This window comes from Henckelia pumila, chromosome 3, assembly GCF_033568475.1.
Source record: "Henckelia pumila isolate YLH828 chromosome 3, ASM3356847v2, whole genome shotgun sequence".
NCBI classification, from domain to species: Eukaryota; Viridiplantae; Streptophyta; class Magnoliopsida; order Lamiales; family Gesneriaceae; genus Henckelia; species Henckelia pumila.
Genome location: NC_133122.1, coordinates 71429063 through 71501151, shown reverse-complemented (window position 1 = coordinate 71501151; position 72089 = coordinate 71429063). Strand labels below are relative to the sequence as shown.

The 72089-nt window shown below is 37.9% G+C and overlaps 1 protein-coding gene and 2 long non-coding RNA genes across 6 annotated transcripts; 1 reads left to right on the top strand and 2 right to left on the bottom strand.

The window, feature by feature from the left end:
- Window positions 1-30926: 30926 nt before the first annotated feature.
- On the bottom strand, window positions 30927-49293 carry LOC140887837 (isoamylase 1, chloroplastic). Of its 2 annotated transcripts, none has more exons than XM_073295346.1 (18): window positions 48706-49293; window positions 48259-48441; window positions 48027-48119; window positions 47224-47376; window positions 46270-46361; window positions 45318-45459; window positions 45128-45235; window positions 44074-44159; window positions 43317-43388; window positions 43104-43230; window positions 42647-42733; window positions 34811-34903; window positions 34477-34635; window positions 33042-33125; window positions 32405-32485; window positions 32203-32285; window positions 32002-32119; window positions 30927-31387 (listed from the first exon to the last, which is right to left on the bottom strand). In XM_073295346.1, exons 1-18 carry the CDS (start codon window positions 49060-49062, stop codon window positions 31124-31126), a joined length of 2382 nt encoding a protein of 793 aa, XP_073151447.1. In that variant the 5' UTR covers window positions 49063-49293; the 3' UTR covers window positions 30927-31123. The 2 variants fall into 2 exon arrangements, 1 of the variants encoding a protein (XP_073151447.1); XR_012152019.1 differs by having other exon boundaries at window positions 31249-31387; window positions 32225-32285.
- A 2023-nt stretch (window positions 49294-51316) lies between these two features.
- LOC140890816 (uncharacterized) lies at window positions 51317-53404 on the top strand. Of its 3 annotated transcripts, XR_012152328.1 has the most exons (3): window positions 51317-51416; window positions 51566-52729; window positions 52849-53404. It is a non-coding gene; the product is annotated as an uncharacterized lncRNA (long non-coding RNA). The 3 variants fall into 3 exon arrangements; XR_012152326.1 differs by having other exon boundaries at window positions 51566-53404; XR_012152327.1 differs by having other exon boundaries at window positions 51336-51465; window positions 51566-53404.
- A 1368-nt stretch (window positions 53405-54772) lies between these two features.
- Window positions 54773-56635, bottom strand: LOC140893073 (uncharacterized). Its single transcript, XR_012153001.1, has 3 exons — window positions 56514-56635; window positions 56226-56331; window positions 54773-55443 (listed from the first exon to the last, which is right to left on the bottom strand). It is a non-coding gene; the product is annotated as an uncharacterized lncRNA (long non-coding RNA).
- Between the last annotated feature and the right edge of the window lie 15454 nt (window positions 56636-72089).

Sequence of the window (72089 nt, the reverse complement as noted above, 5' to 3'; positions counted from 1 at the left end):
ATGAGTGAGTGTTTTGGGAAACACTCAGCAAGTGGGGGCCAATCGTACACACAAATATCGAATATATATACATGATACGAATTCAATAGGAGTCAAGACAGGAGACAAACAGAATACGAAACAAAGAATCAAGACATATCATAACCGAATCATAACTTATACATGGCACTGTTATTCATCTCGTTAATCCTGGCTACTGATCAGTCCCTAATTGTTACTCCTCTAAGGGGACGAGGCCTTAAACGGTTATTATAACCCACCGCATCAGGGCCTTATCATATCATGTTTTCGGAATTTCCTTACCATTTCTTAATTTGAATCCTAACAGTGCATTTCAAGATCTCATTGCATAACAGAGGAATCGTACAGAAAGAAACATGAAACGAAATCAAAGGACATGAAACGAGGAATGTACGATCGAGTTTTCAAAACAGGAACATCATTTTTTTAAAAATATATTTATTCATATCTTATCATAATGACCATGGGCTTTTACTGGTTTTGGGCTCCCTCTGGGGCCTTTTCCCACGCATGGGCTCCCTCTGGGGCATTTTTCCTCACAGGCTTTTCCCAATGCGCCATTATTCAAATCAGAATCATCACAAACGAACATATCACATGGGTATCAATTGGAACGAAAAGGACATAATGAATCTGAACAAAGGCTTAGCAAAGGAATGCATAACGAATCATAAGGTACTTCAAAATGAAGCATAACAAAGGATTCATGTGGAACGAAATATATACGGAATCAAAGGACATAAAACAAACAGTGTACGATCAAGACTTGAAACGGATACTTGGTGATTTCAAATAAGAATAAGCCCAAACAAAGATTTTGATGGTTTCTTAGAATAATGCTTAGAGAATCAAAATTAACAAAAAGAGTCCAATAGAAACAAGACTCAATGATTTCCATCGAATTGAAACAAAGATGGCTTAAAGAAACAAAAACCCACTTACCTGATTCCCACAAAAATTGAAGTATATTGAATCTTTGGTCAGAACTCTAACTCGAAATTGGATGACACCTCGATCAGGACTTTCAACAGCACTCTTGCTCGACTACTTGCTTTGAACACAAGCTACTCCAGATTCGAAAATTAGGCAGAGTCTCGACCACTATAGATACTAAATTTTGTGAGATATGGAGAGAGCAAAGCTTGGGTTTGGTGTATCTAATTCCTTCAACCTTGAGCTCTATTTATAGGTGAGGTTTAGTAGAAGGTGAAAGGACACTCTTAATGGTCATAAAAGTCCTTAATCATGTCCATAATGATAATTGATGATGGGAGTTTCATGGTTTGTCCTTTGGCTTTCCAACTTCTTGAGTTAATGCCAACATTAATTGAGATAATTAATCTTACATAACTCTTGGTGTAATTGCTTTTGAAATTGCATGCATGTAAATTTCTTGATCTTTACATTCCACCCTCCTTATTTGAAGTTTCGTCCTCGAAACTTAAATCGTGGTCTCCAACTAATGTATTTCAAGAATTCCTCCATGATTTGCTAATTAGATATGTTTTATCTAAAAATAGGTTTCAATGATATATCAAAACAAAATTTATTAATTTTCATAGAATTCAAAAGGAAAGGTTGGAGTACAATCTAACAAAAAATAGAATATCGATGACCTCCTAATCTACGATTTCTCCATCTATAGGTTCTTCATTTGCTCCTTCCACTCGTGCATTCACTAACTGCTGCAAGTTCTCCATTTGGCCTTGTAAATTGACAACTTGAGTAGCCAAATTTTGGCTATCAACTCCAAATTGATTCACCTGGTTTTCCATTGATTGTCTGTATGCATCAAATTCCTGTTGGAGTTGATCTCTTAATTGTTTTGCGATCTTATAATGATCACACCATGCTTCAGCAGTTGTCAACATTTGGAGTCCATACTTTTGCGCCTCTTGCAACTCTTCCTTGTAATCCTTGAGTTGTTTTTCTGCAAATCTTTTATCAAAAGCGAGTTGGCTCGCTTCTCTTTGAAATTTGTCCCTAGCCTCCTTCAACTCATCCTTGTCACGGAGCAAACTCGCGATAGTACTCTTGAGTTGCTCAATTTCATTTTCGAGACCCCTAAATGCGTTGGCTTGGTTTGCCATGTTCTCGAAAGTGAGCTTGAGGAATAGGATGGGGCTTGCTCGAAATTTTGGGTAAAATTGTTGCTTGGTGTGCTTTCTTTCATCTATAAAAGTGGTTTATATAGGTGCCTAAGGGAGACTAATTTGGTAGGATAATAATATTGATTTGAATGGCCTTGATTCATGCCTAAATTGAGTTCAAATCTTCCTTTGGAGTATGATCATAATCATCTCCCAATTCTTGATTGAATTTGATCAAGGATTATGAGAATATAAAATTCCATTTTCAAATTAACTAACTATAATTCGAAAATATGGTATAAGGAGGTTCAAAATTGGAAATCATTGTCTTCCAAATTAAGAAAATAAAAATGGATTGGAATGATCATTTAATCGGGTTATTAAATATCTTTTATAATTGAAAATCTTGAAGATATTCATGTGAATTGGAAGCCTAAGAAATCAAGGAAATTAGCAGAATTAGAGTTTCTATCCCAAAAATTATTGTCGTGTTATTCCGATGATATATCCTTGAAATCAAAATATATCCTAATCATGTTAGTCTAACTTAAATTCCAAAAAAAATCATGGCTTAAAGAATTATATCAAATACGTATGCTAATTAATAATCCCAAAATCAATCTAACTTAAGGCCAAAATATCAGTCTTAAATTTTATATCAGACATAAACACTAGTTCCCAAGTGGTTCTTTCTCACTCTCAATCTTAATTACTTGTCTCCAAAATATTCGTTCTCATTCTAAATCTTACTTACTAGATCCCAAGTGATTCATTCTTGTTCTCAATCTTAATTTCTAGTCCCCAAGTAATTCATCTTCCCAAGTGAATCATTCTTAATTTCCCATCAAGATCATGAACCCAATTTACTTAATTACCTTAATTGGTTCCATCAAGTTCCCTAAAACCCATCTTATCGGCATGCTTCTTTTAGCCGAACTTTTCTTAATTCTGTCTATGAGGATTACCTAACCAAATTCCTATTGGATAAATCACTAATAATTGAATTCTTATCTTCATATATCCCAAAACCATATTTTCCAATAGTTAGATAGTTCAAACTTAAATTCATCTAACTGAGTTTCTCTTAACTAGAATCACACTAAAATGTTTTCTCCTTAGTTAAACACACAAGATATTGTGTGGCAGATCTATGACTTAAAAATTTCTCCTTTTGGTGATAATCTTAGTATGTCGCATTTCAGGCATGTATACTTCAATTGGATCTTCTTCATCCACGTTCTTTGCGCTAACTGGTGTCGGGTTGTAGCTAACTTGATTGAAGTACTTGCACATCCCATAAATCATTCAAGGACAAAATTAAAGTTCATTCTAGAATAAGATTACTCTTAACAAATCTATTATATTAGCCAGCTATTTTGTCTTATCGGATTCTTTCTCTCCCAACTGGTCTATTGTCCCAGCAGGTCTATATGAACTAGGGATGCTTCACAACTGAAATTTATTTTTTTTTTCAGCAAGAAGCTCTTCCCATCCGGATTATGGAACCTGGCGGGCTTTGATACCACTAAAATGTCACGCCCCGGAACCGGGCCTAGTTGACATCGGCGTTGTTTAACAATTTAACATTGAAACAACAAGCCTCGTAGTACAAATCTTGCCAAAAAACCAGTCTGTTTCATAAACTATAACTGTTTTTACATAGAAAAACACAAGTGCGACAATGCGGAAGCGAAATTGAAATTTAAAGTAAAAAAAATATTTCTTCAACTTGAACTGATCCGTCATCACCAACCCCATAACATAATATGTTCTTTGTCATCTAACTCATCTTCATTCTTATCTGGGGAGGGAGAGTAAATAGGTGAGTGTTTTGGAAAACACTCAGCAAGTGGGGGCCAATCGTACACACAAATATCGAATATATATACATGATACGAATTCAATAGGAGTCAAGACAGGAGACAAACAGAATACGAAACAAAGAATCAAGACATATCATAACCGAATCATAACTTATACATGGCACTGTTATTCATCTCGTTAATCCTGGCTACTGATCAGTCCCTAATTGTTACTCCTCTAAGGGGACGAGGCCTTAAACGGTTATTATAACCCACCGCATCAGGGCCTTATCATATCATATTTTCGGAATTTCCTTACCATTTCTTAATTTGAATCCTAACAGTGCATTTCAAGATCTCATTGCATAACAGAGGAATCGTACAGAAAGAAACATGAAACGAAATCAAAGGACATGAAACGAGGAATGTACGATCGAGTTTTCAAAACAGGAACATCATTTTTTTAAAAATATATTTATTCATATCTTATCATAATGACCATGGGCTTTTACTGATTTTGGGCTCCCTCTGGGGCCTTTTCCCACGCATGGGCTCCCTCTGGGGCCTTTTTCCTCACAGGCTTTTTCCAATGCGCCATTATTCAAATCAGAATCATCACAAACGAACATATCACATGGGTATCAATTGAAACGAAAAGGACATAATGAATCTGAACAAAGGCTTAGCAAAGGAATGCATAACGAATCATAAGGTACTTCAAAATGAAGCATAACAAAGGATTCATGTGGAACGAAATATATACGGAATCAAAGGACATAAAACAAACAGTGTACGATCAAGACTTGAAACGGATACTTGGTGATTTCAAATAAGAATAAGCCCAAACAAAGATTTTGATGGTTTCTTAGAATAATGCTTAGAGAATCAAAATTAACAAAAAGAGTCCAATAGAAACAAGACTCAATGATTTCCATCGAATTGAAACAAAGATGGCTTAAAGAAACAAAAACCCACTTACCTGATTCCCACAAAAATTGAAGTATATTGGATCTTTGGTCAGAACTCTAACTCGAAATTGGATGACACCTCGATCAGGACTTTCAACAGCACTCTTGCTCGACTACTTGCTTTGAACACAAGCTATTCCAGATTCGAAAATTAGGCAGAGTCTCGACCACTATAGATACTAAATTTTGTGAGATATGGAGAGAGCAAAGCTTGGGTTTGGTGTATCTAATTCCTTCAACCTTGAGCTCTATTTATAGGTGAGGTTTAGTAGAAGGTGAAAGGACACTTTTAATGGTCATAAAAGTCCTTAATCATGTCCATAATGATAATTGATGATGGGATTTTCATGGTTTGTCCTTTGGCTTTCCAACTTCTTGAGTTAATGCCAACATTAATTGAGATAATTAATCTTACATAACTCTTGGTGTAATTGCTTTTGAAATTGCATGCATGTAAATTTCTTGATCTTTACATGCGCCATCCAAAGAAGTTAACAAATCTGTCCAAACACTCAAATATCAAACCACCCTCTTGGTGCCTGTTAAACCAAGTAAACGATCCCCCCTCACATGTTAAGCTCTGGACGTTACAATCATCAAGGCAATTCCGAAAAGCCTCAGTTTGAGCTCTCGGACACCTATTGCCTCCCAATTTTTCTTTATCATATCATATTTCATTGAATTCTTTGCCCAAAAGCCAAGGTAATTTGCTGAGTTCATGTAGATTAGCTAGCCTTCGAATCAGAGTTCATGTTAAATGGGGAAGGCTAGTGTACGGATTTACATAGACTCCTGTAAACCTTAAATTATTTTCATCTTGCTGAACAAGGCAGTCAATGTGGCCTTGTGAGAATGATTTAATACAGACATCCAAAGGAGACACAATCCTCCACTATATCCCCTATTTTCCACCATGAAGCAGCCTTTGAAAACAAGAATACTCGACCATTGATTATTATTAATATCTCTCTTTCTAGTTTCACATAGAAATAAGAGGGAGGGTTTCTTGTCGGCAATGAGCCGTTCAATTCACGGAATGCCTGTTGGCTCCCAAGCCCCTGGGTATTCCAGATGATGCAACTCATTGTTCTCGGTGGGGTAGCAGAGCAATCACCGCTGGGTTGTAGAGAAACCACCGCCGTTAATGATAGTTCAAAAGGGTTGATGAAATCCTCCAACCGCTGTTTTTTTCCCATTCTAATACTATCCCTGGCTTCATTCGAAAGAGCTTCTCTCTTTTTCCCCACTCTCTGGTTTTTTCTCTGGAGAAGCAGTACTCGGCTTACCATTTTTTTCACGGGCCATGCGCTTCCATTTCATTAGGCTTTTCTTGCTGGTTTTTGCCACTATTGAGTCCATGTTTTTGGTTTGCATACCCTCTACCATGTGATTCGGCACTTCATTAACACTTGGATTTTGGTCATGCTCCTTCTTTGCCTCTACCTCACTCAACACTTTCAATACCTTTCTCGAATTGGCGGATTCTAATAGATGCACTCCATCTGTATCATTTCTTTGGTTAGGCGTCTCCGGGCTAGATTTTTTGGCAATGGTGGATTCGCCTTCCCTTTATTGCTTGCTGGTTGTGCTCGCATCCAAATTCCATAGTCTAACTTAGATTGATCATCCACCTCCTGTACAGTTACGAAATGGATGGCAAATAATGCAGCATCGATAACAGATGTTTGTTATTCGTTCATAGGTAAGGAGGATTATGACATCTTCATTATCATGTACTCCCGTGCAAATATATCTTTTCAGTGGCTTATAGATGTTAATTACGTACCATAATCCGAACAAATCGGCCCAAGTAAAATCCACTATCTCCCTCATCTATTTCCTCGACTACCACAACCTGAGAACCAAGTTTATCTGGAATTCTCCTTTGCAGAAAGGAGATTGGTACATTGTGACATTGTGCCCACATAGTTGCTTCATTAAAATATATAGAATGCAGGTCATCTAAACCTTTGGGGTTATTTTATTACGATCATATCCTGGAAAAAAATTCCAAGGTCCAGCATTTAAGACTCTTTTTCGATCCATTTGTGATGTGAAATCCACAATAAAAGTATTCTCCCCAACCAACTCAAAACTTACTTTCTTCTATAGTTTCATGTTACGAAGGATCTGTGATCGGAAGGTTTCACGGTTGATTGCCCTCGAAGATATTACCTTGTCCACCATGAAGTTATCCAAACGTGTTTGTAGCGACCCAACCCGTATCCACTATCTGATCAGAGTTAGAGCATAATTAAGCATGCATTTAAATAAATTGCTGCGAAAGACTTAAATAAAAGCTGACCGGCATAATACAACCGGTTAAATAAACCAAAATACAACTCAATCGAATTACAAATAATCTTAAGGGGTAAAAACCTACAGCTAATCCCACTGTCTCCAAGGTCACTGTCCACTCCAAGCTACTGGGTACACCACCCGTACTTGTATCTTTCTCGTCGAATGGGATGTCCAGACATACAAAAACACTGGACGTGAGCGACTACGCTAAATATGGAAGTACGGGTAAACATACAAACATGATGCATAAAAATGACAGTTATCTTGTCCACCATGAAGTTATCCAAACGTGCATGTAGCGACCCAACCCGTATCTACTACCTGATCAGAGTTAGAGCATAATTAAGCATGCATTTAGATAAATTGTTGCGGAAGACTTAAATAAAAGCTGACCGGCAGAATACAACCGGTTAAATAAACCAAAATACAACACAATCGAATTACAAATAATCTTAAGGGGTAAAAACCTACAGCTAATCCCACTGTCTCCAAGGTCACTGGCCACTCCAAGCTACTGGGTACACCACCTGTACATTTATCTGCCCCGTCGAATGGGATGTCCAGACATACAAAAACACTGGACGTGAGCGACTACGCTCAATACGGAAGTATGGGTAAACATACAAACTTATGCATGCAAATGATAGGGTATCCATATCTGGGATAACTCTATAAAACTGCTAAGAATGGCGCCTAGGATATGAGTAGTACAACCCGAGACAATCCACTGAGTACACTTCTCATTCCTACCGGACGTGGACCGTGCCCTACAGATGTCAGTGTCGGCTAACCCGACAGTCGCGGGGCGCTCGACACCGACCGTCCGAACAGGGCTGAGCGGCCCTACATGGCTCATCTGAAAAGATGTACAGGCTCAATATGATGAGAATATGACGCATAATAATCCAGCAAAACATTGCACATAAATGCAACACATAAGCATGCATACCCGTTGGTTATCTTAGTCAGTACTTACGTACCTTACTACAGGCGGTCCTAGCAGTCCCACTCTAGGTTTTCAAGTCTATCATTAGTTCTACAATGCAAATACACATGCATCATTATTGAAGCTCTAAAAGTCTTAACTAAGCTAAATAGATACTCCTAAATAATTTAAGGAGATCGTAGGTATACCTGTGTAAGGCTCGAAAATAATAAGTTATGAATTACAAACTTTGAGATTTAAATTCCGAATATGAGAAAATATTAATTTGAGAATTTACGGAAGTAGAGATTTAAATTTCGGGTCGAAAATATTTAATTTGAGGATTTATGGATTTTAAGATTTTAATATCCGAAATTCATAAATTAAAAGATTAGAATATTTGAATTGATTATTTATGGGATTTAAGATTTAAATTCCGAGTTTTGAAAATTAAAGAAGATTTAATTAGATGCTGAAACTCGCGCAGGAATCGAATTGCAATTATCGAAGTTTCAAGGGTAAGGCCCGAGATTATTTAATTTTAATCCGAGAATATTTAATTTGAGAATTTTTAGAGTTTAGAATTAAAGTCTAATATTCTTAAATTATTTAGGATTGAAATTGAATTAAAAAGATTGTGCGAGAACCGATTTGCAACTACTGGACAGTTCAGGGACTAAATTGCAAATAGGTTAATATATATCTAAATGCACCTCTTTTTCCTCCACATTCTCACGTGAATCAGCAGCAACAAGGGGGGAAAGAAATCAGAAGCTTCACACGCCATTTTTATCCTTTCCAAAGCTTCGATTTTTCGACATCCGTCCGGCAGAATTTAGTTTTGAATATATATTTGCGATCATCGTTCCGATTGCTACGTTTTGACGTAAGTTTTATGACGTTCTACCATATTTGAATTTATTGATGTTGTTAGAATTAAGATTTTATTGTTTAAACATGTTTTAGTATATACGACGATAGCATATCTAAGACGGATCGAGAAAAAATCGTCGTTTGAACATGTTTTTTATTTTTGAAAGATTTTTCTGAATTCTAAATTTTTGGGGGCTGTTTTGTATGTGTATTGCTGCTGAATTGGTGATGAGGATTGGTTTAGATGATTGACAAGATTATGTTTATGCTTTTGGAATTTGCGATTTCGATCCGTTATGCCGTCGGTTCGAGATGTTGAATTGATATACGTTCTAAATGTTTAGAGCTGATCTTTAAGTGTATTATTGATGAATTGAATTTGAGATTGAGTCTAGAATGTAGATATGATGGTGTTCGAGTTGTTAGATTTATTGAACTCGAATCATTGCGTCGTCGGTTTGAATTCTGATTGTCTTATCACTGTATAAGCATGAAAGAAACATCGATTTAGATTGGAAATTAATGTTTAGTTATGTTATAAAATATTTCAGATTTGAATTGAAGAATATCGAAGTTAAATTGACGAGTTCGAGTTCGAATGACTTGAAGTGTTTGAAATTGAATCAAGAACACCTTCAATTAGCAAAGATTGAAATGAGTAGAATTTGATGATAGATTTGGCTAGCTTGAAGTTAATCAGTAAATGCAAGATTTTGAAAAGATTCAAGATGTTTGAATTGAGATCGAAAGGTATGAATATACATTAGATTTGATGGGAAGAATAACTCGAGATTGATTTTGATTTTCGAGTTTTCTAAAATCACATACTTAAATATTTATGTGCTTTTATATGTTTTAATTGGCATTGTTTTCTTGAATTATGTGTTCAAGATGTTTTATAGTATTTGTATGCTTTGATGCATCGAGATTATGTTGCATTCATCTTGAACCCTACCTTGAAAATCATATAAGACTGATTGGCCTAGATTGTGAAATGACGTTTGGAGAACTATAATTAAGTGGCATGGATTTTAGATTCACTTCCAGAGTTAGATGACTCACTATAGTTGCACCAAAGTCAGGGAAATTGAGATATTTGATTCCACCTCGATTGGAAGATTCGGTGGTCTGTTAAAGATTTTATTTCCCCGAGAACCCAAGAACTAAGATTTATTGTTATCAGATTTGATAGCCTATTCCTTGAAACATGCATTGCATTTATGCATTAACCTAAAATTTCTATGGTTTAGAACAATGTTTTTATAATCGGACCGGTGATCGAACCGATCAACCATTAAAAAATGGTTCAACCGGTTCAACCGGGTGGTTTAACTGGATTAATAAAAATTAATGTTATATTAATTTTATATATTAAATGAAGTTTTAATATAATTATTATTAATTAAGAAAAAAACAAAGAAAGACCCTTGTGCCAAATAAATAAATAAATAAGAAAAAAAACTAAAAAAGACTCGTATCACCGTATCGGCATATCCTATATTCCATAATTCATACCTCCAAATCAGCAATATAAATCATAAATTTACTGTTTTCTTTCAAAATTCAACATATAAATTGAAGAAAAGATAGGTTAGGAAAGTTGGAGATTGGCGTCTGGCGGCGAAACTGGCGATGCATCTACAAGTGAATGTTAAGGATTGAGAGAAAATAGGGAAAAAATAAAGAAAGAAGAAGGCGGTTGCAATTGGGGATTGAGAGAAAATAGGAAAACAAAAAACAAAAAAGAAGAAAGAAGAAGATGGCTTCAAACATGGAAGTGGGTGTTGAAATCTGAAATTGAATTAAAGGAAACTTACGAAACCCTACACTTCTTTAGTTTTTTTTTTTTTTTTTGTAAAAAAAACATAAAATCGGCCGGTTGTTACGAACCGGCCGGTTTTCCGGTTTTGGCCGGTTTTATCGGTCCGATCCGGTTTTTTCCGGTTTAACCATTTTTTGGGTTTTACCATATGTCCGAATCGGTCAGGCCACCGGTTCTCGGTTGAACCGGACGGTCCGATCCGGTTCGATAAACACTGGTTTAGAATACGCGTTTATAAAGCTAGCATGTTATTGCATTCCATTCAAGATGTGAATGTGTTTATATGATTAGTATGTGAGATTGTTGTAGATGAACAGTTATACTTTAAGAATTAAGAATCGAATATGCTTTGATGATTTACATTACATGTTGTGAATTAAGATTATTATGGCTTATAGATTCAATATGCTTATATGATGTATATGCATGTCGTTCATACAGAGATCTATTCTCACCGGAATTATCCGGCTGTTTCTTTGTTTGTATGTGTGCATTGCATCAGGTTAGGGCATTAACGAGTCAGATATGGCTTGGATAGCACGAGATTGAAAGATTAGAAGTGGTGACTCGGGTTTTAAGCAGATAACATGTATTTTATGACTTTTTAAACATGTTAAAAAAATAAGAACCTTTGTATATATTGTTGTTGAAGAGTATTGATTCATACTTGAGATTTCATGTATTGTAGATCACTTGACAAGAGTGTGAATGCATGTAAATTATGTAGAATCATGTTGAGAAGCTTATATGATAGATTGTATCATTTTCCAGATTTGAAAAGCATAAGTGTTGAATTTTGAGTACAGGGCACGGACCCCGTACATGCCCTGTGCATGGGTCCATGTACCCGGTTGTTTTAGAATGTGTTCAAAATAAAGAAGGCACGGACCCCGTGCCAACAATCGTGCATGGGTCCGTGTGGTCTGAATCAAATATAGTAACTTCAAAAATTTTGAAACTTGGGCACGGACCCGGACACGGAGGGGGCACGGGGTCCGTGTACCTTGCATTTTTTTATTGTGCATACAGGTTAATTCCTACGCACCCGAGCACGGACCTGTGCATGGAGTTCGTGTACTTTTTTAAAAAAAAAAATCAGTCTTTTATTATATTGTTTCAAGTTTGATTCAATTATGATTAATTGTTAATTTTCCCTAATAAAAGATTAGCAACCTGATGTCCCCACAACAGATGGTATAGCCTTTTATGTAATGACCACACTCTCTGTATCTGCCATCATCTAAGCTCAGCTCTGGGTGGGTCTCAACTCATGGTCTTATCCCCACCTCGAAAGGGGAGTTTTTGCCCTCTCCAGGATTCGAACTTGGACCATCAGGCATATATCCAAATTCAAATCAATCCTGGTACCACTTGAGCTCTCAAATTCCGTAATTCATAACTTAATATTTTCGGGCCTTACAACCTGCGTCCGTTGTCAGCCCACTGATGGCGACTACCCAAACTCCTAGGCATGCACTACTGCTGCAGCTCCGCAACTACGAGCACAGCTCCGCATCTACGAGCACATCTCCGCTACTTGGATACTGTTCCGCTACTATGTCAGACACTGTTTGACTATACTAAAATATATTTCCTACTCCAACTCTAAAATAAGAGTACCCAAAGCCATAAAATAGAGTCGTACGGGCGAAGGATAGGAATTGGTGTGGTTTTAATATGATGCCCTTGCTGCCCTTTATATAGAGCATAATCGGAAACTCCGATCCCTCATCGGAAGCTCTGATCCCATGCCATATCGGAAGCTCCGTTGACCCATCGGAGGCTCCGATGGACACGTGTCAATCCAATTACATGCATCCGCACACCTGTCCCGACAAACATATCGGAAGTTCCGATCGCCGATCGGAAGCTCCGATTGTCTTGCTTTCGGTGTGCTTCCGAACGCACACAGATCGGAAGCTCCGATCTCGCCCGAGACCCGAAACCCCTAGGACCATTTTTTAGCGTTCTGGATCCATTTTAGGACTCCGTTAACTCATGTGAAATATCTTTTATCATGTTTTACTTAATCTAAACATGATCGTATGATTAATTACCCATTAATCGTTAATTCCGGAAACTCGATAATTCAACGTTCGAATCGGAATAGAAAAGCTTGAGGTTTGAAGTAGTTTGATTGATTGAATTGCAACGACTTCGAACAGATTTTGATATGCAGTTTTGATATTATGTTTTCAGAATTGAAGTATTTTCAGAATCGACGTTGAAAGGTATAAATGACAGCATATCTAGATGGGATAGAACACTCGAGATAGATATTATTCTCGAGTATTCCCTTGTCAATGACATACTTGTTTGACTATGTGTCTTATGTGATTAGATGATTTTGTTGCTTTGTTTTCTAATTTTATTAGATGTTCAAGATGTTTTAGAGTCTTTAATACATACAGATTATGTTGCATTCATCTTGACCTCTAGCCTGAAAAGCACAGAGGGTTGAAAGGCTTAAAGTGCATATGATGTTTGGAGGGCTATAGTTGAGTAGCACGGAATGTAGATTTACTTTCAGAGCTAGATGACTCACTATAGTTGCACCAAAGTCAGGGGAAATAAGATACTTGACATCTTCTCGATTGGTGAGTTGGTGATTGGTTAAGATTTTATTCCCCGGGATCCCAAGAACTGAAATTCTATTGTTATCAGATTTGATAGCCTACCTTTGAAACATGAATTGCATTCATGTTACTATCTCGCATGTTATGTTATTTATACTTGGAATTGTATTTCTCACCGGAGTTATCCGGCTATTGCTGTGTTTTTTATGTGTGCATGGCAATAGGTGGGGCAGGAGCTGGACAGAGAGGTCGTGAATAGCTCAAGATAGCAAGAGTAGCATGTGGTGATTTTGGGTTTATAAAGTAGAGTTGATGTCAACCTTTGTATCTTGAACTTGAGTTTGTCTTGTACTTAGAACATTTGAACATATAGATATGTATGTTTGTCAAGAACAAAAGTATGTAAGATCTTTTAAGTTATATGGCAAGTATCTTGTTTAGTTACTTGTTTAGCCATGTCTTGGCATGCTTCCTTCTAGATTTTGAAGTTTGTAGGTTGATATATGTGTTGGATGATATTTGAGATCCAAAACAGGGGCAAAAGAAATGTTTTCAGCTGTTTTGGGGAGAATTCTCGGAGGCGGGGCGATATTTATGCATGATGTTTTAATGTTGTAAATTATTTTAATGCTTTCGGGTTGAGATTAATTCTGGATTGAGGAACGAGACTAGCCTTCTAACGAGGTTAAGAAAAATATTTCATGTTTATTTTAAGTTTAAAGTAGGTGAAGTGTTATTTTAATTTTTGGGAGAGAGAATTTTAAAAGTTTGTGTTTGCAACTAATGGACCGACTTCCAAGATCATTAGTTACAAATTGTTGAGCGTGTAATCTGATCTCAAATTTTTCTCTCATTACACGCCGAATACCCCATTCCACACTCCCTCTTCACGTTCAAAATTTTCACCAAAAGCAAACAAAAACCTCCGTTCTCGTCCATTCGAGACTAGAATCGCTACCAAAGTAACGACTATCTCCAACCTACAATGATCAGGTAAGTTTTAAATGCTTTTGAAACTACCATTCAAGAATATAGGTATTTTTATAAGAAATATTTGCATATTGTTGTGTATTATTGTATATTGCATTAATTTCGAACAGTTTTGAAGAGCATGATGTATGATTGTATGTATTCTTGAAACGTATGTCGTTCTCGACAAGTATTATGCTTTGAGAGTTTGCATCTTGTTAAGGTTTCAAAGAGTCCAAATCTTATTTTGGTTGATGATCAAGGTTTTGATGTGTTTTTGGTTTCAATCTTGGGATGTGATCTTTTAAAAGAGTATTTTGATGTTTTTCAGGTTTTTTTCATGGTTGGATGTCGATTGGAATACATTTGAAAGAGTTTGGTGCGTGTGGATTCGAAATTGTTCATGCAAAAAATTTTCTGCACAACCCACGCCAGGAGGCACACGAGCGTTCTCCCGAGCGTGGGTAGTGTGTTTGAACCCACGCAACGAGGCACACGAGCATGCCACCCTACGTGGGTTGGACATCAATTTTTATATATATTTTTTCAAATTTAAGGTCCTAAATTCAAGTATATGATCTTTTAATGTATTTTAAACATTTTAAAGTTTTTTATGGAAAAAGTTTTGAGTTTTGACGTCGAGTGTAGTGACCCAACCCGGATCCACTAACTAATTAGAGTTACGATAAAAGCACATGCAATTAAAACTTAAAGCATAAGGAGCGGATAATTAAAATGCAACAAATCCAATCGGCAGAATACAACCGACGATAACAAATCGTGTATAAATATTATTATACAACCAAATCGAAGGTTCAGGGTAAACAAATCCCTACCCTCTACAACCTCGCACTCTCCCAAGCTTAATCCTGTTGAGAGCCACCTGGACCATCCAGCCTCAAACCTGCCCCGCCACAAGGTACACCACGATACCCAAACATAGGGGCGTGACCGAAAACGCTCAATACGAAAGCAATGATATAAATACAAATATGCGCACACAATGTGATTTAAAACTCAAGTGAAAACACTTGCTCATGGCGTCGGGAATATACAGTACCGGCTAGAGAGTGACTCCGCGGGGTACTCGTATATTCTATATCAGGGCTGAGCCAGACCCATCCTGACCCGAATCCAAAACAGGATACAAGCCTCATGTGGAAACTGTCATACCTGACTCGAGTCTAAAATAAGATCATTGTTCCCTATGGAGACTGTCAATAACTCACATCTCTCCGGATGCAGTCACACGTAAAATCATGTATGTGCTAAGACGGTAAAACATGCTAAAACATGATAAAGCATATAACACATACTCATGCAACATACATGCAAATATATCATGTCGGCTATCTCGGTCAGTACTTACGTACCTCTATCACTGCTGGTCAAAACCTAGCTCCACTGGCCTATACTCCAAGCCTATAGTCCAGTCTACTGCTACTACAATGCAAATATCCATGCATCAACAATAAAGCTCTAAAAGCCTTAACTAAGCTAATGCATACTCCTAAATATTTTTAGGATGTCAAAGCTATACCTGCGTCCGTCGTTAGCCCTTTGCTGTCGATAGCCTCAAAACTAGGCCACAGCTTCGTGACGACGTCTAGATCACTAAGCCACTTCCGGATTTCCCATAGGACGTCTAGATCTCCCTAGATCTGAGTTAGAAGGCTTAGAAATCAAGAGAGAAGAGAGGAATTGGTGCAAAGAAAATGAATTCTCGGCCCCCTGTTTATAGATGGCGTTCGGAGCCTTCGAACCCGGTTCGGACCCTCCGAACACGATCGAAACCTCCGATCCCATCTTCGAAGCTTCCGATCGCCCACTATGACGTCAGCCATGACATCACCTTGCTGACATAAGCGATGACGTATACTCTGAGTCCGATCGGAGCTTCTGATCCTGCCGACGGAGCTTCCGATCCACTTCGGATCCTCCGAACTGCTCTTCGGAGCGTCCGATCCTCCCGAACCAACTCCGCTATTTCGAGTGTTCTGGATCTATTTCTGGAGTCCGTTAGTCCAACAGGAACTTCCCTAATCATGTATTAACAATCAAGAACATGATCATGTGATTAATTACTCATTAATCACTAATTCGAGATGCGGGTTACTACATTCTCCCCCACTTAAGAAATTTCGTCCTCGAAATTAAAGTCAGAGGAAAAGTACGAAACTTAACATGAATGTTCTTTATTACAACTGAACAAGTACAAACTTAATATAAGAAAGTACAGAATCTCAAAACAACTCGGGGTGCTCGGCTAGCATCCGGGTCTCTAACTCCCAAGTAGCTTCCTCTGTACCTTTGCGCTGCCATTGTACCATCACCAACGGTATATGCTTGTTACGAAGTACCTTGTCCTTCCTGTCCAGAATCCTGAGAGGTTTCTCCATGTAGGATAGATTCCGATCCACTTGCACCTCAGTCGAATGCAAAATGTGTGACTCATCCGCCACGTACTGCCTCAACAAGGACATGTGGAACACATCGTGGATCTCCGAAAGATCGGGTGGCAAGGCCAGACGATAAGCCACATCCCCAACCTTCTCGAGAATCTCGAAAGGATCAATAAATCTTGGTGACAGTTTACCCTTGCGACCAAACCTCATCACCTTTCGGAAAGGTGACACACGTAAGAATACATGCTCTCCTACCTCGAAATGTAACGGCCTCCGATGAGTGTTCGCGTAACTAGCATGTCGATCCTGGGCTGCCTTAATCCTGCGTCGGATCAACTCCACTGCATTATTCATCTACTGAATCATCCGAGGACCCTCAACCTGACGCTCGCCGACGTTGTCCCAAAACAAAGGCGTACGACAACGACGTCCATAAAGAGCCTCAAATGGTGCCATGCCAATGCTGCGATGGAAACCATTGTAGTAAGCGAACTCTACCAACGATAAATGATCATGCCACGCCGGACCAAAATCCATCACTACTGCGCGAAGCATATCCTCCAAAGTGCGAATGGTATGCTCGGACTATCCGTCTGTCTCTGGATGATAAGCCGTACTCAAACTCAAAGTAGTGCCAAGGGCTCGCTGAGAACTACCCCAAAATCTCGAGGTAAATCTCGGATCTCTATCACTGACAATGCTCAACGGAATCCCATGCAATCGAACAACCTTCCGCACATACAATTGCGCCATCCTATCAAAGGTATAATCTCGGTTATAGGAAATAAAATGCGCTGACTTCGATAATCGATCCACGACAACCCAAATAGCGTCACAATTCCTAGAAGACATAGGCAAGTGAGTGACAAAATCCATCGTCACATGCTCCCACTTCCACTCAGGAATCTCTAAGCTGTGAAGTAACCCTTCGGGTCGTCTAAACTCTGCCTTGACCTGCTGACACACAAGGAATCGGGATACAAACTGATAGACACTGCGCTTCATCCCTTTCCACCAAAAACGAGTGCGAAGATCCTTATACATCTTCATACTGTCTGGATGTACAGAGAATCGACTGCGGTGAGCTTGCGATAAGATCTCATCCCTCAAAGTAGAATCCTCGGGTACAACTACTCGACCAGAAAGACACAACAGACCGTCTCCCTGCAGATGAAAACCAGAAGTATTATCACCCTCAGCCAGACGGGCCAACTTTTGCATCTTCAGATCAGAACTCTGAGCTTCACGGATTCGTCGATACAACGCTGGCTCTGCAAGCACAGAAGAAACACGAATCCTTTGCTGTTCTTTCTTATGACGGAATGTGAATCCCAAAGAACAACACTCCTCTACTGCCCTCGAAACCGAACTGGTACAAAGGGAACTCACATAGAACTTGCGACTAAGCGCATCAGCAACGGGGTTAGAAGAACCTCGATGGTACTTGATCTCACAGTCATAATCTTTCAACAGATCCATCCAACGACGCTGCTGCAAGTTCAACTCAGCTTGAGTGAACAGATACTTCAAACTCTTATGATCGGTGAAGATCTCAAATCGTTCTCCGTACAAATAGTGACGCCATATCTTCAAGGCAAAGACAATGGCTGCAAGCTCTAGATCATGAACGGGATAGTTCTCCTCGTGAGTCTTCAGCTGTCTAGAAGCATACACAATCACGTGGCCATTCTGAGTCAACACGCACCCCAAACCCTAGAGAGAAGCATCGGTGAAGACTACAAAACCACCTGATCCAGACGGTAAAGCAAGAACTGGAGCTGTCGTCAAACGACGTCTCAACTCACAAAAACTGTCTTCACAAGCATCAGACCACACAAAAGAAACATCTTTCTTCGTCAACTGAGTCAAAGGCTTAGCTATCTGAGAGAAGTTCTCCACAAAACGTCGGTAGTATCCTGCTAAACCAAGGAAACTACGAATCTCAGAAGCTGTATTTGGACGCGACCAATTCAAAATAGCCTCTGTCTTGTTAGGGTCAACAGATACGCCCTCCCGAGAAATGACATGACCAAGGAACACAACTCGGTCAATCCAGAAGTCACACTTACTCAACTTCGCGTACAACTGTCTCTCTCTCAAGACCTGCAGTACACTGTAGAGATGATAGGCATGCTCATCCATGCTGCGAGAATACACCAAAATATCATCGATGAACACTACCACGAACTTATCCAGAAAATCGCGGAAAACTCTGTTCATCAGATACATAAAAACAGCTGGAGCATTCGTCAGACCAAACGGCATCACTAGAAACTCATATTGTCCATACCGTGTACGAAATTCTGTCTTAGGAACATCCTCCTGCCGAACTCACAACTGATGATACCCAGACCGAAGATCAATCTTTGAATAGACAGAAGTACCATGTAACTGATCAAAAAGATCATCTATCCGTGGAAGAGGATACTTATTCTTCACTGTCGCTTGATTCAACTGACGGTAATCAATATACAACCGCATTGAACCATCCTTCTTCTTGTCAAACAGCACTGGGGCTCCCCACGGCAAAACACTAGGTCGAATATAACCCTTATCAAGAAGATCTTGTAATTGCTTCTGCAGTTCTTTCATCTCTGACGGTGCCAAACGGTAAGGAGCTCTGGAATCGGTGCAGTCCCTGGCAGTAACTCGATGCCAAACTCGATCTCCCTTACTGGTGGCAAACCTGGAATCTCCTCCAGAAATACATCTGGAAAGTCACGAACCACTGGTATCTCCTGGATATCTGGCTCTCCCAAGGATGCGTCAATGGCGTAGATAAGGTAGCCTTCCCCGCCAAACTCTAAAGCACGTCGGGCCTTCAGAGCAGAAACTACTGGCATCGGAGGTCGTGCTCCCTCACCATAGAAATACCATGACTCATCATCCTCTGGTCGAAACTGAACAAACCTCTGATAGAAATCCACTATCGCTCGGTAGGCAGTCAATAGATATATCCCAATGATGCAATCAAAATCCTCCATCGCTAGAATCATCAGGTTAGCACTAAGCTGATGCCCCTCAAAATCCAAAACACAACCCACAACTAGGCGCTTGGCTAAAATCTCGCTACCCATAGGAGTAGAAACCACTAATAACACGTCTAGAGGAATATATGACAACTTATACTTCTTAGCCAAATGTGCTGATACGAAAGAATGCGATGCACCGGTATCAATTAAAACATATGCAGGAAAACCACATAAACTACAGATACCTGCAATAATCCGGTCACTGTCAGCCTCTGCCTGCTCCTGGTTAAGCGCAAATACCTGACCCTGGGCCCGTGGCCTCAAAGAAGAATGACCCCGAGAAGGAGTCTGAGTAGGCTGTCGCTGAGACTTCTGCGGCTGCAGGCACTGCTGCGAAAACTGCTGCTGGAAAGGTGGCTGTTGGTACTGAGGTGGCTGAACAGATGCCTGAGAACCTCCGGAACCACTCGCTGCTCCAACCAGCATCGGACAATCCCTCTACCCTCCTAGCCACACTGGAAACACACACTGGTCGATCAACCACACTGCCCTGGCGGATGTCTGCGTCTGCACTGATGACAACGGTTCGGCCTCTGACCGCCAAAGTTATGCACTCCACCAGATCCAGAGGAAGAAGAAGAAGTACCTCCTGGATTCTTGAAAGACTGTCCCCTAGGGCCCAAAGCACTGGCACTCGCTGACCTGGAAGAAGAAGAGTAAAGTCCCCTGTTCCTCCGAATACTGTCCTCAGCCTGGCGACAATGGTCCACCAAATCCTCATAAGTCCCATCGCCGCCCACAGCAACCATCCGATGAATATCAGGGTTCAAACCCTGAAGAAAATGGTCAAACTTCGCCATAGAACTATTAGCAACATGAGGAAAAAAAGGTAGCAGATCAAAGAACTTCTGCTGGTACTCCTCGATCGTCATCGTCCCCTGTCGCAAACTCAGCAACTCACTGGCTTTCACCTGACTAAGAGCTGGAGGAAAATACAACATCTGATAATCAGTACGGAACTCAGCTCATGTGGCTACTCCTCTAGCTGCTATGAACGGTGTGGAAGTAGATCTCCACCACTTCATCGCTCGTCCCTCAAGCATAAAAGCAAGAATCTTCATCCTACCTTCGGCCGTGCAACGGAACTCCTGAAAACACTGCTCCATTCTCTCAAGCCAATCCTCCGCTTCTTCAGCTGACTCACCTCCCGACAAAGGCTTCGGGCTAACCTCCTTAAATCTGTGCAAGCTCACTCGCTTGCGCTCCTCAGGCTGTCCTTGACGACGTCTACGATCATTCAGATCGCCCCAATGACCGCCGCCTCCGCTATCGTGGCTCTCATCGTAATCTGCCATCTATTACACAATAACAGATAATAACTTAATCCGCTTTAAGAAATTCCCAGTGCAATGCGCTCTGATAACATAAATGTAGTGACCCAATCCGGATCCACTAACTAATCAGAGTTACGATAAAAGCGCATGCAATTAAAACTTAAAGCGTAAGGAGCGGATAATTAAAATACAACAAATTAATCCAATCGGCAGAATACAACCGACGATAACAAATCGTGTATAAATATTATTATACAACCAAATCAAAGGTTCAGGATAAACAAATCCCTACCCTCTACAACCTCGCACTCTCCCAAGCTCAATCCTGCTGAGAGCCGCCTGGACCGTCCAGCCTCAAACCTGCCCCGCCACAAGGTACACCACGATACCCAAACACAGGGGCATGAGCGAAAACGCTCAATACGAAAGCAATGATATAAATACAAATATGCGCACACAATATGATTTAAAACTCAAGTGAAAACACTTGCTCATGGCGCCGGGAATATACAGTACCGACTAGAGAGCGACTCTGCGGGGTACTCGTATATTCTATATCAGGGCTGAGCCAACCCCATCCTGACCCGAATCCAAAACAGGATACAAGCCTTATGTGGAAACTATCATACCTGACTCGAGTCCAAAATGAGATCATTGTTCCTTATGGAGACTGTCAATGACTCACATCTCTCCGGATGCAGTCACACGTAAAATCATGTATGTGCTAAGACGGTAAAACATGCTAAAACATGATAAAGCATATAGCACATACTCATGCAACATACATGCAAATATATCATGTCGGCTATCTCGGTCAGTACTTACGTACCTCTATCACTGCTGGTCAAAACCAACCTCCACTGGCCTATACTCCAAGCCTATAGTCCAGTTTACTGCTACTACAATGCAAATATCCATACATCAACAATAAAGCTCTAAAAGCCTTAACTAAGCTAATGCATACTCCTAAATATTTTTAGGACGCCAAAGCTATACCTGCGTCCGTCTTTAGCCCTTTGCTGTCGATAGCCTCAAAACTAGGCCACAGCTTCGTGACGACGTCTAGATCACTAAGCCACTTCCGGATTTCCCGTAGGACGTCTAGATCTCCCTAGATATGAGTTAGAAGGCTTAGGAATCAAGAGAGAAGAGAGTAATTGGTGAAAATAAAATTAATTCTCGGCCCCCTATTTATAGACGGCGTTCGGAGCCTCCGAACACGATCGGAACCTCCGATCCCATCTTCGGAGCTTCCGATCGCCCACTATGACGTCAGTCATGACGTCACCTTGCTGACGTAAGTGATGACGTGTACTCTGAGTCCGATCGGAGCTTTCGATCCTGCCGACGGAGCTTCCAATCTTGATCGGAGCTTCCGATCTTGGCATCGGAGCTTCCGATCCACTTCGGATCCTTCGAACTGCTCTTCGGAGCATCCGATCCTCCCGAACCAACTCCGCTATTTTGAGTGTTCTGGATCTATTTCTGGAGTCCGTTAGTCCAACAGGAACTTCCCTAATCATGTATTAACAATCAAGAACATGATCATGTGATTAATTACTCATTAATCACTAATTCGAGATGTGGATTACTACATCGAGAACGTATAGAACGACTCACGTGGATCGGTTTAGCTATGTAATGCACATACATGTGTTATACTTCTTTATGAAATTTATGTTCTTATGAAAGGCATCAAATTTTATGAAATGTTAGAGGCGTGATTACTTTTATTTCATCCTCGCATGCATGATTTTGAGGACTAAAGATTTAAAGAGCACGAATAAATGATGTATGACATGCTAGAAGCATAAGAAATTTTATGAATGATGAAGTGATGAGAAATTTTATGATGTTTTGATGATTTTAAGATGATGGATGATGTTATGTGTGCATGAAAACCTTTGATGTCTGGTGTGGACTTGTAGTGACAGTATGGGATTGTTGCCCCGGGATGAGCTCTGGGAAGGGCCTTTCCAAAAGAACGAAAGTTAATGTGCATATCGGCGAGGTTTGGTATGAGACGGTACGCATATTGGCACAAGGCTAGTATGGGTTGTATCAAAGTATATGCTTGTTGTACAATGAGCGTGATCACGGGACCCAAGAGCTCTAATGGTTGCCACATTTACTCATAATACATCACCCTGAATGAAGTATATGACATTTATTTATTATTCATGATATGTTATGTTTAGACACGACAATGCATTATGTTATGTTATGTTTAAGATATGTATATCCTTGTTGAGTCTTTAGAATCACTATTGTAATTTGGACACTAGAGAGTCTCTAATAGGATTTATCTTCACAATGTATGGGACTACTATTAAATGGAAGGCTACACTTCAATCAGTTGTGTAACTGTATACTACAGAAGCAGAGTTCATAGTTGCTTCTGATGCTATCAAGAAAGCACTTTCGCTAAAAGGAATGGTAAATGAGCTTGGAATTGAGCAACAACATGTGATAGTTGAATGTTACAACCAAAGCGCGATCCATCTCTAAAAGAACCAGGTGTATCATGAAAGATCAAAGCACATCGATGTGAAACTACACTTTTTGAGAGATGTGATAGCAAAAAGAGAGGTAAAGTTGGAGAAAATCTCAACAGAGGACAATCTTGCTGGAATGATGACAAAGACATTGCCTCAAACCAAGTTCAAGCACTTCTTGGGCCCGGTGAATGCAGTGGAGAACAAGTGAGAAGCAAGGATGAGAAACAACAGCTAGAACACTTGAGTGAAGGTGGAGATTTGTGAGATATGACTCAAGTGATTTGGTTGGGCCTTTTTTTATTTTTTTCTTTTAAGTTGTGAAGATTGGACCTTCAAAGCAGCAACTAGGCTTGAACTTATTGAGCCCAATTGGATAAACGGTTGAAGGAAATACTGGAATCCAAGAAGCTTCAAGAATCATACCTCAAACCTATATCTAACAAAAAAGCAGTTGGAAGAACAACAGTGCAACTCGAGCTAAGTCTTTTGAATTCCTGAGAAAGAAAGGGAGAGTGAAAAACAATCTGTGAAAAAGGGTCATCGATCTCCAGAATAATTACAAGATTCAACCAGGTATACACAGTAGAAATCAGGAGAGAATCAAGAGAATGTGATCGAGGAACAAGTCTCAATCACTGTTGTGAATCTGATTCATCTGTAGTTGTTCCCAATATACTATGTATTGTTTCAATCTTGACAATCAATAAAAATCCAGTTGTTTCTCCGTGGATGTAGATTCTTGAAGGAGGATCGAACCACATATTTTCTGGTTTTGTTTCTTTCTCTTTCTTTTCATTGCGTGTGCATGAGTTCTTATCAGTTTATGTTTGAGTACTGTAAAGAGGTGATCTCTTTGTGCATGTGAATAAGATTTGAGATTGTTCATGAGTTCTTATCAGTTTATGTTTGAGTAGTGTGCAGAGGTGAAATCTTTGTGCATGTGACTAAGATTTTAGATTGTGCATTACTGGAATCGGCTTAAGAACTAACATTTTTAATAGCTAATACTCAATTATATCTTTATAATACTCTATTTTATAATTGATAATGCTCAATCTTAGCAAAAACATACATTACATAGAGCACGTAATGCTTCCATTTTCAATTACATTAATCGAATAAGGTGACCTAAGTTTTACTAGATAATAAACAATTGCGCATTTAGAACATTCTATATATATATAATAATGCTTAATTTTGGCAACATCATATATTATATATGGCACATAATATCTAATTTTGAATAACTAATCAATTAAAATGTCAAAAGTTAATTTACTAAATAGTATCTAATTACGCATTTAAGACACTATTTATACTTAATAGTGCTCAATTTTGGCAAAATCATTGATCATATGGGCACATAGTGTCTCCATTTTGAATAAAAACAATCAATTAAGGTGACCAAAATTTAATATTAAAATATAGTACTCAATTACGCCTTTAAAACATTCTATTTATTCGTTATAATGTTCAATTTTAATAACATCATTCATCATAAGGGCACATAATACCTCCATTTTGAATAACATTAATCAATTAAAGTGACCAAATTTTAATTTTACTATATAATAATACTCAATTACGTCTTTAAAATATTCTATTTATAATTGATAATGCTTAATTTTCAAAAAATCATATATCATATACGGCATTGGCATCCAATTTGAATAAAATTAATCAGTTAAGGTGATTAATTTTAGTTTTTACTAGATAGCACCCAATTAAGTCTTTAAAATACTTTAAATATAATCAATAACTCTCAATTTTGGAAAAATCATGTATCATATAGGGTACATAATGCCTTTATTTTGATAATCATCATCAATTACTATAAGAAGAACTGAAAATTGAGATTCCTTTTGTGTTGAAAACATGATTGATATTACAAAAGTATATCATTTGATGTTACAGTGTAGAACTTTGTTTGATATTTACATGTTATTTCATCAGTTTAATAACCATGACAAATCTAATTAAATAATATACATTATACGTTGCCACAGTTGTGTTTTAACCGTAAATATATTGCCACGGTTATAGTTAAACCGTGATAATATTGCCACGGTTTTAATTAAACCATGGCAATAAATAATATATTCTCTCTCCCCGATCCCTTTTCTTCTTCCTCTTCCCTTTTCTTCTTTCCCTACTTCTGCGAAACCCTACCTCCGCCCTCCGTCGCCGCTTGTTTCTGTACATCTATCACTCTAACTAATATGATATTCCAGATCTACGTGTTGTAGGCTTCATTTTATTGTAGTTTTTTCATTTTTTCGTTGCCAATTTCACTTGGACTCCGTCGACCTGCCGTCGCCGCCGTCGCTCGCTGCCGCCACCTCCGCCGCCTGCGCATGCCGTCAGGACGCCGCTGTCGTTGCTTCTGGTGAGTCAGTTTATTTTTTAAATTTGTTTATGTATTAATTTGTGTTTGGCGATTTATCAATTAAATGGGGTTTTTTTGTGTTTGTAAGGACACTTTTGTAGCCCTGCCGCCGCCGCCTATCCGTCGCCCGCCGTCATGACGTTGTTGCCGTTAATAATATTAAATATTTATTATTGATTAATAATATATATAAATAAACATTTTTAATATAAACATTAAAATTTTTCCACGGTTAGGATAAACCGTGGAAACTTTTAATATAAAACATTAAAATATTTCCACGGTTAGTTAAATTGTGACAACTTGTGCCACGGCTTAAAACTAACCGTGACAAATTTTGCCACGGTTTAAGTAAAACCGTGGCAAAAGTTGCCACGGTTTATGGTGACCGTGGAAACTTATTGCCACGGTTGATAAAAAACGTGGCAATACATTGCCACGGTTTTTTTAACCGTGGCAAACGTTTGCCACGATGCTTTTTCTGACGGTTTCAGTAAACCGTGGCAAAACCGTGGCAAATTCAATTTTGCCATGGTTTTTGTCACGCTAGAACGGTGGCAAACGCCGTTTTTTTTTGTAGTGTCAATTACTATATTAAGATCTTCTAAAGTTGAGATTATTTAACTTGCTAAAAACTTGATTGATATTACAGTCAAGTTCATTTGATGTGTCATGAACATTTATGGTGTATGCAACATGCACATACATAATATATTTTTCTTACATAGTATTCAAGTAAAGGCTCGATAATACTTGATTTAGAACTATTAATACTTAGTTTGAACACAATCATTTCTGATATATGTCATGTAATGTGTGTATTCTCATATATTCAACACGTACTCAATAGAATTTCATTGCACATAATCAAGTAAGGATCTTTAATACCCTATTTAAATTTTAGTAATCAATTTCAATAAATCATGATTGATATATGTCACGTAGTTTTTGAATTCACATAAATATTCAACACTTAGTGCATTCAACATGTTCGTAATATACTTAAAATTGATTTGATATAATAGTTAAATTTTATGAAATGATTCTACTTTGACTGGTCTTCATCTGACATTTGATCATCAACACAAATGAATTTTTTTATAAATTATTATATCTAAATAGATATTTCAATTGAGGTTTCATATTATGACTGTTTAATTGATTTCATAATGTCATAGAGTATTGTTATTATAATGTTCTACGTATTTTGAATGATCTCATATATAATATTTGATATTATACATCGATATTAGCTCAAGAGCCATTATAATAAGGTTCAATGTTTTTTTAACTTGATTGACATGATAATGACTTATGTAAAGTATTGTGGTTCTATTATTCAATATTGATTTATCTTAATCTAACATTTGATGATCATCAACACCTTCATCGGTCCTAATAGATACATTGATATGAGAATAATGTTTGAATTCAATGTCTAAGTATCACATCTTACTTGGTTTGTAGTATCCAATTTTTATTTGATGATTATTTTATGATAAATAATGAGAAATTATGTTACAATTGTACTCATTGGGCCTCGAGGAAGTGTTCGAGTTAGTTGAGTAGGTAAGCTCTTGACAAATGGTCAGAAGATCGATTCTCTCTACCAGTGTCTTCTCGTGCAAGCATGTCGCACAAAGCTTGCTCAATGTGGTTTAACCTAGGGGTGATTTTTCGGTATACCGTACTAAAAATATTGGTATAAAAAAAATTCATACCGATACCCATAGCAAAATTCCGAAATTTTGGTATGGAAAAAATCCATATTGATACCATATAGATACCGAAAAAAATTTGGTATATCGAAAAAATGTCTGATATCGAAAAAAAATTTGGTACGGTATGTCAACATTCGGTATTTTAGTCCGGTATGACAGCCCTAGTTTAATCGACTATGATGATTTGCAAACTATTTTGTTAGCTCTATAGCGACTTCATATTGGCACGACATACAAACAATTGTATACTCAATTGGCGTTTAAATTCAGTTGTCAAATTATATCACTTGATTTGAGAGTACCTAATATCTTCTTTATAATGCCTAATTTGTGTGAAATAATTGACAAATATTATATATGTAACTCCCAAAATTTTAAATGACCGACCGAACCGCATGTTACATTTATTTGATTTTTAATGTTTAAAGTTCAAATTTTATGTGTGTTAAATTCTAAATATTTTTTTTAATTTCTAACATTTATTTATTTTTGAGGCATGAGGTTTTTAGGTGATGATCTTGAGATAGATTTTGGATAAAAGATATCCGAGCACAGTTAGAATTTAAAATTTATTATTTATTTTTGTCAAAATCTTATTTAGAGAGTGGACCGGGTCTCTTAGATAATTAAGTAATAATGGATTCTTTTTATACAACTTATTGGATTGGGTAGTGTAAAAAAAAAAAAAAAGAACTTAGTCAGCAAGGAAAAAAAAGAAAAAAAAAAAAGAAGAGATAAAAACGTGAGGTTTGGAGGCAGAGAAGAGGGAGGCGGCTAGGGTGAGAAGAGGGGGAAAATTCGATCCACTCGTCTTTTTGATTGGCTTCGAGCGTGCTCTAGGTACACTCAAATTGTAGAATTCATCTCTGAATTATCTCCACTTCGGTTGAAGGCAAGTAAAATTCATTTCTTTGATGTATCATTGAAGGCATTGATGTATCATTGAAGGCATAGTAGTTTTTAAAGTATTTTTATATGTTTTTAATGATCTAGACGCGATTTAATGAATTATGTATATGTAAATGAAAATTTCAGTGTGTTTTAAAGAGTGTTTGCAATCACTAAAAAAAATTATTATTAGTTTTTGGCTTTAAAAAATTATTTTTGTGTGTTTCTTAAACCTAGATTATGTGTTAGCTTATGCTTAGCTTAATCGAAATTCAACTTTAACAATCTCCATAATCACTTATTTTTAGAGGTTGCAAACACTACCTAAGAAGGTCATTGTTAAAATCACTCTAATCACTTATTTATCAAACACTACCAAATTTTGATTTTTAGATTTTCACATTTGTTTCCAAACACTACCAACTTTTGATTTTTCTTAACTTTTTTAATAATGTATAAATTAATCACTTCTATAAAAGCATAATTTATTGCAAACACTCCCTAGTGGGTGAACAGTGTGTGTTGGTGTGTGTACTGTGTGTGTGCACGTGAGTTACTGTGTGCAATGTGTGTACTTTATGTGTGTGTGTGTGCATTGTGTTTTCGGTGCAGTGTGTACTGTGTGCGAGTGAATTTGTGCAGTGTGTGTACTCTGTGTGTGTACTATGTGTGTGCGGGTGTGTGTATAAATATTTTTGGGTGTTGTGTTGGGTGTGTGCGTGTGAGTGGAGGTGAGAAGAAAATGGTTTTGAAGTTTTGTTGGCTTTGTGCTGAAGTTACGACTAAAAACAGATGTAAACGACGTGTGGATGTAGGCTTTTGGGTCATGATGTTCCGTCAAACCTGGATTCCTTGTATTAACTTGATCAAACGTCCAATAAAAAATTGATGTAGAAGTTTTCGAACCACATGTCATATGATTTTATTATATATTCGCTACTACTTGAATATGCTAGTTGAATCTTACTATGATTGGATGGTGCAGACGAAAATGATGTAGTTATTGTTTTAAAACGATGGTCATGAGGCTGAGTAGTCGATGATACGAGAGGGTTGCATTGCACGGCTGTCCGAGAACCTTGTGCCAAGCGTAACCATTAAAGTTTATGCATTCTATTAATGTTATGCATTTTTATTTGAATTCATGTTTTAGCATATTATCTTAAGATCGAATATTTTATAGTTTCAAGTTTTGCATGTATGAGAAAGTTCTGACATTCTCGTATAAGAATCGGTTGTTAATCAAATGTTAGCATCATTTTATTCAATGAGATTTTATGCAAGTTTTGAGTCATGGGATTTTATAGTCATTTGAATGAATTTAATTTAGGCTTGGAATAGTAAACTTGCGAGCACGACACGTCTTACTAAAATTTCCAAAGTATTACACATTCTTGGCATCATTTTCATAAACATGAATGAAAAATCCGGGTTGTTACAGTCTCATTGGTTCCAATCTATATTTACAGTAAAATAATAATATTTTTTAAAATAAAATAGTTTTTTTTTAACTTAAAGTCAATATAGACTGCACAATATATATTTTTATATATATTTTTATATTAAAAGTAAAAATTTCAAAATTAGCATATATTACATAATATCTCTTCATTACCAAATTAAAAAAAAAAAACTAATATTTTTCAATGAAAAATAATGTCTCGGATATAAGTGACAATTGCAAACTAAGGCCGTAAGGTAGGGATGTAAACGAATCAAACTATTCACGAGCTATTTGAAGTTCAACTCGGTAAAATACTCATTTGAAATCATTTGTTAATCATATCAAGCCGAGTTGGTGCTCAATTTTGAACTCGAACTTAAGAATATTCAGCTCGTGAGCTTGCAGACATATTCATTCATAGGCTCGCGAGTATGTTCGAAAGCTCGAGCTCGGCTCGTTTACTGTTCTCGAAAATGTTAGTTTTGAATTAGTTTATGGAGATACATTCTATTCTATGCTCGAACTCGAGCTTTACTGTATGTTTAACGATCTCGAAAACGAGCCTACTTACCAAGCCGAAGTCGAGCCAAGCTCGATAAACATGGTAAACGAGCTATTAACGAGTAGAGCTTGAGCTATTCGCAAAACTTAGTAATTTCAAAACGAACCGAGCTCAAACCTCATGAATCGAGATCAAGCCTATATAAATCTTATACGACCCAAGCTCGAGCAGTCAAGCCTCGTACTATTCTCGACTTGATTCGTTTACATCTCTACTTCAGGGACTGATAAATTACCCACACAAGTCTCCAATGGTTCTGCCAGTTGGGGCAACATTAAAGAAGTTAGCTCAGGGTAGTGTGATGTGCCAGTAGTAAGTATACATACAAACACTCTCAAAGAAATACACACACGCACACATACAAGTATCTCATATTAAATCATTATTGTTCATTCGTACGAGAATGCTATACAGTTTCTACTCCTAATTTCAATCCTAGGTTTACAAGCCTATACATTTTATTGAAAGATCATATACAACTATTGCATAATTTGTACACTACATCAATTTCTCGCTCTTCAGGATTTTCTAACATAACAAGGAAAAGGTAAAATCAACGTTATAACTCACACATTTTCTGCGGGAGAGAGTAAAAGAATGACTGAAGAGTAGCTAAGTATGGGGTATAAATTGCTGTTGAGGAAATGAGCATACTGTCTTATAGCTACGTCTCTCTCTGGGAGATCGGGAGTGAGGAAGTCGAATGGTGCTGTCTTTCCAGTGTCCACCAAGGGCTCCCACCTGTATCCTGGGCGTTCAGGTAATTCAACCGTGACAGCTCTATGGCCCGAATTAAAGGCGATGTATAATTCCCCCTTTACCGAGTCAATCTGAAGGTTTATATCCACATATCATTAACAGGTCAAATGGGAAATAGAGATACTGAGTCATGGGTAAATAGGTAGTGTTTGAGAGAGCTTTTAGGAAGCACTTCTCAGCTTTTCTTTCACAAAGTTTCAAAATTTTGTGAAGAAAAAGTTGAGAAGTTATTTCTAAAAGCTCTTCCAAACACTACCATAGTATGATTGAATATCAGCAACATGACAACCAGTTTTAGGAACTTAGGGATGTCAATGAGTCCGAATTTTGAGTTTTAAATGTGCGAGCTTGAGCTCAGAATCAAGAATTTTAAGCTTAGATTCAAGAGCTGGATCATGAGCCAACTGGGCTTCACAATATTTACTTCATAAACTTGTTGAAGAGCTCGCATCACGGGTTCCATAACTTGGACTCATAAACAAGTTCTTCGTCTTTTTATTTTAAAATTAATAATAAATTTCAGGCTATCAGTTGACTAATCAACTTTGGAACAATTAAAGTTGAGATGCAGATTGTCAAAAGCTCTGGGCTTGAAAATTAGATTAGCGAACAATCAGTTGCCAAAATCCCCATATGATGGCCATAGACAGATATTGTGACAAGTCTCTTAAGAAACAAAACATACCAGTGTGAATGCCACGAACCGGCTTCTCTCAGACCAATCTGGCATCCCTGAAGCATGGCCATGCCATTGTAGCCGGTCTGCTGTGGGGAAGTCCTTTAAGCCAAGTGTTTCACATTCACTGAAGCAAGAAGATAGCGTGATGAAATAAGTAGAACCAAAAACCACGGAGAATAAAAACTGTCAGGAAACAGAGAAATCTACTGGCGGAACTTGGTCATCAGACCGCAAAATCTGAAGAAATCTGACGAGGCCTCCTCCATTTTATCCCACCGAAAGTAGTTAATCTGCGGGGTTAAGTGAAGAGTAGTTCAGAAGAAGGGGGAGAGGGTGTGGACAGAGAGATGGAAGGGGCAGGTGGACTGGGAGAGTATTTTATATGATTATAAGAGACGGTAGATTATACATAATTATCGTGGCAGTATGTGTTGTTGTTTCCACCCTTTGTGTGGCCATACTCATCTCCCATATAGATCATTGGCACACCCTGGCACACAAAAAGCACAAGAGAGAATAGCATACAAAGTTGTAGAAGAAAAGGAATGAATGACGCACCGGAGTGATACATTTAAATAGTTTAATCAATATGGTTTGAGCCAATCATTTGATTAAAAATGAATAACTTAAGAAGCTATCCCCGATGAGATTATGATTGCAAGAAAAAAATAGACAAATATGTTGAAAATTAGATGCTCATTTTACATCCCAATGAAGTGGTGGCCATGGATATAGCAGGTCCCACTTCTATTTGCTGATTTCATGTTCCCTTTAAACTGCACATGCCAATATTTTTGGTAATAAAGTTACTAATTGTTACAGCTTGTGCTATTACCTAGGCAAACATGATTTTGAACCATTAACGCAACTAATTTGAGCCATTAAGGCACTAGGACAAACATATATTAAATTATAAGAGTTGGGCAAGATTATGTATGTTGTGCTTTTCACGACATTAAAATCGGTTGTCATTTTTTTAAGAGTAAAAACTGGTTGTCATTTAGGTACAAAACTTAAGTGAAATATATCAGAGGAAACAATCGTACTTGGGAAACCATGAGACAAAGGAAAAAATTTCTCATTTGGCGCCTTCTCAGATTCTTCACTGAAATACTTGCAAATTCTCCTTCCTAAGACAGATATGATAATAAAACATGAGACCATAACATCTCCGCTACTACTAATGAAATATTAAATAACTGATGCATAATAAAGATTTTTAAGATGCAAATACTTGAGCATTAAAACAACATCGAAGTCGAAAGAAAAGGTCAACATTCACCTTGGGTTCTACAAGAGTAGCTCTTTCATTTTTCTAAACCTAAATGTGAATAATCACTAATGTTTAGCTCTCACATCTTACAAAATTATAAGCCACTAGTGATGAGGGATAAGATAGAAGTTCAAGTCAAGGCACAATCTAGATGACGTGGTTAACTAAGCTCTCATGGTAGATTAATTCATTGTGAAATAGGGGTTCACAGGATATAATAACCACATTTCTAACCATCATAAAAATTTTGTGATGTCCATTTGTGCGTGATATAAATCAGTAAGATAAATTGAAGGAGATGAAAAATATTTATTCCTGCTTACCAAAAAGACTTACAACCAGATGCTCGTTTATAGAGCCAACTACCAACTTGAAAAACAAAGAAATGATCCACTATCTAGGTCCTAAAAACAAGCAACGTGCAGAAACTAACCTTGACTTGTTAAAAACAAGCTACTACATTATTTGGAATCTAAACAACAAAATTGATGAATCAGCGTGACTCAACATTCCTCCCCTTAAGCTGAAAGTTTGCAAACACCGATTTAATCCAACTTGTCAACACCAAGCAGCTTTCTTAACTTCCGAAATGTGGCCAACTCCAGGGGCTTCATGAATATATCTGTAATGTTATCTTCACTTCGACAATTAATGAGACCAACGACTCCTTTTGTGAGATCCCTTAAGAAATGAAACTTGACGTCTATAATCTATATGTTGCTTCTTCCATGTAGGGCGGGATTTTTGGAGGCTTTCTTGTTGTCGAACGCTTACTGCTTTACCAAAAGCTATAACTGATGGTAACGGTGCATTTCAAATATTTTAAACCGTATAGTATCTCAAACGTCACATTTCGATTGTTATGCCCAATAAGGAACAATCTCCCTTTTAATAATTGCATTCCTTCAAATAAATTGAAATCGAACTCATGATCTTAGCTCTAATAGCAATTGTAAGACCGAATATTGCCACTTTACTAAGCTATTACTGGTGGTAACAGTGCACCTCAAATCTTTTTAAACCGTACAACATCTCAAACGCTATATTTCGATAGTTCTATATATTTAGGACAATAATTCCATCCCAACAGTGTGCATATGTAGCGTAAGGTAAGTGAGTCCTGTAAAGGCCTAAATGATACTAGACCATTAGTGGTTAAGGAACCCATATAAACTATAAACATTATAAGAAAAGGGGCGGTTACATACCTGGCCACAATTCCAACTATTATTATGATTCTCTCCATCCTTGTTGTCCTCGCCATTTGCTGAATTATGCTTCTCATTATATGTCACCAAATCAGCTAAAGTAAAACCATCGTGAGCACAAACAAAATTGATACTGTTCCAAGGTTTTCTTCCACCTTCCTGATTTAGACCAATATTTAGAAATTCCGATAAGAAGATACTCAAGGAAAACCTGTTAAAAAGGATAGAACTGAAACAAACAATGTAAACGAAGAATCTAGCTAATATAACAAATCACAATCAAGTGTCTAAATTATGGAAAATATTTAAAATCAAGCTTGCGTGAGATAAATACCTGGTATAAATTAGGGCTTCCACAGATGCATTCAGCGAAAGCCCCAGAAAACCCATCAGTGCCTTTGATAAATTGGCGCACAACATCACGGTACTAAAGAAGATAAAAATTAGATGTCAAATTGGTGTTGTGTTTTAATTTTACCAAAGAATGAAAAAAGTGAAAACAGGAAGAAAGTACGGAAGTATACATGATGAGAAATGGGATCAAAACATTGCTTCGTGCCATTCACAGTTTCAAAAAATGGGTTAAAAACAATGTCAGAAATTAACAATAACTACCGAGTTATGATAATATTAATTGCTCATTTAAATTCTCTCTCTAGAAAAAACCCTCCCGTTGCGATGACCTCGCCTCGCCCATCCCTTTCCTTCTTCCCTTCAGACTTCCGGCCATAGGACCGACCGATCTAAGCCTATACCTTATCTTTCCGTCTTGATTTCTTCTCTTTCTATCCTTCCTTCCCTACCCCTTCTGAATCCCGAACCCCTTTTCCTCTCGATTACCTTCCTAGAATCTTTCTTCTACCCTTTTTTCCTAGATTTCCTCTGACTTTGAGCCGACGAGACTCGTCAAGTAGGATGCCGAGGCGGGCTGGGAGTGGGCAGTCCAGATTGGGGCCGTACGAGAGAAGGTCAACACGAGCGACGAAGGACGTCAAAATCGAGCAGAAGGTGTTCATAATCAGAACGGGCCAGAGAGGGGCTTCGATCTGCCTGACAGAAAGAACGAGGAAAGCTAGTTTCCTACTGGAGTTGGATTTGATCAGTGCGAGGTGGCTATGGAGGAAACTTTGGGAGTTTATCAAAAACCCTAAATCAAGTCCCGTCTTCAATAAATTCTGAGGACAGGAAGCTGTTGTATCTACGCACAATTATCTCAACAGTAGAGGCAGGTTTCTGGAAGTGTTCAAAATAGCACAGGGGGGATTCAAGCAGCATATTATCGTTCCCAGTGGTCGTGCAGAGGGTGGCTGGATTAAGCTGGCTAATCATCTACGATTCTTTTTACAAAGGGAGAATGTCAATGCCTCGGCTAATGTCAGAGGTAGAAAGGGGGTTGAGACATCTAAGCAACGAGACACCAAGAATCTGGAGAGCATGGAATCTCGAGACCTACTGGCTAATGAGAACATCCGCCCCTGCTCAGTCAAGGATTGGCAGAAAGCTATCATTATTACTAAGGCACGGGTCAACATATCTTGGGAGGCGGTGGTTTCTGTTTTAAGTAAGGCCGTTAAGAGGAGGATAGAGATATTCCCGTTTCAAGCCAATAAGGCAGCATGGTGGCCCAGCAATGCAGAAGAGGCGTCATATTTTGTGGGATTGAAGAAAGGCTATTTCGACAAAGGGGTGACGTTGTTCTTTGAAGGATGGAGAACGGAGGTCAATAGGCAAGTAGAGATGTTTGCTTGTTGCAATAGCTGGGTGAGGATCTTCGGATTGCCTTGGGACTTATGGTCGACGGAACTGTTCAGGAGCGTGGGGGAGCAGTGCGGGGGCTTACTGGATATTAGCCAAGACACTATCTTGCTTCGAGATTTGTCGGCCGCTAAAATTAAGGTGGTCGGGCCACAAGGAGGATTCATCAACGGTTTTGTGCAAATACCAACATCTCGAGGCCTTATGATGGTGCGAATTGAAGTGGTATCGGTCAATCCAGCAGCCTATGATTACTATGAAAAGTGCTCTTATGCTCAAGTAGTGATGAACGGACCTAAAGGGACACTAGGACGAGGAGTAGGGAAGGAAGCAGTGGAAAAAGGAAAGGACTTCTTTTCGGGATTTGGTGGTGAGAGAGGATCGAAAAATATTGAACCAGTGCATCCAGTAGATAAGTTAAAGGGGCAGGATATTGTCAACAATCAAAATAGTGAAGAGGAGGAGATAGCTGTGAACACCACAGACAAGGGGATCCTTAGTCGAATCTCAACTGAAGCAGAAGGCAGCGGCGATAGATCGTGGGGCTCAGAACCTATTCTAGGAGGTTGCCAAGTTCAATTACTCAAAAGGTTATGTCCAAAAGTGGTGGGAGAGTTTCAGAGAAGAATAATACAGCCCTTGAGGGAGCTTGAAGAGGTTAGGACAGAGACAACTCCTAAAGAGGCTGGCAAAGTGTTGGAGAGACCTTCACCTCCACGCTTCGAGATTGTGTATTCAACAAGACGAGCCCGAGCTGCAGTGATCAGAAACACGGGGAATAGCGAAGGCAACTGGTACATAGACCCGTTGGGAAATGGTTTACAAGGCAATACCAGTAATTGCACTGGGATAATAGAGGATGAATTTCTTCAAGAAACAGGGGGTGATTTGTCATCGGAGGATTCTGACTCGTTCCAAACTGATAGTTCAGTGGTAGGTGATTCTCTTGTCAATTCCCCGACAAACTCATGTCTCGAGGACATCAGGGGCATCTTCGCATCATATCCAGGTTCGTATTCTAACCCTTCACAGGGACACGTGAGCGATTCTGAGCCCAAGTCGGAATCGATGGCTATTCCAGTCTATTCCAGCCCTTTTAAACTTTCAAATCAGTTGTCCTTTTCTGATGGGAAGGGGGTAGGTGCAAGGGGGGTAGAACTACGCCCGAGGGTGAATGAAAAGCCAGTACTGTCGGAGGAGCGGGCGGGAATGGAGGAGGCTGTGGTGTCAGTGGCTGTTAAGGAGGGCTTTATTAACGATTGTCTTACTAGATTGGAGGTGAGAAGAGTTAGCTTTGGAAATCCAGAGGCTGTGGTTTTACCTTAAGAAAGGTCAAGGAGTGGTTTACATAGGGTTGTTACAGTTGATCAATGCGGATTTTTTCATGGAACATTAGAGGGGGAGGATCGAGTAGTAGGAGAGGGCTGATCAGAACAATCCTTCGTAGAGAGAAACCGGATATAGTGGTCCTTTTGGAAACTAAAAGGCAGCGGGTGGATAGCAGATACATAGCGAGCCTCTGGAAATCCAAATTTATAGAATGGGTGGAGTTACCAGCGTGGGGCAGATCTGGAGGCATCTTGGTGGTTTGGGATCCTCGGACGGTGGTCGTAAAGGATAATCTGATTGGGGAGTTCTCGGTCTCTATTGAAATAGAAAAGGATTCTAACTCAACGTGGTGGTTTTCGGCAGTCTACGGTCCGTGTGGACCAAGAGCTCGACAGAATTTCTGGGATGAATTAGCAGGTTTGAAGGTGATTTGCGGGCCATTATGGTGTGTAGGCGGAGATTTCAATGTGGTCAGAACTTTGAGTGAGAAACTGAATAGTAGCACTTTAACCAGCAGCATGAGATGCTTTGATGCTTTGATTAATGAGCTAGAGCGGTACGACCCTCCGTTGTTGAATGCAAAATTCACATGGTCAAATATGCGGGCTTCACCCATATGGTGCAGGTTGGACAGATTTCTGTTCTTGGGAGGATGGAAGGAGGCGTTCGGGTGCGGCAGACAATCAGTGCTACCGAGAATTACTTCTGATCACTTTCCTTTGATTTTGAATACATCGAAGGAAGAGTGGGGGCCTATACCTTTTAGATTTGAAAATGTTTGGCTCAAGCATAAGAACTTCAAGGAGGAATTCTTCAAATGGTGGTCGAATCAAAATCCTCAAGGTTGGGAAGGATATAAATTTATGAGCAAATTGAAGGGAACGAAAGCGGAAGTTAAGAGATGGAATGTACAGAGTTTTGGGAACTTGGATAGGAGGAGATATGAGCTGGAGAATAAGATTCAAGCGCTGGATGTTCAAGAGTGGGAAGGAACGGGATCAGATACCTTGGTGAAGGACAGAAGAGTTTTCAGAACTGAGCTAGAAGAGTTAGTATGTAGGAAACTGCAAATGGAAGCTCAGAAGGCAAAGGTGAAATGGTTAAAGGAAGGGGACTGCAACTCAAAATCCTTCCATTCGTTACTAAGTCAAAGGAGAAGCAGGACATGTATAGAGAGTCTGGAACTGGAAGACGGAACTGTAAGCACTAATAAAGAGATTATCAGTTCGGCGATTATAGACTTCTTCACAAAACTTTATAGCGAATGAGAGAGAGGGGGATGGGGCGTTGAGGGGGTGGAATGGAGCGCAATTGACAGAGATTCTATGGAGCAACTCGAGCTACCTTTTTCCGAGGATGAAATTAAAATAGCAGTGTTTGAGTGTGAAGGATCGAAAGCCCTGGGACCGGATGGTTTCTCAATGGAAATGTATAAGGAGTGTTGGCATACGACAAGGAAGATTTGATGAGGGTGTTTAAGAAATTCTATGAGGGAGGTATTGTGAACGGAGTAACGAATGAGACTTATATCTGTTTGGTACCAAAAAAGAAAGAATCACTGCGCATTAAGGATTTTAGACCGATTAGCCTAGTCACTAGTTTTTACAAGATAATCGCTAAGGTACTAGCGTCGCGTCTCAAGAAGGTGCTAGAGATCACCATTGCGCATTCATTGAAGGTCGTCAAATCTTGGATTGTTGCTTGATAGCGAATGAAGCGGTGGAAGAATTCAGATTGAAGAAGAAGAGAGGTTGGGTATTCAAGGCGGATTTTGAGAAAGCCTATGATAACGTTAATTGGCGATTCTTAGATTTTGTTCTCCATAAGAAAGGGTTTGGGAATAGATGGAGGAAATGGATTAAAGGATGTCTCAGCAATGTAAGTTATTCAGTTTTTGTTAACGGGAGACCAACCGGTAAATTTAAGGGGGAGAAAGGGTTACGACAGGGAGACCCTTTATCTCCGTTTCTGTTTAACTTGGTGGCGGATGTTTTGGGAAGATTGATTGACAAGGCAAAGTCTCTAATATCTTTAGAGGTTGGGAGATAGAGAGGGATAGATTTGAGGTCTCTCACATTCAATTTGCCGATGATGCTCTGTTTTTTGCGCATAATGAGAATCATGTGAGAATGCTGATGGACATCTTGTTCATTTTCTGTGAAATGTCCGGATTAAAGATTAACAAGGAGAAAAGTGCACTGTTGAGCTGCAACTGTGAGAAAGAAGTGGAGGATGGGTTGGCTAGGGAGATTGGTTGTGGGTTGGAATCTTGGCCCATTCAATACCTTGGAGTACCATTGGGAGGGAACCCATTAAGGGTTTCATTCTGGGAACCAGTGATATTCAAGATGTCTAAAAGGTTAGCTACTTGGAAGAAAGCTTTCCTCTCGAGAGGCGGCAGACTCACGCTGATTTCGGCGGTCATGAATGCCCTTCCCTTGTATTTTATGTCGCTGTTTAGGATTCCACGAGGCGTTGCAGAGGATATGGAGAAACTTATGCGGAACTTTTTGTGGGATGGACCGGATGGAGAGACCCATTGTCATCTGGTAGGATGGGATAAAGTTTGTAAACCAAAAGATAGAGGAGGCTTGGGAATAGGTAATCTTTGCCTCCGAAACAAGGCTTTGCTAGGTAAATGGTGGTGGCGATTCTCGACGGAGGGTGACACTTTTTGGAAGAAAATTATAGCGAGTAAATACGGAGTTCAAGATAACGGGTGGGATGCGGGATTGGCTAGACACAACACTTTTAGAAGTCCGTGGAAATTCATATCGAGGACGTATCTGGCTTTCAGTCACTCTGTGAAGGCTGTGGTTTTAGGGGGGGATAGATTTAGATTTTGGGAAGATTGATGGGTGGGGAATTCTAGTTTTAAGGATCTTTTTCCTAACCTCTTTCAGATTTTTAGGGAGCACAATAGACAGATTTCTTTTTTCCTTTGTCGAGATCATCTTTTTCCTCTAACTCTATATCTTGGAATTTGCATTTTAGACGCGATTTGAGGGATGATGAGTTGGCCCAGCTAGGTAATCTGCTGGAAGTTTTGAGGGGGGTAAACCTTATAGAGGGAGCGGAGGATGTGAGGAAATGGGTGTGGGACAGCTCAGACGTATTTTCAGTAAAGTCTTTCTACGAGCCCTTCTTTCCAGAGGAGCGATTCCCTAGCTTCTCTCTTTTTCACCCTATCTGGAAAGCCCCTATTCCGACAAAGGTTCAGGTTTTCTCATGGACAGCTGTGTTGGGAAGATTACCTACCTGTGATTTGATTCAAAAGAGGCTCCCGAATATCTCCCTTAGCCCGAACTGGTGTGTGCTATGCAAACAGGGGGGAGAGACTCAGGACCACATGGTTATTCATTGCCCGTTCTCTGGCTCCTTATGGAACCTCGTTCTCAAGGAATTGGGATTGTCTTGGGTAATGCCGAACTCAACAAAAGACCTTTATGCAACTGATTTAGGAGTTCGGCTTGGAGAGAAAGGGAAAGTTTTTTGGTTAATAGTGGTTCATTGCGTGTGTTGGTCGTTATGGCTGGAGAGAAACAGAAGAATTTTTGAAGATAGTGAAGAATCAGTGAAGGAAATTTGGGACAAGATCAAATTGACAGTATCCATGTGGGTCCACAAGGGTTCTAAATTTCAATCTTTGGCTATTTTACACTTGTATAGGGATTGGAAATTGGCTTTGATTTAGTTTGATAACTGGGGTTGTTTGCTTTGGATAACAGTTAGCCTCGGTGGACCACTAGTCCACTTTTTGTAAATCTTCTAATCTAATTTTATATATAAAATTATAGTTTCCTATCAAAAAAAAAAAACAATAACTACCGAGTTTATATAGATTGCTAACATGTTTTAAGGCCCACCAAGATTACATGGGATAACTTTTCTGATCAATGGTAAGATCATAACCTACTAGCGAATATATCCACACAAGTACATATATATATATGCATACAAAATTTTGTGCTATTTTCCTTTTTTAAAATTTTATTTTATGAATGCACATGAGCATGCTGATTGTGGGTATTTTGATCTGTATGAGATTAAAAAAAAAAAAAAAAAATTCAAAAGAGGGTATAGATTGTGGGAGATGACATCAGATAATGCAAACCAAAATTTGAGGATAATTCAAACCAAAATTTGAGTTAAAATGCACCGTAATAACTAATAAGTGGAGATTGCAAGGTATTTATGGAATATTTGAAAAAGGCATCATCGCCATACCAATTTGGTGATTGCACGGTATTTACGGAATATTTGAAAAAGGCATCACCGCCATACCAATTTGGTTAGTAAAGACCCGTTAACTTTAATAATAGTAATAGATTTCTAGTAGGCCTGGTACAGAAAGTAAAATTGATGAGAACCCTTTGTTTCAAGACAATGGCAAAGAGAAAGTAACTTCATCAACAGCAACACATGATTGAAACAGAATAAACAGATATGACTACATAGTTAATTATGGACAAGATTAGTGCATAGGAACTTGAGGGCGCAACAAATTGATTCTAGCTATTGCCTATTGGTATTGGAATTTTGGCATTAATTTTTGAACATCCACCTCCCATAGGTTTTGCCATAGTTACAAAACAATCTGTCATGAGCCTCCATTGCTCCAATATGAAAAAGTTAAAGCCCAAAAGATTATTCTGCTATAATCTTTTGGGCTTTAACTTTTCCATATTGGTGCAATGGAGGCTCATGACACATTCCAACTATCTTTAAGTGCACGTATACCTCTCTTGAGGTTTGTTGAAAGTAACAAATAAATCCAATAACTTATAAAATTGTAAATACCACCAAGTTTGTATTTATCTTACATTTTATACTCTTAGCTTTGTATATCTAACATTAAACCTGAGGGGAGTGTATGTAATGTTTTATCGGATTTATTTGTTACTTCTCATAGACCTCAAGGGAGGTGTACGCAATATTTAAATATAGTTGGATTTCTTTTGTTAATATGAAAAACCTCAAGGTAGGTAGACGTAACTAACCTTTAATTTTTTTGAAAAAATGAGAAAAGAGAAGCTGATGAGGATGCAATTCTAGGAAAATTTTTATTGCATACATGATCCACTACCTTTCCATTCCATTCAGACCAAATACCCCAATGGGGGAACGTGCCAATTTGATAAAGGCCTCCACAGTCCCATGCTTCGGCTATGAGCTGATAATCAAGGAAAGAAATTTTAGTCAATCCCCACATGCATGCAAACAAAATTGAAGAAATATGACAAATGACAACAGTTATGTTGATATCAAATGCAAATATGAGGGTCCCATTGCTATGCTCAAACTAAATTTATACAATAAACAAATATATTCTTAAATCAATGTGAAATTGGATAGAAATTACTATTATTGAAAACCAAATCTTCGCAGTGAGGCAAAATTATTCTCCAATGCATATAACTATGGAGAAGGAAAGACAAGATGTAATGAATACCTGGTAATAGTTGGCCAACTGCAATGAGTCATTTTTAGGGCGATATAAAAACGCGCAAATAAGTGAATAACTAAGACAAGAAACCATATACCTTTACACCATGGAGTATTGGGTCATTGCTAATCATGTCAATCAATGGGGGGCTGTTGAGAGGTGTTCCAGTTGTGAGTCTCTCACCCTCAGTTGCAGTGCCATACACATTTACGGCATCCCAAAGGCTGGACAGATTTAAAAAATAAAATAAGAAAGAAATCAATAAAGTTTATAACAAAAGATTATATAAAGGAGATGGTAAGTAACTAACCTGCTACTCCTTGTCAAAATAGAAGCAAGATCAAACCGAAATCCATCAATGTGCATTTCTGTTACCCAGTATCTGTTGAGAATATGGATTAAGGAAAATAAATAAATATCAATGGTGTTAACAATTGGAACAGATAAGGCACACATCAGAAGAAAAGGTTTAAGGTAATTGTAACTAATGGCATTGAATCAAAGGAGTCTATGGTATGTTCTTTTCATATGATAGAAAAACAACCGCTGTGCCAGTTCTTCTGCAAGAAGTACTCAGTGTAATAGGAAGAGTTTATCAAATCGATCAACCTCATCTTAAAGTGTGCGCTGTAAGCTAGGAAAGATGTAATTTTAAACAAACACTAATCAAGATTGTGCCATTTAAACACACTAATGCATCACCGAAGAGGAATAGCTTATGCAAAATCAAGAGGCGTGGTAGACGTTAATTCTTATGAACCCACCCCTCTGTAACCAAATGCTTGTACACATCAAGGGCAAACATACCAAATTTAGATGAAAGCCTCAAATGGACAAAGCAGGAGTAATAACTGTTGTTTAAATGTTTGACATCTTGAACAGAACATGTTCTGGTCAACATGTTCCGCTTACCCACCTACCCAACACCACCACTACCACAATTATAGCATCAAGCAAGTGGAATCATAAATTACTATAAAAAGCAACTTCATATCATATCATTATTCAGAATTCTCTAGGAAAAAAACAGTACTTTGAATCATAATCTGAATTTGAAGAAAATCCACCTCAAGCAGTCCAGAATAAATTGTCGTACAATGGGATGATTGCAGTTTAGGGTGTTTCCACAACCTGAATAATTGTAATATTCTCCCTGCGAAACATAGATTAAAGTAATTCAGAAAGATCTTCCTTTCAGGGCATCTAGCAAAAGCACTCTTGTCAATCACAATAATAGCTGAGATTAACCCTTTCCTCCAAGCTGATGACACAGTATACTTGAAACTTTCCAAACCATGATTATGTGTTGACATAACCTGGATGAGAAATTTAATTTGAACTACACAGTAAACAGTGCAACAAATTTATACATCAGAAGCTGATGGTGAAATGGTTGATTAATCATCATGGACCATCAGTTGAAAAACTTAAGACTACAGGTTTGTGCATATACAACAAGAATAAAGAAAAGTATCAAATAAGCAATTATGATTGAGATTGTTTCTACATCCCAGTCATCTAACAAATTTGTAAGTAATTCATTTAGATTATGTTTGGATTGATGAATTTCAAATCCATAAATTTCGATTATAGTTTCATCATTACAATGAAACAACATATCAAATCTAAAATTCATACCTTACATATTTACACATTAGTAATTAGTAATACGAAAATACATTTGAACTCCATACATCTGAAGTCTATCATTCCAAACGCAACCTGTTACAAGTAATTAATAAATTAAAATTGAAAAATTCACGAGCTAATTCATGAACTTCCAATGTGAACAAATATGAACTCAAATCATAGAGTAATATACTTTCATATTACTGCACAATTTGAATTATGTAGCAAATTCATGATATTGAATGCATCACAAAAAAAAAAAAGTCTAATATTCTTCACAACTGTACAAACTATGAAGCTCTTGCCACTGGAAGAAGCCAATGACTTGATAGAAAAAAATGTTACCTGGCAAACTTGCAAGCTCAGGTAATTAACACATATAAGATAATCAGCAAATTATACATATAAAATTCATTGAACAAAAGACCTAATTCTTGGATAATCCAGACATAACATCTGATCAGATAAACCTGAATTGACTGCAAAACATACCTTTGGTGCAGTCATATAAAAGACAAGATTGTCAAGACCCCTGAACGAAAGGGTGGGACCATTTTCATTCCCCTCGGCAGTGTGATTGAAAACAACATCCATAATCACCTGTTAAACTACAAAACAGATGAGGAACTCACCAAATATATCATTAAAACAAATGCTGAAGTGTGATTTCGGAATTTGTTACCTCAATTCCTCGTTTATGTGCTTCTCTAACCAGATATTTGAATTCATTCACTGCACCAAGGCCATGATTGCCTAAACCAGCAAAAGAATACCTTGCCATTGGTGAAAAGAAATTGATAGTCGAATACCCCCAAAAGTTCATCCTGGAAAAGACAAAGTTTTGCAATATTCAATGAATATTTTCACATTTTTATGAATACTAAAATTTTTTATTAAAAAATCTAGGTCAGAAAAATCGATCAAAATGTTCTAAATTTATCATGTTACAGATAAATAAAATTTTAAAGTATCAAAATTACTAGGGAATGGGGAAAGATCATGGATATTGGTCATAACTGTGGAAAAACTCTTCATAAATAAAGAGAATCTCTGCACGTCAGGTGAAGTCAAGTCAGTGAAATTGCCTCTCTTTTACATCAACTTCTGAGTCCAATGACCAAGTTAAAGGAGTAAAGGTGAAAAAATGACAAATTCACATCAAACTTCTGAATGCAATATAATTTCACATCTAGAGTGTCATCTAAACAGAGAATAGGTGCTATTTCCTCAGCTGCTTGAAGAGCACATCATATTTCCAATCACGAACATAGGAAGCAACTGAAAAAGATTGTATGATATGAAATACAAATTTACGTAAATTCAAACAACGCAAAAGGTCAAGATAACAAGAAGTCATTCCACCAATGATGACATCTACGCATTAAAAAATAAAAATAAATAAATAAATCACCAAACATTTTTTGACTAAATTTTACCACATAAAAAATCCAGATGAATGTTATTGAAAAGATATCTGAAAATGATTCCAGAAGTTATGGAACAGATATCTGAATATCATTTCAGAAGTGTAGGATACAGTCAACTTAAACATTACAATTCTCAAACTGGTAAAAGAAGTCTAATTATCCAAAATTTATGATGTAAAAATGCAGAAAGAGAGAGATCGAACTTACTTGTAGTCACCTTGAATAGGGTTGTAGCTATAGTACTCCAATTCATTGAATTCATGACATGGCATCAGTTCAATGCAGTTGACACCAATGTTCTGCAGAGTAAAGGACAAGAAAATGGAGCTGTTCAACAACACTTGGCAAAAAATATGAAGATTGTAAATGATTAACCTTTATGGCTTTAGTTTGATTTTTGAACAATCGCCATGTTGCTTACATTACAGGACCATATTTTCTTTTATTGTGGAACTTCTTGTATCAAGACCAAATTCAGTCTCATGGACGTTTGGATATATTGACAATTTGATTACCACAGATCTAAAATATTGGGAGTACGAGATTAAATAAGATTTTTGGGACGTATTATCTCTGCATGCAAAGAGCAAACGTCCTCCACATATGAGTCTTGGTTAGAACTTAGAATCGGCTGCAATACTTTTACAATTCAATGAGTATGGCTTGATTTATAATATTATATTTGGGACACTCTAAGGGAGTATTTGCAATCACTAAAAAATGATTTTTTTAGATTTTGGCTTAAAAAAATCACTTTTGTGTGTTTCTAAAACCATTTTAATCACTTTTGTGTGTTTTTTAAACCCCAATTATATATTAGCTTATGTTTAACTTAATTGAAATCCAAAAGCTAATCATATGGTGATTATGATTCTCCAAAAGTGATTCTAATAAAAAGGTCAATGTTAACATCACTTTAATCACTTATTTATCAAATACTACTCAACTTTGATTATTAGATTTTCACATTTATTTCCAAACACTACCAACTTTTGATTTTTCTTAATTTTTTTATAATCTATAAATTAATCACTTCTACAAAAGCATAATCTTTTGCAAACACTCCTTAAATTATAAAGTTATCGTGACAATAAAACCAATTACAAATTCTCAAACGTATGGCTACCAAGAAAAATATTCAAATATTAATAGAAGCTTAACCTCCAAATAATCGAGTTTCTCCACCACACCAAGGTAAGTTCCCGGGAACTTTGCGTTGCTGGATTCATGGTTTGTGAATCCACGAACATGCATTTCATAAATAACCAGATCCCTTTGTGGTAGCTTTAGGGGAAAATCTCCTTCCCAGTCAAACTGAAACAGCACCACGAACAAAATACAAAATATAGATGAGTTTGAAATGTATTCCGCTACCTCTTTGGAAGTAAAACAGGCGAACCAAGGTTGAATTTTACAGCTTAAGGTTTCTTATCAAATTTTGATAATAGTCTGACATATATAAGCTTATGCCAACAAAAAATAATGAACTTCCACCCCTAAATTGAGGATTGATAAGTATACTTACTGATTACAAAAACCCACTTCCACTGATCCCAGAGGCCAGAACAGAAATCGTCTCATACAAAATTAAATTTCGAGGCAGACCAAACAAGACAGTCACATCAATCATGGAAATGATTTCAGATGGAAGTTATGCAACTAAGTGCACTTGCTTAGATAGGTTTAACTTAGAGAGGGTAGAATTTTACTTTGGCCAACTCAATATCTACAAGAACATTAATAAGATTAGGATTAAAAGTAAACATGACATATAAAGAAATCCTGAAGCTTTATAAACACCTCATGGATGGACAATGCCCAACAGCATTCATAAAAATCCTAGCACTGTGGCTAATAATATATAGATCATGTGAATTTCTTTGAGAAAAATTGTTTTCCAATGAAGGACATCTTTCCTCTTATAGTGATAGGGTATCTTACATAAGCAATGGTTCATAACAGACCTCATTGTTTGCAGAAGGCATTAAACACACCATCTGGGGCCAACTGTCCCCCTTGTATCCTAAAGCACCATATTCCCCTCTGCTCACAACAGCCTACATGGGCAACCAAGTTAAGATAAGTTAGCTTTGCATACAGGACAAACTGTGCAACATACTTGTTCCCAATACGGAATGGATGGATTAAGATGCAATATAACGCGATCTTTCTCCTAAAAATGATTAGCTGACTGACCTTGGCATAAGGATCAATCAGTATTTTAGAAGAATCGAAGTATAGCCCGTCTTCAGGTGAGAATGTGCCATCAAATCTATAGCCATAGACCATATTTTCGAGATCGCCTTTCACAAACACGTGCCAGACATCTCCTGTTTTATTAGTCAGTGGATTGAGAGCAATCTCCTCTGTCACTCTTTTCTGAAAAGTTAAGTTCACGATCACAAGACCAGTTATAAACCGAAACAACACAGAAATATCATTTATTTTACATCTTTTGCTGTTATAACAAAACGTACCATCCTCAACAGGGAAAAAGAAAAGAACTTCTACGCATTAATACCAGAAATCAATGGTGATGATGACGACTTAATGGTGAAATTCTTATGTAAGAGCAGAAACAGAAAAAAAGAACGGCTACTTCACACAAGAACAATGCAGCAAAAGGGAACAAACTCTATTTACCTCCGGCAAATCAGAAATACCGATGAGGCATAAAGTCGCCGACGTTGCATTGCTGGATGAGACAACGAAATTGACACCTCCGTCTCTCGCGGTGGCACCAAACGGCATAGGATAACCGGACAACACCTCAAGACGCCGCTGCTTCGTCGAAGGCGTCTGGACGACAACTGCGGTATCTGCTTCACCACCTTCGCTGGCATTATTCATCACCACCAACGAACCCACTCCTTTTTTAGTATCTGCGGAAAATTTTCCCGGCAATCCAACATTCAACCTCTTCTTCCGGCACCGGAAACACTTAATAGAAGAGAATTTCGGATGGATGCTCAAAATTGAAGGATAATGGAGAATTTCCATGGAAAAGTTATCGCAAATTCGGATGATTTTGAGCGTTCATTGCAGGAGAGACAGAGTAGGGTTCAGGAAGAATGAGCTGAAGCTAGTGGCAGTGCAAGCCATGAAGGAGGTTACTGTTGTTTTCCAGTACAATTACAGTACAAGAAATTTCAAAGATTGAAATTCATTTTGATACACCAGCTAAGTAAAATGTTAAAGAGTAACGTTTTTGTGCAGCGCTCTCACTATCAGACGGGCAAACCCAGCAAATAAAATTACACGTTTAGTTTTAGGGGGTGTATTGGGTATAGACTTTTAAAGATTTTTATGGACTTTAAAAGTCTTTAAGTATTTAATATACACTTTTGCAAACTCCATAAAAGTATAGTGGTATTCAAAATAGATTTTCATGGAGTTTTAAAAAGTCAAGTTGTATTCAATCTTTGACTTTTTTAAACTCCATAAAAGTTAGGTGGTATTGAAAAGTTTCATGGATTTTCAATGATTCCTATTAAAATCTTTATGTACAAATATTGAAGCATTAGGTACCATAAAAAAAAGTCCATAATTTTCTTCCCATTATACCAAAGATTTGACAAGACTTTTCTTTTTCCTCAAAGTCTAGGGTTCTCGTCTTCTTCCAGGTAAAATTCTTTCTTCTTCTTTTTTTAACGTTTTCTCTCATTTTCTTCACAAATAAAAATATTCTGGGTTTTGATTTTCGCTTACGTATGTTAGCATGATGCAAATATGAATTGAATTTTTTGGATGAAAGTGTTATGTCTCGACATTTTTAGAGGTCTCACTGTTGCCGTAAACTCAAACCACTTTTTTCCTTTCAATTCCTTGAACCTATTTATGTCGTTCTGATGGATGAATTAATAGGGATTGGGAATTGTTTATTGTTGTACTTTCAGGCTTTTTTAATTCTCAACGGAAGGATAATGAATTTGATGGTGTGGTTGTGGGGATTTTCTTAAACATGTTCAAATTTTTCTTTTTGAATGAGCCTTGGTAATTTCTTGGTGCACTTAATACTGCCTCACCTCACATCCACAAATGACAAATGATCACTGGATAGACACCTTGCAAATAGGGGAACGAGGAGTTCATTTAATTTTCTGGAAATGTGAAATCCGCAACTATTCAAATATTATATTTTTATTTGCGGTCTGTGAATGACATGTAAGTAAATGGTTCGATGCTTGAAAGAATTGTTATTAAAAAATGAATGCAACGTCAGAGATAAAGATTTCACTAAATAATTATGCTGATAAATTTTATGAGCAACGTAACTGAAGCTGGAATGTGTATAGCTAATGATCTTGGTTGATGATGTTGAAGGATAATTAATGGCCTGTGATTGGGCATGCACCTTGGAATGGTTGCAATCTTCTGATTTCGTCATGCCATTCTTTTTGTTTATTGTGGGAATGGCCATTGCTCTTGCACTCGAGGTAATGTTTTCTCTATATATATAGTTTGTCGATTTGATTACTGAAGTTTTATATGTTATTTCATGCAACTGTTCTTGAATATTTTATCCGAACATAGAAAATTTAACATGTTTTTATTTTGAAATCTTCTATTGATCTACTGTTATTGCTCATATATAGCTACGGTTTTGCTGTTGTTTTTCAGAACTAATGAGTTGATTTTTTATGCACGTTAATGTCGGGTTACACAATTTTTTTCACAAGGAACGTCGTTCCGATGAGTTTCGGATTGAAGTAGATAATGAAACTTCATCGTCTTCATCAGAACAAGTTTATGAAGACAACTTTGATTGATTACTTGATACTCAAGAACAACAACAAGTAAATGCTAATGCATGGAGGGATATCATAGTCAATCAAATGTGGATCGATGTTGATGATGTAGTTAATAATGATTATAGTTTTTTTCATAAAAGACTACTAAATATCATAATTGTTTGGAATTTTGACTGATCATTTATCAACAATTATTTTATAAAATTATCTAGTATTGATTATTGATACAAGTGTTCTTATTTATTAGTGAAAATAAATATTACTCATAAAATATATATTTGGAATTGACATGACAAAAAATTATGAATTTAATTAGTGGTTTATTAATTTTTTTTAAATTAATAAAAATAATATATAAATTTAAAAATTTACAATAAATATTTTATATGAAAAATTTTAGACATAAAAAGTCAACAAAAATCCATGAAAAAAAGTCTACAAAAGTTTACAAATTTTTTGAAAGAAGTCGAGAATCAATCACTTTAAAAAAAGTCATTAAAATTCAAAGTCTAAAATGAATACATTAAATTGGATCTTCGTTGATTTGATTTTGTAGATTCTTTGTCTCTCTCAGAACCCAGGGTTTCTTCTCTCTCGCGAAAGGTCAAGGCCGATTCTACTTTTCTCTCTCACGAATCTCTTTGCTGCACATGTGTGTTTCTTTCCTACTCATCTGTTTCTGAATTTTTTTTGTCGATTTCTATTTGTTTTTTTCCATAATTTTGAACAAATTTAGGGTTCTTATTTTTCAGAAGTCAGATCGATAAGCTCTTGGTCAAATTGAAAGCTCAGGGCCGATTCTACGTTGCTCTCTCACCAATTTCTTTGCAGCGCATGTGAGTCTCTTTCCTGCTCATCTGTTTCTGAATTTTTTTGTTGATTTCTAGTTGTTGATCGATTTCTAGCACAGAACTATCAAATATTTGTTGGATTTGACATCGAATATTCACTTTTGATTTGAATATAATATTTAAACAAATATAATCCAATGTTCCAAGAGTTGAAAGAAGGGTAAAAACTTTTGATTCCATGGATAATAGTAGCTTGGATGTTGTTTTAGTCGCGGTGAGGCATGATTCCGAGTTTGGCAACTCAAGGGATCCTGATGTAGAGGAGTATCATATTCAATTGGCTTTGGAATTGAGTGCAAGGGAGGACCCTGAGGCCATTCAAATTGAAGCTGTAAAGCAGATTAGTTTGGGTTTTTGTCCTCCTAAAAATACACCTGCTGAAGTTGCCGCTTATCGTTATTGGGTGGTGGTTTTAGTTTCATGTTTTTTCAATGGTTTTTGTTCATTTGGTTTATTATTACTTGGGCATTGGTATTTTGTCATATCACATAGTAATCATCGTATAAATAAATAGCTCAGCACATGGGTGGGTGCATCTTGCTTGATTTCGAAGTTCATTTTAAAAATTTTAATTTTAATTTTAATTTTAATTTTGTTCATTTCAGGTATGATATTTTGTTCATTTTATCTTGTGTGATACTGTAGAATGTAAATACTTGGGTTTGCTACGCATCTCTAGTTTTCCTTGTTTCACTTCAATTTTGACTAATAATATATTTGTTGGCTCTTTGAACATGTTTTATGGTATTGTATAATGATGTATTGTTGGCTCTCTTTGAACCTAGCGTAATATTCAAATTTTGAAATTTAAACATAAGAAAACTTGTAAAGTGGATGAATAATATTCTCATATTCTTATAGTTATTATGACTAAAAATAACGTTTTGCCAAGATATATAGGCTCTGTTACAAAGATAATACGGTCTAATGTCATCCTTCAATTCAAGTGAAGGACAAACCATGCACTATGTAGATGTCGTGCAAAGAATCTTGGAATATTTCTTACTATGCTCATGACTAGACACTTTAACTCAAAAATTGAAAGATTGGGGCTGGAGGATTCATGTAAGCCGCACTCTTCTCTCCGCTTAAACTCTAGTTGTTTTCTTTGTGCATAAGTGCTCGATTTCTCTATTTTGTGTATTGTCATAAATTTATTTTCTCGTTCCATATTTGATACACAGAACATTTATTTGTCTCATTGGTGGGCCTGCAATTCAGTTGGTGACTGATGCCTCAAATGCTTCTTATTTAATTACATTAGAGTCTAATTTTATAGATGTAGATCAAAATACTAGTCCTGTTAAAGATTATTGTACGAGTGATACCGATAATGAAAAATTTTGTTAGCAAAAAAATGGGTTGGCGGCAAGGTGATGAAAGCTCTCGCATATGATGCACCAATTCCTGGATACAAAATCAGGAACACTAACAGCCTTTGTCTCTGAGAAGCTAGTGCTGAGGACTTTGACTTATTTCAGTTTAATGATGGACAATTTGAATCCTCTACTCAGCTTCATTCACGCGCATGTGGCTGTGGTGCTAGAGGAGTATGATGTCCAACCGAAGAGGATGGTTTACATTAATTGCTTAACTTACAAGTTTTGTTGGTTTAATGTTGTGTTGTGTTGTGTTGTAATTTAGTGATCAATCATTATGTGGCAGGTTTTTATCATGTTTTCATCATTAAAATACATTATACGGCTTCAACTTGGTAAAAGAATGGATGGTTTTCAATGTTTTTTTAATATAAACTTGCAGATTTCTCCAGTAATATTATAAAAATAACTTGTTCTTCCAGTTATTATATTTTTGTACTCCCTTTAAGGTAAATCTCCTTTGCTAAGACATCACACAACAATGTATCTAACTTAGCAAACAACAATGTATCTATTTAGCTTTTAGAAAGAACTTGATTCTTTGGTCACATTATTAAATTAGTTTTTATGTCAAAAGTCATGCTTTTTTTTTTTTTTTTTTCAAATTATTAGTTTTTATTTTAAAAGTATTACATCTAATGTATATTTATTTAACATAAAAAAAATATTGCTTTTTGGGTAAACAAAAATATCAATTTTTATGTTAAAAGTATTAGTTTTGATGTCAAAATATTACTTTAATCGTATGCTTATTTAACATAAAAAAATAATGAATCTTTAGGTAGAAAACTATTAGTTTTTGAGCTAAAAGTATAAGTTTGTATGTCAAAAGTATTATTTTTGTTTTATACTTATTTGACATAAAAAAATATTAATTTTGATCAAAAATATTTTTTTTTATACTAAAAAATATTAATTTTTATGCTAAAAATATTATTTTGTAATATTTTGATCACATTATTAAATTAATTTTTATATCAAAAGTAATGCTTTTATTGTCCAAATTATTATGTTTATTTTAAAAGTATTACATCGAACGTACGTTTATTTAACATAAAAAATACTACTTTTAGGGTAAACAAAAATATTAATTTTTATGTTAAACGTATTAATTTGACATAAAAAATAATAAATCTTTGGATAGAAAAATATTAGTTTTTGAGCTAAAAGTATAAGTTTGTATGTCAAAAGTATTAATTCCGTCTTATACTTATTTAACATAAAAAATATTAATTTTTGATCAAAATTATTTGTTTTTATAATAAAAGTATTAGTTTTTATTGCAAAAATATTAGTTTGTAATATATGCTTATTTGACATATAAAAATTAGTTTTTGGTCACATTATTAAATTAGTTTTTATATAAAAAATAATACTTTTTTTGTTCAAATTATTAGTTTTATTTTAAAAGTATTACATCTAAAGTACGTTTATTTAACATAAAAAATATTATTTTTTGGGTAAACAAGAGTATTAATTTTTATGTTAAAAATATTAGTTTTTATGTCAAATGTATTACTTCTATCATATACTTATTTAACATTTAAAATATTATTTTTTTGGTCAAAAGTACTATTTTGTATGTTAAAAATATTAGTTTTTATCAAAATTATTACTTTTATTATATATTTATTTGACATAAATAATATGAAAACTTATGAAGTTTAAAGAAAAACAAAATAATTAATTGATTTAACTGAACTCAACCCCTCATAATAATTTCTTTGCCCGCCACTTTATTAATAAACACATACTTTCATTGTTCCATATTGTACAAGATGACTCACGAATTCTCGGCTTACACTGACAATTACAATGCAAAATACTTAAAAGAAACGTTAATGAGTGCACCTTACAACCTCCATCTTTGTATCTCATTCTCTAAACATTTAAGATTCGTGTTCCTCTTTTATCTACAAGTCTCCTGTAATTTGATTGGATTGAACATATGTGCAACGTGACAGAAGGCTTGAATGGAGAAATCTAAGTACAAGATGCATGATATATAGCAACTTCGAGAGTTAGAGTCAGCTCAAACTCCAACTTCTTTCCATTGATTATGATATTTTCAGGTTGTCTTCTCAGCAAGAAGTGAAACCAGCTCTTCCCAACCTTTTTGCGACCAGCAAGTTTTCAGGCTCACTTCCACCAGCCTGGGCAAAATTAGACCGGCTGCCCCCTCTTCCATCACACAGCTTGGCAATAGGCCCTATAAACTTCCCTGCTTGAACCCCAAGACTAACTACCCCCGGAGTAAAAGCAACAACTAAACTCACTCGGTTTTCATCCGGACATGAACCCAAAACAACAGCTGTTGGATCTTGTAGAGCATCTGCTAAATACTCAGCAGAACTCTTCAATGCATCACCATCAGTATCATCCAAGCTCTCAACTAGCACCCTGCAAGAAAAAGTACTCATTTGTTGGGTATTGGAATTACAATGGATCATTTTTTTTTTGGTACTATAGAGTTATATGAAAAATAAAATAAGTTTTAAAAAGACTATATCATAAATAACATTTCACACCTTGTAAATATGCAAAAAGTTCACAAAATGCTCTAACAAAATAGGTTCAAATTGCAATTCAACAAGTTCACAAGAATTTAAATACCTAACAAAATATGAAGAACAATAACTAGATAAATCGATTTTCGGAAAGGCTGGATTTGTCTTTTCTTTTCTTTTTCAAAATTTTCATTATAAAACAAAATCGAAAAATACAATTAGACATCTTCACATGTTAGCATTCAAAAGAATATGTTAAATCAATATATATTACTTCAAGTTCGAACGAGTGCCACATGAATATTCAATACCAAGAGCATCAATATTAAGACCTATTAAATACCACAAAACATAAAGTCTAGAATTTTGAAGTACATCAACCGAATAAACCTTAAATCTAGAAAAACAATCGAATTTTTTTTTTTGTCCATTAACGAGCTGCTCGCAACATTAGATTCGGGCTAAAAGAAATAATAAAAACACTCAATAATTCAATCACCAAGCCAATGGGAAACCAACCCAGATAAACAAATCCAAGAACCAAGAAAGAATACAAAAAGTTTGTAAACAAGAGACGAAAGACAAACCATTACAGAAACACGAAAATCCAGAAATCAAATTCTTACAATATAATACAACACTTATCATCGTTTGTAGGAGCAATTGTTAACATACCTCGAGAGTTGAGACAGACATCCATGAGTACATCAGACATCTGTGACTGAAAAAACCAAATGGTCCATCTGTTCATCATCGCAGACTTCGTTTACATAGATTCCGGCTGAAAGAAATAATAAGAACACTCAATAATTGAAGCTGATGACTGATTTAATCAAAACAGCCATGAAAACGAAAGAATTTCTCATTGATGTCTAACAAATGAAGTCTGCCCATTTTGTTATCAGATTCTCCGAATAGTGAAGAATTCCAACCATAAACTCAAACCATAAAAACTGATATTACCTCGTTACGAAGCCTCCCAAACGGACAAGGATGGAACAAGGGATTGTCTTTGAATTTGATCGAGACCGATGGATTTGGGCGTATGATGTGGTATAAGAGCGGCGAGGATTTGGGCTTCTGAGCTAGGATCTTTAATTTAGATCCGATTGACCTTGAGTGGGTATTTTATATTCAATGGGTTGACCCATTACTCGTGAAACTGTCTCGTACAAGTGTTTTCCAATGTTAAATTGGTACATAAATTATTGAAAATGATTTAATTAGTACATAATCAACTTATAAATCAATTTTACCCTTCACCCACATTATTTTAAATTCTAATATTTTTGCTAAATTAAAATAGATACACAATTTATTTTTAAAAATTATTTTATTAATACAATTATAAACATAAAATTATATTTATTTAATGTTTATATTATAAAAAAAAGATCGTACTCATTGTACAAAACATTGTAAATATTAATTACTACAAACATGCACATACACACATATATATATATATATATATATATATATATAACAATTGATTACGATCTCAAAAAAAACAATTGATTAATTATATATTCAAAAATAATATATATTAAAAATATATAAAAATATATATATATATTTTTCTCTTTATCTATGTTATAATATTATTCTTTATATTAATCAAATTAAAAATTATATATGTGTGTGTTCTTTCATTTATAATCTATAAATTTTACGTTAAATATTTTTTTGTATAATGATACATAATATTCTTTTTATAGTATAGTAATTAGAAAATATGAATTTATATTTGCAATTGTAATTAATATAATAATTTAAAAGACAAAAATATGTATGTATTTCAATTAATAAATTTAATAACAATATTCAATTTAAAAGCAATTTAAGTAAACGAAAAAATTGACTTTTGAGTTTGATTATATACCAATTAAACCATTTTCAATAGTTTGTGTACCAATTTGACATTTTATCAATAGTTCGTGTACCAAAATAATTTTTACTCAAATTTTAAATTATTTTATAATTATATATTGTATTTCAAAAGAAAAAATATCCTTGCCAAAAAAATATATATCCTTCTTTTTCTAAATCAAGAAAAAAATTCTAAAATTTTAAAAACTTATATACAACCATTTCTAATAGAAAAAAATTACTATTTCTATCCATATTTTGGACTCCTGAAATATTCGTGTACTATATGATCAAATTTCATTTTTAATCTATAATATATTTTTTTTATAGTTTCAGTCATTTCTCGGAATGGCGTTAATATGGTGATGACACCAATGAAGTTCATATCTCGGGGGCTGGCCGCAACATGGTAGTAATTAAAAGAAATGTACGTTAACATTTTCGATGAAAAAGAAATAAAATTACAGAAAATTGAAAGATGATTTAGGACTAAAATTTGAAGATAAAGATAATTAAAATAAAAAACAAAAAATTCAAACAAAAGTTTTAATTTCCATCTCTAATATTTATGGTCAGTTTATGGATTTTTTTTTAGCTTTTAGTGTGTCTCGTTACTTGAAAATTTGGATTTAGATTTGGAATTAAAATTTTATTAAATCAACTTATTGTTTGGTTTAAAATTTAAAAATAATATTTACAAATCTATTTCCTGTTTGAAGAAATAAAATTGAATTTGGAATTTAAAATTTTAATAAAGTAACCTTTATAATCTTTTTGATGAATTCATTTTTAACTAGATTACTTCTTTCATTCAAAACTATAGATTCTAGAGATTAATAATGAGAGGATCGGTTCAACCGGGTGAACTGAATTTACTCTAGGGTCAACTGATTGATCAGGAGACTGTTGTTTTTTTAGCTGTGAGTTCAGTTGTAGTTAGCAACTGGATTCTGGCTTTCTCGTGTGTCGATATTAATTGAACAATAAATAATTATGTGCGGAAATAGATCAGCTAACAGATTAAAACTAATATCAAACGACAGACTGAAAGGTAAACTGGAAGTATGAACGCATGAGATATTTTTGGATGTTCGGAGACTCAAATGCTCCTACGTCTCCCTTCTTCCCCTTGGAAGGATCCACTGAAGACTTTGAGTATTACAAGCAATTTGCAACACCCTGATTCAGTCTAGGACTTACCCCACTGTCTACACCTGAAACTCCTAGCAACTCGACTAAATTCATTCCTTGACTAAATTCACTTACAACAAAATTTGTGAGTGTATAACACCTAACTGATCTATTATAGAGTATTACAACTCGACATAGACTTAGAAAAATTGATCCTATGTTTGATCAAATATAACTTGAAGAAAGTGCTTGATCAGTTTACTTCAGTAGCTCTTGATAGCTTTAGTTGACTTTGTTAGTGAATAATCTTGCTTGAATTTCAGAGTCACTAACTCACCAACTGTTTCTCAGCTGATCTTGGTCTGCTATTTATAGCTTCCAACTGCAACTTTCATGAGATTCAAAATCCTCTGCGTCCAAGAATAATAGCTATTGCATTGTCTTTTAGCTCACTGACATCCGAACCAAAAGTAATGTTCCTGTACAGTATCCGTTTATACGGGATACTCTATCCATAAGTTTGGGCACAACTAATTGTTCTCCTCGACTGATGGTCTGTGGGGCCTCGGGTTGCTAATCTCATCTTAGGGCAATTAACGATTAATTAACAATAATCGTACAAGATAAAACATACTCAAACACAAACCCAAAGAACTAAAAAAAATTTAAAAAATTTGATCCTCGCTCGATCGGTAAAAAATGACCAATCGAGCGGTCATAAAACCCAAAGTCTCGGGTTTGAATAAAAAATGGCCTTGCTCGATCGGTTAAATTCGATCGATCGAGCGGCCACCTGTAGTGGCCCTGCATGGTATCACCTACTAACTGACAACTAATAGTATGCATTAAACTTAATACAGCAAAATAACTTAACAGAGTAAAACGTGCGGAAACATAACCATAAATTACATATCAGCTTAGTATAAAAGTGTCAAGCTTATTCATCAGTAGTGATACAATCATATCGAAATACTTAAAAGTAAACATTATACAACTATATCGAATCTTTCTGTATAATTAACTCCTCAAGGCCTGCTCCCTAATCTTGCCTTGAACCACCAGCTCCATCCATCTTGCGACCTGCCCCATGGAATAGGGTGTCCAAGATAAAAACTAGGACGTGAGCACTAACGCCCAGTACATAGACATGAGTACACGTATAAATATGATGCATGCAACATGATGACTGGTAAAAGGTCATCTGAAAAGTCATGCTCAGAACCGACGCCACATGAGTGCTGCCACCGCACAGATCAACCTCTGTGTGCAACCACACTCGTCAAGTACACCAGAGTAGACAGACATAAATGCCCCCGCCGTCGTGGTACTATCAGTGACAGACTATCGAGTATAGAGTTGAGCGGCTCTATAGACAGGTATAACAAGGTATAGGCTCAACATGTATATGCACATGACATATGAATATAGAAAGCGGTAAATCATATATCATGCCATATAATAATGCCAAATAAATGCAACATATAAATATGTATAATCGCTGGCAATCTCAGTCAATGTGTACGTACCTCTAGGCTAGTTCAAGTATAGTAGGATCCTAGGTTCCAAGCCTATATTCAAAAGTTCACCGTATCACTACATAAATTCTATAAGCTTTAACTAAGCTAATAAGTACTCCCAAAACTTAAATAGATTCCCGAACCATACCTTCGTCCGTAGATAGCCCTTTGGAGTCGCTAGTCCCGGATGACTATAACCACTCCTTGGTTATTCCAGAACCTCTATTATAACCGATAGGGCTCTCAAGTGTATATCTCATACTATATAAATGAAGAAGGAACCTCGGGAATTCGTATTTCAAAATGAAATCGAATGAGCCCTATTTATAGGAAAAGTTTCGGACGAGTTCGGGCCGTCCGAACCTGAGTTCGGATCGTCCGATCCAACTCACTGTCTGCATGCAAGACACGTCGAGTTCGGATCGTTCGATCTCTACTTCGGGTCATCCGAAGTGCTCTCAGTCCGACACTTGTCAAAATTCATTGCTGAGTAATCCTGCCTACTTGGCACAAACGAGTTCGGGCCGTTCGAACTTGAGTTCGGATCGTCCGAACCAGCCTTAACTCCGAAGTCAACAAGCTCACCTTCGGAGCCCCCGGTGGTCAAGTTTGGGCCGTCCGAAGTCCTCTTCGGATCGTCCGAACTGGTTCAGACAATAAAATTTCATTTCTTGTTTCTGAAGTCCGATTAAATCCCGGAATTGGTTAATTACCAACCCTTAATCATGTTTAACATATTATTATCTTAAAATGACTTCTGGGTTACTACATTCTCCCCACCTTTAGATATTTCGTCCGCGAAATAACATCTAAAGACAAATTAAGATAACAATATGAAATATCAAACAACGTTTTATTACAACAACTTTAATTACAACTACATGGTTAATAAAAAATACAAAGCAAACAACTCAGGATATTCTGCTTGCATACGACTCTCAGTTTTCCAAGTTGCTTCTTCAACGCCTCGGCGCTGCCACTGTACCATTACAAGTGGTATAGTCTTGTTCCGAAGAACTTTCTCCTTTCTGTCTAAGATACGGATTGGTCGTTCAACAAAAGACAGATCTGGCTCTAGCTGAATATTAGTAGACTGAATCACATGAGATTCATCAGCTATATACTGTCAAAGTAACGACACATGAAGAAACATTATGTATACTGGAAAGATTTGGCGGTAAAGCCAAATGATATGCAACATCTCCGATCTTCTCCAGTATCTGGAAAGGTCTAATAAAACGAGGAGACAACTTACCTTTCATGCTGAATCTCATCACCTTCCTAAAAGGTGATACTCGTAGAAACACATATTCACCAGGCTCAAACTGAAGTGGCCTGCGACGAATATTAGCATAACTGGCTTGTCTATCTTGAGCAACTTTGATCCTATGCTTGATCAAATCTACCTTGTCTACAATCTGCTGCACCAATTCAGGACCCTCGACTTGTCGTTCCCCGACTTCATCCCAGAATAACGGAGTACGACACCGTCGACCGTACAATGCCTCGAAAGGTGCCATATCAATACTACGATGATAACTGTTATTGTAGGCAAATTCGATCAAAGGTAACTGATCCTGCCAAGATAAGCCAAAATCCATGACAGAAGAACGTAGCATATCCTCCAAAGTACGAATCATCCGCTCTGACTGCCCGTCAGTCTTCGGATGATATGCAGTGCTCAAACTCAGAGTGGTACCCAACGCCTCCTGAAAACTACCCCAGAAACGTGAGGTAAATCGCGGGTCTCTATCACTGACTATGCTCACTGGAATCCCATGTAATCACACTATCTCCTGGACATATAAGCGTGCCATGCGATCATAAGAATACTCCCGGTTGTAAGGAATAAAGTGTGCTGATTTTGTCAAACGGTCAACAACGACCCAGATAGCATCACACTGACGTGAAGTCATAGGTAAGTGGGTAACAAAATCCATAGTTACGTGCTCCCACTTCCATTCGGGAGTCTCAAGATTCTGTAATAATCCACCTGGTCGTCGATGTTTAGCCTTGACCTGTTGACAAACCAAACATCTTGAAACAAATTGATACACACTCCTCTTCATCCCTTTCCACCAGAACCTAGTTCGCAAGTCCTTATACATTTTCATGCTTCCAGGATGAACTGATAATCGACTCCTGTGAGCTTGAGATAGAATATCGTTCCTGAGCTCCGCAACATTAGGTACAACCACTCGATTAGATAAGCACAATAAACCATCTTCCTGAAAATGAAATCCAGATATATTAACTCCATTGGCTAAACGTGCCAAACGCTGAGTCTTAACATCAGATATCTGAGCATCTCTGATCCGAGAATACAATGCTGGCTCAGACAAAATAGTATACAACCGAATCCCATTTCTCCCTTTCTTGTGCTTGAGCGTAAAACTCAATGAACAACACTCTTGAATCATATGAGATACTTCACTAGTCTGAAGTGCAGAAAGTCTCACCTGCCGACTCAAGGCATCAGCAGTAAGGTTAACAGAACATGGATGATATTTGATTTCACAATCATAATCCTTCAGAAGATCCATCCAGCGTCTCTGTCGCATATTCAACTCCGCCTGAGTGAATAAATACTTCAAACTCTTGTGATCCGTGAATCTCTCAAATTTCTCGCCATAAAGATAATGCCTCCAGATCTTGAGTGCAAATACAATGGCGGCTAACTCGAGATCATGTACTGGATAATTACTCTCATGCGTCTTCAACTATCGAGAAGCATAGGCAATAACATGTCCATGCTGTGTTAGAACACATCCTAACCCCTGACCAGAGGCATCAGTGAAAACAACATATCCTCCTGATCCAGAAGGTAGAGCTAGCATAGGTGCAGTAGTAAGACGTCCACGCAGCTCGTGAAATGACTCCTCACAATCCGAGTACCATATGAAGGCAACATCTTTCCGTGTAAGCTGTGTCAAAGGTCTGGCCATGTAGTGACCCAACCCGGATCCACTATCTAATCAGAGTTATAGTAAAAGCGCACGCAATAAAAGCTTAAAGCGTAAAGAGCGGATAATTAAAATACAACAAATCCAATCGACAGAATACAACCGACGCTGTCACAAGTATAAATACTGTTATACAACCAAATCGAAGGTTCAGGAGAAATAAATCCCTACCCTCTACTACCTTGAACTCTCCAAAGCTCAATCCTGCTGGGAGCCGCCTGAACCGTCCAGCCTCAAACCTGCCCCGCCACAAGGTACACAATACCCAACCACAGGGGCGTGAGCTAGAACGCTCAATACGAAGCAATGATATAAATACAAATATGTGCACACATATGATTTAAAACTCAAGTGAAAACACTTGCTCATGGCGCCGAGAATATACAGTACCGGCTAGAGAGCTACTCCGCGGGGTACTCGTATATTCCATATCAGGGCTGAGCCAACCCCATCCTGACCTGAATCCAAAACAGGATACAAGCCTCACATGGAACTGTCATACCTGACTCGAGTCCAGAATGAGATCATCGTTCCCTATGGAGACTGTCAATGACTCACATCTCACTGTAAGAGTGGGTGCCCAGTGAGCCAACTGTGTGGCTATGGGCTTTGATGACTCTTTGTATAAACAATCTTTTGTTTAATATTATTTACACTTTTATGGCAATGACTTTATATTACTTCATATTGATATATTGTGATATACTATTGTTGTTTTGATAAAGACCTTGAATATACTATAGTGTATGTAAGATGTGGTAGAACATGGAGATGTCTATCATGAAATACATCTTATAGTCACTGTATGTTCTAAAACCGTTCCTAGTCGATTGAGCCGTCCGATAATAAGGATAAGGATCGCTCGAGTTTGAGACTAGCATTTGCGATGCGGAGTACCACGTTTCATTGGTAGGGAACATGGAGATGTTCGAAGCATGCAAATGGATATTCATAGGATGAATAGTCGAACTACCCTATCCGGACTTTCCAAGTGGTTATCACTTATCGAGTGGATAAAGTCCGGTTTTGGTTGTACACCATTAGTCCTTACGACTTGAAACATCATGGAGACTCTATATGCTAGTACTGTGCTTTGACTCGTTTACCGACTCTGAGGGGTCATCAGGTGTCGAGATTGGGTACAGTTACGACACATATAGGAGTCAATGCATTGTTGTCAAGGATTCACCACATACTTGCGAGTGTGGATATCCTATGCGATCTGAGGAGATATTAGTGTGATAAATCTCTGGCCAGAGTAATTGATGTGATTTAAGAAATGGTTTCTTAGTAGCACATGCGATGTCACTAATTTGATCTTCAAGATGTATTGCATAGTTATCGAATCTTGAGCGACTCTCGATATACCAATGGTTGTTGATTCGATCGGGATATATGGATGAAGGGACCGTACTGTACGCTAACCAAAATCTACTGGTTCTTGTAGGCACTATCAGTGATACCTAGGGAATCATGGGGCGATGTTGCTAGGCGCTTTACCATGATTCGTTGGGCAAGTCGGAAAGTGTTGTTCCGAGTCACAAGGAGTTGTGAGCCCACGGCTAGCTGTATCCCTGAACCATTGAGGGTCACACAGTGTAATGGAGTTTTAATCCCCGTTGAGATAGTTAAATTTAAAGAGTTAAATTTAATGAACTAAGGAGTTGGACTTCTTAAATAAGAGTAAGGGAGTAGGATTTCCTAAAATGACATAGGGATGGACATTTTTGGAAACCACTGAATTCGGATTCAGGAAAATTTATTTTGACTTTAAAACGTGCAGAAATGGTTTCTGTGCACATTGGTGAAATCGTTTCATCAATCGGAGTCACGATGAATTTTATATTAATTTCTGAACGAGCGGGCTTTGCTTGTCGGGCCCCAGCTTATGACTAATGGGCCCTAAGGTGTTAGTGGCCTGCATTATAAATAAGTTATTTCAGTACAGAAATTACACACAACAGGTCATAATTTTTGAGACAGAAAAAAAATCGAAACCCTTCTCTCTCAAAGAATTTTCGGCCGTCCCCTTCCTGCTCTGCCCGAGAAAATTCCGGTCTGTGATTTTGAATCGCAGTAAGGAATAACGAATCAAATTCGTGTATTCTCTTCGCAGAAAACTTCTGATAGATTTTCTAGTGCAATCTATCAGAGGGATTAAACCTCTGTTCGTGGACCTGATTGAAGGCGTTCATCGGTTCCAGGGAGAGACAACAAGAGCAGAATTGTTCTGTTGGTGTCCATTAATCTCGTTGCGAGATTTGAGGTAAAATTTATTTAATTGTTATTTAAATTTTACACACACGTAATTCAATTGATGAACGGTTGATACCCAGACCATGGAAACGTTCCATGAAAAATTTTTAAACTTCCGCTGCACCGGGTATCAATCGTAATTGGTCTGGGAACTCGCCAGTTTTCCAACACTCACCAGATGCAGTCACACGTAAAATCATGTATGTGCTAAGGCGGTAAAACATGCTAAACATGATAAAACATATAGCACATACTCATGCAACATATAAGCAAATATATCATGCCGGCTATTTCGGTCAGTACTTATGTACCTCTAACACTGCTGGTCAAACCTAGCTCTGCTGGTCTAGACTCCAAGCCTACTAGTCCAGTCTACTAGCTACTACAATGCAAATATCCATGCATCAACAATTAAGCTCTAAAAGCCTTAACTAAGCTATTGCATACTCCTAAATATTTTTAGGAAGCCAAATTATACCTTCGTCCGTCGTCAGCCCGCTGGTGTAGAATCGCCTCAAAACTTAGGCACACCTCCGCTACGACGCCGGGATCGCTAGGCAACTTCCGGATTCCCAATAGGATGCCTAGAACTCCGTAGATCTAAGTAAGAAGGTTTGAAAACCAGAGGAAAGGAGGGAAAATCGGTGCACAGAATGAGGGCTCGGACCCCTTATTTATAGACAGCGTTCGGAACCTCCGATCCCTGATCGGAACGTCCGATCACGATCGAAACCTCCGATCGCACCTTCGGAGCATCCGATCGCTCAATATTACGTCAGCCATGACGTCACCTTGCTGACGTAAGCAATGACGTGTGCCCTGGTCCAGATCGGAGCTTCCGATCTTGCCGACGGAGCTTCCGATCTCGATCGGAGCCTCCGATCCTGGCACGGAGCTTCCGATCCACTTCGGATCGTCCGAACTCCTCTTCGGACCGTCCGATCCTGCTGAACCAATTCAACTAATTCGAGTGCTCTGAATCCATTTCTGAAGTCCGTTATCCCAATCAGGAACTTACTTAATCATGTTTTACTTAATCTAAACATGATCACGTAATTAATTACTCATTTAATCACTAATCAGAAATGCGGGTTACTACATTCTCCCCCACTTAAGAAATTTCGTCCTCGAAATTTAAGTCTTAGAGGAAAACATAAATAGCTAACCAATGTTCTTTATTACAACTGAACAAGTATAAACTTGATACAAAAAAGTACAAAATCTCAAAATAACTCGGGGTGCTCGGCTAACATCCGGCTCTCCAACTCCCAAGTAGCTTCCTCTGTACCTCTGCGTTGCCACTGTACCATCACCAACGGTATACGCTTGTTACGAAGTACCTTGTCCTTCTTGTCAAGAATCCGTAGGGGTTTCTCCACATACGATAGATCCCGATCCACCTTTACCTCAGTTGGATGCAAAATATACGACTCGTCTGCCACATACTGTCTTAACAAGGATACGTGGAACACATCGTGGATCTTCAAAAGATCGGGTGGCAAGGCCAGACGATAAGCAACATCCCCAACCTTCTTGAGAATCGCGAAAGGACCAATAAATCTAGGTGTCAGCTTACCCTTGCGACCAAACCTCATCACCTTCCGGAAAGGTGACACACGCAAGAAAACATACTCTCCTACCTCAAAATGAAGTGGTCTGCGGTGAGTGTTTGCGTAGTAGCCTGTCGATCCTGGGCTGCCTTAACCCTGCGTCGGATCAACTCTATTGCATCAATCATCTGCTGAATCATTTGAGGACCCTCAACCTGACGCTCGCCAACCTCGTCCCAAAACAAAGGTGTACGACAACGGCGTCCATAAAGAGCCTCAAATGGTGCCATGCCAATGCTGCGATGGTAACTATTGTTGTAGGCGAACTCCAACAAGGGTAAATGGTCATGTCACGCTGGACCAAAATCTATCACCGCCGCGCGAAGCATATCCTCTAGAGTGCGAATATTACGCTCCGACTGTCCGTCCTTCTCTGGATGATAAGCCGTACTCAGGCTCAAAGTAGTACCAAGGGCTCGCTGGAAACTACCCCAAAATCTCGAGGTGAATCTCGAATCTCTATCGCTGACAATGCTCAATGGAATCCCATGCAATCACACAATCTCCCGCACATACAGCTGTGCCATCCTATCAAAAGTGTAATCACGATTATAGGGAAGAAAATGCGGTGACTTCGACAACCGATCCACGACAACCCAAATAGCATCACAATTCCTGGAAGACATAGGCAAGTGGGTGACAAAGTCCATCGTCACATGCTCCCACTTCCATTCAGGAATCTCTAAGCTGTGAAGTAACCCTCCGGGTCATCTAAACTCTGCCTTGACTTGTTGACACACAAGGCATCGGGATACGAACTGATAAACGCTGCGCTTCATCCCTTTCCACCAAAATCGAGTGCGAAGATCCTTATACATCTTCATGCTGCCTGGATGTACAGAAAATCGACTGCGGTGAGCTTGCGATAAGATCTCATCCCTCAAAGTAGAATCCCCGGGTACCACAACTCGACCAGAAAGACACAACAGACCGTCTCCTTGTAGATGAAAACCAGAAGTATTATCACCTTCAGCCAGCCGGGCCAACTTCTGAGTCTTCAGATCAAAATTCTGAGCTTCCCGGATTCGTCTGTATAGCGCTGGCTCTGCAAGCACAGAAGAGACACGAATCCCTTGCTGTTCTTTCTTATGACGGAATGTAAATCCCAAAGAACAACACTCCTCCACTGCCTTCGAAACTGAACTGGTACGAAGGGAACTCACATACACCTTGCGACTAAGCGCATCAGCAACGGGATTTGAAGAACCTGGATGGTACTTGATCTCACAGTCATAATCCTTCAACAGATCCATCTAACGACGCTGCCGCATGTTCAACTCAGCCTGAGTGAATAAATACTTCAAACTCTTATGATCGGTGAAGATCTCGAATCGTTCTCCGTACAAATAGTGACGCCATATCTTAAGAGCAAAGACAATGGCTGCAAGCTCTAAATCATGTACGGGATAGTTCTCCTCATGAATCTTCAACTTTCTGGAGGCATAAGCGATCACGTGGCCATTCTGAGTCAACACACACCCCAAACCCTGGAGAGAAGCATCAGTGAAGACTACAAAACCACCTGATCCAGATGGTAAAGCAAGAACTGGAGCTGTCGTCAGACGATGTCTCAACTCACAAAAACTATCTTCACAAGAATCAGACCAAACGAAAGAAACGTCTTTCTTCATCAACTGAGTCAATGGCTTAGCTATCTGAGAGAAATTCTCCACAAAACTACAATAGTATCCTGCTAAACCAAGGAAACTACGAATCTCAGAAGCTGTAGTCGGTCGTGACCAATTCAAAATAGCTTCTGTCTTGCTAGGATCCATAGATACGCCCTCCTGAGAAATGACATGACCAAGGAATACAACTCGGTCAATCCAAAAGTCACACTTACTCAGCTTCGCGTACAACTGTCTCTCCCTCAAGACCTGCAGTACAGTATAGAGATGGTAGGCATGCTCATCCATGCTGCAAGAATACACCAAAATGTCATCGATGAACACCACCACGAACTTATCCAGAAAGTCGCGGAAAACTCGGTTCATCAGATCCATAAAAACAGCTGGAGCATTCGTCAAACCAAACGGCATCACTATAAACTCATAGTGTCCATACCGCGTACGAAATGCTGTCTTAGGAACGTCCTCTTGTCGAACCCGCAACTGATGATACCCAGACCAAAGATCAATCTTTGAATAGACAGAAGTACCCTGCAACTGATCAAAGAGATCATCTATCCGCGGAAGAGGATACTTATTCTTCACTGTCGCTTGATTCAATTGACGGTAGTCAATACACAATCGCATCGAACCATCCTTCTTCTTGACAAACAGTACTGGGGATCCCCATGGCGAAACACTAGGTCGAATATAACCCTTATCAAGAAGATCTTGCAATTGCTTCTGCAGCTCTTTCATTTCTGACGGTGCCAATCGGTAAGGAGTCCTGGAAATTGGTGTAGTTCTTGGCACTAACTCAATGCCAAACTCAATCTCCCTTACTGGTGGAAAACCTGGAATCTCCTCCGGAAACACATCTGGAAAGTCACGAACCACTGGTATCTCTTGGATATCTGGCTCTCCTAAGGATGCGTCAATGGCGTAGATAAGGTAGCCTTCCCCGCCAGACTCTAAAGCACGTCGGGCCTTCAAAGCTGAAACCACTGGCATCGGGGGTCGCGCTCCCTCACCATAGAAATACCATGACTCGTCATCCTCTGGACGAAACTGAACAAACCTGTGATAGCAATCCACTATCGCTCGGTAGGTAGTCAATAGATCTATCCCAATGATGCAATCGAAATCCTCCATCGCTAGAATCATTAGGTTAGCACTAAGCTGATGTCCCTCGAAATCCAAAACACAACCCACAACTAGACGCTTGGCTAAAACCTCGCTACCCATAGGAGTAGAAACCCCTAATAACACGTCTAGAGGAGTATATGGCAACTTATACTTCTTAGAAAAATGTGATGAGACAAAAGAATGCGATGCACCGGTTTCAATTAAAACATATGCAGGAAAACCACATAAACTACAGATACCTGCAATCATCCGATCGCTGTCAGCCTCTGCCTGCTCCTGGTTAAGCACAAAGACCTGACCCTGGGCACGTGGCCTCAAAGAAGAATGACCCCGAGAAGGAGTCTGAGTAGGCTGTCTCTGAGACTGCTGAGGATGCTAGCGCTGCTGCGAATACTGCTGCTGGAAAGGTGGCTGCTGGTATTGAGGTGGCTGAACAGATGCCTGAGAACCTCCAGAACCACTCGCTGCCCCAATCAGCATAGGACAATCTCTCTTCATGTGACCCTCCTGGCCACACTGGAAACATGCAGTGGTCGACCGACCACACTGCACTGGCGGATGTCTGCGTCGGCACTGACGGCAACGGTTCGGCCTTTGGCCACCAAAGTTATGCACTCCACCAGATCCAGAGGAAGAAGAAGAAGTACCTCCTGGCTTCTTGAAGGACTGTCCTCTAGGACCCAAAGGACTAGAGCTCACTGGCCTGGAAGAAGAATAAAGTCCCCTGTTCCTCCGAATACTGTCCTCGGCCAGGCGACAACGGTCCACCAAATCCTCGTAAGTCCCATCGCCGCCCACAGCAACCATACGATGAATGTCAGGATTCAAACCCTGAAGGAAATGATCAAACTTCGCCATAGAACTATCGGAAATATGAGGACAAAAGGGTAGCAGATCAAAGAACTTCTGCTGGTACTCCTCGATCGTCATCGTCCCCTGCCGCAAACTCAACAACTCACTGGCTTTCGCCTGACGAAGATCTGGAGGAAAATAAAATCTCTGATAAGCAGTACGGAACTCAACCCAAGTAGCTGCACCTCTAGCTGCTATGAACGGTGCGGAAGTAGATCTCCACCACTTCCTCGCTCTGCCCTCAAGCATAAAGGCAAGAATCTCCATCCTATCCTCAGCCGTCTCACCACCCGTCAAAGGCTTCTGGCTAACTTCCTTAAACCTACGCATTCTGACTCGCCTGCGCTCCTCGAGCTGTCCCCGACATCTACGATCATCTGGATCACCCCAACGACCGCCGTCTACGCTACCGTGACTTTCGTCGTAATCTGCCATCTGTTACATAAGAACAGATAATTACTTAATCCGCTTTACGATATTCCCAGTGCAATGCATCACTCTGATATAAAAAATGTAGTGACCCAACCCGGATCCACTATCTAATCAGAGTTATAGTAAAAGCGCACGCAATAAAAGCTTAAAGCGTAAAGAGCGGATAATTAAAATACAACAAATCCAATCGGCAGAATACAACCGACGTTGTCACAAGTATAAATACTGTTATACAACCAAATCGAAGGTTCAGGGGAAATAAATCCCTACCCTCTACTACCTTGAACTCTCCAAAGCTCAATCCTGCTGGGAGCCGCCTGAACCGTCCAGCCTCAAACCTGCCCCGCCACAAGGTACACAATACCTAACCACAAGGGCGTGAGCTAGAACGCTCAATACGAAACAATGATATAAATACAAATATGTGCACACAGATGATTTAAAACTCAAGTGAAAACACTTGCTCATGGCGCCGAGAATATACAGTACCGGCTAGAGAGCTACTCCGTGGGGTACTCGTATATTTCATATCAGGGCTGAGCCAACCCCATCCTGACCCGAATCCAAAACAGGATACAAGCCTCACATGGAACTGTCATACCTGACTCATGTCCAGAATGAGATCATCGTTCCCTATGGAGACTGTCAATGACTCACATCTCTTCGGATGCAGTCACACGTAAAATCATGTATGTGCTAAGGCGGTAAAACATGCTAAACATGATAAAACATATAGCACATACTCATGCAACATATAAGCAAATATATCATGCCGGCTATCTCGGTCAGTACTTACGTACCTCTAACACTGCTGGTCAAACCTAGCTCTGCTGGTCTAGACTCCAAGCCTACTAGTCCAGTCTACTAGCTACTACAATGCAAATATCCATGCATCAACAATTAAGCTCTAAAAGCCTTAACTAAGCTATTGCATACTCCTAAATATTTTTAGGAAGCCAAATTATACCTTCGTCCGTCGTCAGCCCGCTGGTGTAGAATCGCCTCAAAACTTAGGCACACCTCCGCTACGACGCCGGGATCGCTAGGCAACTTCCGGATTCCCAATAGGATGCCTAGAACTCCGTAGATCTAAGTAAGAAGGTTCGAAAACCAGAGGAAAGGAGGGAAAATCGGTGAACAGAATGAGGGCTCGGAC

Coding starts and splice junctions, on each gene's coding strand:
- LOC140887837 (XM_073295346.1), bottom strand. CDS start 49,062: ATGGAAATTCTCCATTATCCTTCAATTTTGAGCATCCATCCGAAATTC. Junction 45,236..45,317: donor CACATAAACGAGGAATTGAG/GTAACAAATTCC, acceptor GTAGTTTAACAG/GTGATTATGGATGTTGTTTT. Junction 43,231..43,316: donor ATTTTGACAAGGAGTAGCAG/GTTAGTTACTTA, acceptor AAATCTGTCCAG/CCTTTGGGATGCCGTAAATG.